General features: G+C 36.1%; 3 protein-coding genes and 2 non-coding genes across 6 annotated transcripts in view; 3 read left to right on the forward strand and 2 right to left on the reverse strand.

Moving 5' to 3' along the window:
• LOC131150556 (DNA replication complex GINS protein SLD5) overlaps positions 1–3,084 on the forward strand; it is a 5,204-nt gene extending 2,120 nt beyond the window's left edge. The window contains exons 3-6 of one of the 2 annotated variants that reach the window (XM_058101356.1): positions 517–596; positions 685–794; positions 2,289–2,364; positions 2,492–3,084. In XM_058101356.1, the coding sequence (XP_057957339.1) occupies positions 517–596; positions 685–794; positions 2,289–2,364; positions 2,492–2,588 (363 nt within the window). In that variant the 3' untranslated portion in view covers positions 2,589–3,084. Of the gene's footprint in view, positions 1–515; positions 597–684; positions 795–2,288; positions 2,365–2,491 lie in introns of both variants that reach the window. The other variant, XM_058101354.1, reaches the window with a different exon arrangement.
• Positions 3,085–11,544: 8,460 nt separating this feature from the next.
• LOC131150557 (calcium-binding protein CP1) lies at positions 11,545–12,545 on the reverse strand. The gene has a single exon (XM_058101357.1). The coding sequence runs from the start codon at positions 12,257–12,259 to the stop codon at positions 11,762–11,764; it is 498 nt and encodes a 165-aa protein (XP_057957340.1). The 5' UTR covers positions 12,260–12,545; the 3' UTR covers positions 11,545–11,761.
• A 14,289-nt stretch (positions 12,546–26,834) lies between these two features.
• Positions 26,835–26,908, forward strand: LOC131152510 (small nucleolar RNA R66). The gene has a single exon (XR_009136007.1). It is a non-coding gene; the product is annotated as a small nucleolar RNA R66 (small nucleolar RNA).
• A 94-nt stretch (positions 26,909–27,002) lies between these two features.
• On the forward strand, positions 27,003–27,090 carry LOC131152525 (small nucleolar RNA snoR118). Its single transcript, XR_009136020.1, has one exon. It is a non-coding gene; the product is annotated as a small nucleolar RNA snoR118 (small nucleolar RNA).
• Positions 27,091–29,023: 1,933 nt separating this feature from the next.
• LOC131150558 (uncharacterized) lies at positions 29,024–56,656 on the reverse strand. Its single transcript, XM_058101358.1, has 16 exons — positions 56,251–56,656; positions 53,675–53,869; positions 53,143–53,217; positions 52,820–52,987; positions 52,444–52,607; positions 48,785–49,003; positions 47,198–47,324; positions 46,566–46,754; positions 45,413–45,499; positions 45,091–45,248; positions 32,017–32,136; positions 30,716–30,941; positions 30,475–30,534; positions 30,226–30,399; positions 30,025–30,134; positions 29,024–29,413 (listed from the first exon to the last, which is right to left on the reverse strand). The coding sequence occupies exons 1-16, from the start codon at positions 56,449–56,451 to the stop codon at positions 29,248–29,250; spliced, it is 2,439 nt and encodes an 812-aa protein (XP_057957341.1). The 5' UTR covers positions 56,452–56,656; the 3' UTR covers positions 29,024–29,247.
• Positions 56,657–72,089: the final 15,433 nt, after the last annotated feature.

The following is a 72,089-nucleotide window of genomic DNA, read 5'->3' on the forward strand; positions in this document are numbered from 1 at the left end:
TAAATAAATCACTAAAAAAAACTAGTTTTTATCATGCTGTCAACTAATAGCATGTACCTTGGAATGATTTCAAAGGCAAAATAAAAAAAATTAAATTGACTAATTTAGAATGTGTTTTAAACAAAACATGCAAGTAATCTATGTGTTTACCTATGCATTTAATGAATGTGTTTCTTTTTTGAAAAAAATCCAATAAATATGAATCTTAAGTTGCATGGGGCATTAAAATAAATATATTATTTATTATTTAATTGAAAAAAAATGTTTTGATTGATTCTTATGATTTTGTTTTATTTTTTAATTTAAAAATTAGCAGAAGTTAGAATTGAGGTTGGTCAAAGAGAGCCTCTTTTTCAACTTTTATATAAAATTCAATCTTTTGAGCTAATGCTTCTACTTCATATCAGTGCTGCCTAAAATGTAATGTTCTTATTTCCATGTTACGTCAGGAGGTCTCCAAGCAGTTGTTAGATTGTGATGTGTGGTGTTCCTTTCTTAATTACTCTTCTATTGCAGATTGAGAAATACATGATCCACATTTCAGAATCTGATATGCTAAACCAGCTTTCTGAACAAGAACAGAAGTTTGCCAAAAGGTGAGTGCTGTTGCTCTTTATCTGCCTCAAATTGGACGTGCAACATTCAGTTGTGTTGCCTCATGGTTTTTGGGACTTATGGTAATAGGTGTACGGATGATATGGAGAAACATCTTGAGCAGTCTGTTCTGTCAAGATTGCCTCTATTTTATCAGTCAATTCGAAAGCAATCCTCATCAAGCGAAGAGAATGACATGGGTAATACATCATACTTGCAAACCTTTTCTGGTCCATCCTCTTCTTTTTAGCTACCTGTGTGCACATTTTTTTTTTTTTTAAATTACTTTGTTGCAAATGAATTGCAATTTACAACAAGAACAAATAGTTGTTTTGCTGATATTGTGTTGTGTTGTCAAAGAGGCATTTAGTAAAGATGATATCTAATGAATTTGTTGAGTTTGTTTGTTTATTTTTTTTTCCCAATTTAAATCTTTATGTGGCTGAAGATTTTGTTTCTACTATAAGAGTTTTCAAACTATTATATCCCTTTATTAACATTGCTCACTTGATCAAACTGGACCAAACTAGGCTGCAATGAAAGGAATCACAAAGATTTGAGATTAACCATCTTCCATTTGGGGCTGTTCCAAACATGCCTTTGCAAGACAGTCTGGCAGCTTCCTTTGCGGTCCCCATTGTTTTGGATTGCTTAATCCTGTTGGTGCTGCACTGCAAGTGGTGATGGTGAGGGAGCCTCTGTTTCACAACTTGTGGAATACGCACCAAATCCTTTTACGATCTCTAATTTCCTTTCATAGAAGGTTTAGTTGGGTGCTTGTATGGTGCCAAGAGCCTCAATTTGAGAAAATAGTTTAGAAATACTAAGGAAAAAAATAATCTTATGCAGTGTTTGGGGACTCGGATATCAAATCTTAGATTTGGATTTGAGTGGATTTGGACACAATTGATCAAATCCACGCAAATTCAAACCAAAAAGGTGGGTTAAAGTATTCTATATTTGTTTTCCTTTATTTTATCAGCTCTTGTTTTCACGTGGTGATGAAATCAGGACAATGGCATTGGCAATAATTTGCCGACGGCTGATAGTGATTTTTCTGTTCAGTGTTTTGCTTACTTTCCAAAAAAAAAAATAGTCGTTTTTTTTTTGGGCTTTTGCATCCCTTGCTGTTTCTGTTTTGATTTTGGGTTTTTGCTTACCTGATTTAATGTCAACTGTTTCCATAACTTGCAATGGTTCTAGTGCTATATCTAATTTTGCTGCTGTCTTCTAGTTCAATCCTCCATGCATTCCCCTCCCTGTGGGAAGGAGAACGAATTTTTAATTTCCTCTTCTTATTAAAATCAAACCTAATTTCATGGTACTTCGTGTTTATTTATATATTTATTTTGAATACATAGCTATAACTGATGATTTTTATTGTGCATACACTAAGTTTGGCCTTAAGGATTGTTGGGGATGTGAGTTGAGAATTATTCATATATGTATATATATAATTATTTTTTTCATTTTGAGAATTTGAGTATCTTACATTGCCATCAAGATTCCGGTTTGAGCGAAATCCATTATGCCCACAAAACATTCCTATATATTTATTTTAATTTTTTTTTGTTGGGCATTTTGGATTTCCATCAAAATAACATCTTATTTAATATCGTAAAAAAATATTCTAAAAAAATGTTAATACAATTTGGGAAAATTGAGAAATTTGTTGTTTAATGTTGAAATTGTAGTTCCAGAGCCACCGGTGGATTCATTTGTATTCTGCAAGAGCAAGGGATCCTGGGGCGCTCTACAGCTCGATGAAAGGTAACATTTCTCCATAATAATAATAATAATATTATTATTATTATTATTATTATTATTATTACTTGTTCTAAATTTTGATTAATGATGGTGATGATGATGATGATGATGATTTTGTTGGGAATGGCAGGGAGGACCCGCTGGAGCTGGTTGCGGATGATCTCTACATTCTCCGTTATCTATCAATCAAGCCCCTTGTTGAGACTGGCCAAGTTGACTTGGTCTAACCTCCACTAAAATAAATTATAGGAGTCGTAATAAGATGTGCATGCTCATCAAATAAATGTTGCATCTCTTTATTTATTTATATTTTTTGGATTATCGGGAGAACTCCATCATGAGCCACTCTTTGGATCCTCCCAATGCGGCATCAAACTCACGGGTCGGTGAACTTTTCCTTTGGTTCACTGGCCAAATTAATTGGATGCATTTACGATATTCATGCATAGGTTAGGCATTTGTCAAATCCAATCTCTTGTTAGGCATTTGTGAAATCCAATCTCAGGACATGTGTCAAGAGCCATCCATGGCAAAGTCAGGCTGCCAAAACTGAGCGTGTCAACGGGGATGGAACACAATTCCTTCACTGGTGTGGCCGCACCTTTTCACCTCACCCATGCCTTGGGGGCATCTTTTGTATGTTTCTTTAGATCGATTTGTGTGGCATGATTTTAATGGGAAGACAATACTCAATAGACAAGTTTTTTTCTTGTAGTGACTAAATGCATGTGATGAATATGCTTTTTGTGGGAACCCTCATCCATTTATTTAATCAATGGATGAGTTGTAGTTTTTGTTTTATTTTTTCGTTTAGTTCTTTGGTTGAACTAAATATAATTAAAGCAAAAAAAATTATTTTTATAATAACAAAGTTACTTTTAGGCAATTAAGTAAATTGATAAATTTCTGTCTTGTTCATAGACAATTCATTTGATATAGTAGAGTTTATCTTCCTATGCTCTTGGTTTCTTTTTATTTTGGGAAATCAATTGTATAAATGAGGAAAAGGGGTTTCACTTGTTTAGTTTTTTGCTTTTTTGTAATCTTCTTTTATGTAAAAAAAAAATGATTTATTGTGTCCAAAAGGAGTGATGATTTGATTTATTATTAGCTTAAGTGGAAGAACATGTTTTACATTTAGGTAATTATGCTGCACTAAGTTTTGTTCATTATAATTTAATCATATATATTTTTTAATTTTTTGAATTGGTCATCATGATAACACTAAGACTTTTTCCTTGCATGTCTTCATTATTAGTCCTGAATATGTGTGTGGTGGAGTGGATGCATAGAGACGAGGACTAACAAGAAGATTTTCTCAATAGAGCAGACTAGTATAATATAACATATATTTATTCATTCATTCATTCATTTTCACACTTGATTTAGAGGAAAAATAAAAACAAATTCAAAGCATAAAAAAATGTAGGGATGAAGAATAGAGGATTTTGGTCCCAAACACCCAAACTCAATGCCCTGTGATGCAAATCTCCTCACGATGCGGTAGAGAGAAACCCTTGAAACAGTAAAATTTGAGTAGATTGAAAAGGAATGTCTCTTCACCATAGATGGGTGCAACCATAGAGAAAGTATATTTTGAGCGGACTAAGAGGGAGATCTCACGATCCAACGGATTTGCCATTGCACTTGTGATACAAGTTACCATTTTCATTTTTCGTAGATTTGCTGGCATTGTGGTCCTTGCTTGCACAGGCGGTGGGTGAAGCAGCGATGTCATGCAACAACGTGTGGAAGAAGATCACCCCGTGCTTCTTGGTCGTGGTGGTTGGCGGCAGGACGATGTTGCTGTTCATGAACAAAACCTTGAAATGGCTCTCTCTTGCAGCCTGCAGCCACGTATTTTACAGCAAATAGGTCCCAAATAGTTTGGAACATAAAGGTGCCGTTGGAGATTTGGAGTTCACGTGATGGCATCATGTTATTAATTTATTTCAACAGGTTTGGTTCAAATACAGTCAAACTGAATAGCATAAGACAATTGGTGAGATGGAGATATTGGATTCATTTTCTCTGAGGCTGAGATGAACAAAGTGGCGAAAGATTTTTGATTTGCGTTAGTTTTGAAATTTTTGCGCTCTAGGCCATTCATTGATGTTATTCGTTTGAATATCATAAAGTCTTGGGACCTTTCGAAGATCTCTTCTATTAGTTTCATGAATGATTATCATGTACTAGTTTAGATGAATAATGAACAAGATTTTCTTTATGGATGGTCTCGTGAAAGGAAGCATTTTGGCTGGGTTTCCATTTTGCCTTTTTCGATGGACAAAGGATTTCAATCTGAAGCAGGAACCATCCTTGGCCCCTCAATGGTTTTTTCTCCTTGATTTTTCGATGCACATGTACAGACCTGATTGTTTGTAGATTCTAACCACTATGTTTGGTCGATATCTAGGAACTGACAATGTTACGCTTAACCGAACTAGGGCTATGGGTGCGAGAGTGTGCGTGGAGGTGGATTTATTGGCAGATCAGGTGGATGCTTTCCCAATTATTGTTTCTACAAATTAGAAAATTTGGCAAGAAGTGAGGTATGCAAAGTAAGGATTTTATTGTGAGAAATGTCATAAACAAGGACATTCAAAGGTGGTATACCGAGTGGGTGAAAGGAAACAGAAAATTAGGGATAAACGTAAGGATACGAAAAATGCTAGACAAGAAAATTGACAAGAAGTTTGGCGTGTGAGGCATTTAGATAAAGGGAAAGAAGTTTAGAGAGAATTGATAAATCCATACATTGTTGAAGAACCTTTAGAGGTAGATCATGTTCAAGAAGGTGCAATGACATCACAAATTTTGCTAGTGGTTGAGACAGTTATGCAAAGTGAGATGGAAGAGGGGGACTTTGTTCCTGAAGAACTGAGGCCTGAAGTGGAGATTTTGTAGATGAATACAAAATAGTATGAGATTGAGCAGAGGGAGAAGATTGTTGAACCAGTCCTGGGTGCTCTCAATGCTGATATGTTGATAGTGGAAGATGTTATAGTAGTGCGTGATCAGTTGATGACATCTTGTAACATGGTTTCAGAAATCTTGGAACAAGAGTATACAATCATGCTCAAGTATGTCCTACATAATTGTGAATCAGATAGGGAGGTGGAGACAAATACTTTGGAGAAACTTCCATTGGAAAAAGGCTATTGTTTGAATGATGTTTTACATGTTCCGCTTGTTAAGTTGAAGGATATTAATGGGCAAAGTGAGAAGAAGTTTCAACGAGTTATTACCCATCTAAAGAAACTTGATTCATGATTAATACAATTCTAGTGTGGAACGTGCGGGGTTTAGGAATGTCTAAAAACCGTTTACAAAAGTTAATGAGAAAATTTTCGTCTTCTATTTTAGTTCTTTCAGAGCCATTTTTTTTATGAAAGTTTGATGTCACAATGGGCCGATTTTTAAAATTTTTTGAATTTTTGTACGAATGCATCAGTGGGAGGTAAACTTTGGATGTTTTGGGAAGAGGAAGTGCACTTTGAGTTACAACATATGTCTGATCAAGTTATTTCGGGTATTTTTAGTTCTGTGGACCAGAATTTCTTGGTTTCATTTGTTTATGCAAAATGTCGTCGAACAGATCGTCGGAAACTTTGGAATGATTTGGAGTTTGTAACGAGGGATGATTTCCCTTGGTTAGTGGTGGGAGATTTTAATATCATCTGTTCATATTCGGAATGTATTGGTGGTCATACGAGGTCGTTATCCGTTATGGAGGAATTTAATACTTGCTTGGACAACTGTGGTCTTATGGATTTGGTTATTACTGGTAGCAACATGTCTTGGTGTAATGGTCACAGTGGAAATTCTCGGAGTTGGGCAAAACTGGATAGGGTCCTCTATAATTCGACTATTCTTCAATCTTTGCTAAATATTTATTTTGAGTATGGAAATAGGACTTCAGATTATCCTATTGATTATTCAGTTTGATAGAAATTTGCATCGGTATGATCTTTCTTTCTTCAAGTATCAGAATATGTGGAACACTCATTAGTCTTTTAAGTCTTGCATGGAGGAAGCCTGGAGGGAGGAATCCCATGGCACGAGTTTAGTTAGATTTGCTGCTAAATTGAAGCATACAAAAGTTGCAATCTGAAACTGGAACAAGCAGGTATTTGGACATGTGTATCAGAACATTAAAAAACTGGAGGAAAGTATGAAGGTTCTAGAGGCTCAGCTTGAAGAAGGGTATTCACCAGAAATTAAGGAAAATTTCTTCCTTTCTAAACTCGAGTTGGAAGCTTGGGAAAAGAGGGAGGAGATTCATATTTCTTAGCTAGCCAAAAAGAAGTGGTTGGATGCAGGGCTAATAATACAAAGTTCTTTCATGCATTTGTGAACCAAAAGAGGAAGAAGACTATGATTTATTCATTGAAGCTTCCGAATAAAAAGTGTTGGATTCTATGGAGGCTGTTCATGAGGGTGCAAAAAGGTATTTTCAAACTTTCCTAACCGGTGCAAGACCCAATCGAATAGCTTACCTTGATGATATTATATCTCATATGGTTTTCGAAGAGGAGAATATTGCTCTTTGTCATGCTCCGTTTGAGGTGGAGGTAAGGGATGCTATTCTTTTTATCTCGAGAAATAGTAGCCTAGGTCCGGATCGTTTTTGTTCGGCTTTTTTTTTTTCTATGATTGTTGAGATATTGTAAAAGAAGAGGTGATCGATGCAGTTAGAGATTTTTTTGTTGGGTCTCCTCTTCCTAGATTTTATTTTTCATCTTACATTGTTCTGATCCCAAAAGTTTAGAATCTCCAGAGTTTGGACAGTTTCAAGCCTATTAGTCTTTGTAGTGCTATCTACAAAATTTTTTCAAAAATTATTGTTGAAAGGATGTCAGGTTTATTGTCTGCATTGATTTCTCCAGAGCAAGGAGCTTTATTCCCGGTAGAAGTATATTTGAAAATATTACAATGACACAAGAAATCGTTCATTTTCTGCATAAGAAGTCTAATGGTGGAAATATAATGATCAAAGTAGACATGGCTAAGGCTTATGATATGGTCAATTAGAATTTTTTAAACTTGATTTTGAAAAGCTCTAGATTCTCCCAGAGATTCTGTGGTTTAATGGTAGAATGTATTTCCTCTACTTGGTTCTCCATTATAAGGAATGACACTTATAAAGGTTTCTTTAAACCCTCTCGAGGGCTTCGCCAAGGAGACCCTCTATCTCCTTATCAGTTTATTATTTTATAGGAAGTTCTTTCTTGGATTTTAAATAAAAATGTTATGGGGAATAAGATAGGGGCTTGCTATCATCCTCGTGGGACGCCTTTGGTATCTCACCTACTCTATGCGGTTGACATTTTTATTTTTGTCAATGGTAAGAGAAGTTCCATTCGAATGCTTATCAAGACTCTTAGGAAATACGAGGATTGGTCTGGCCAAATGATAAATAAAGACAAGTCAAGTATTTTTTTGTCAAAGAGAAATGCTTATGCTCGGAAGCGATCCTTGTTAAAGATGACTGGCTTTGTGGAAGGAGGGTTCCTTGCTACATACTTGAGTATTCCTTTGGTATCAGGTCGTCTTACAACCCGTAGTTTAGAGCCTCTAGTTGCTAAATTGAGGATAAAGATAGCAGGTTGGAAATTTAAGCTTTTATCTTAAAGGGACCGCTTAGTTTTAATTAGGCATGTATTATCATCAATGGATCTTGGCAAATTGAAATATTTCCTTGGCCTCGAAGTTGTTCGCTCTCCCACCGACATATTTCTTAATCAATGAAAATATGCTCTTGACATCCTCACTAATAGCGGTCATCTTGGTGCTCGTCCTGCCCACTTTCCCATAGAACAAAATCTTAAGCTCAATAATACTAATGGTGATCTTCTCTCCGATCCAAGCTTGTTGCGGCGACTCATTGGACGTTTGATATATCTCACCATCACTTGTCCCGATATTGTATTTCCAATCAACATTCTTAGTCAATTTATGCACCAGCCTAGATGACCACATTATGATGCTGTTGTACGTGTTCTTCGATACATTAAGACTTCTTCAGGACAGAGCTTATTTTTTCCTACTGACAACACTCTTCAAGTCTCAGCCTATTCTAATTCGGATTGGGCTAGTTGTCCCCTCACTCGCCGCTCTACCATTGGGTTTTTCATTCAGTTGGGTACTAGTCCGATTTTCTGGCGCACTAAGAAACAAACTACAGTGTCTTGCTCCTCCACCAAAGCTGAGTACCGGGTACTTGCTTCCACTACTTGTGAACTTACATGACTCAAAACTCTTTTAAATGATCTTGGAGTACCGCATTCCCAGCCTATGCTCTTATATTGTAACAACCTAGTGGCTCTTCACATTGTCCAGAATTTAGTTTTCCGTGAACATACAAAACATATAGAAATAGATTGTCTTGTCGATATTTTCACCAAAACTTTGGGTTGTGAACATTTTCAATACTTATCACGCAAGTTGGGCATTATGGATCTTCATGCTCCAATTTTAGGGGGAGTATTAGAGAAATATATATACTTTCTATCTTAGAAAACTACACTTCCTATTTTTTAATTTTCTCCTGTATATATATATATATATCCTTGTAATATTCAAGAATCAATAGAGAAAATTATTTTTTCTCCAATTTCAACACCTATCCTTTCACAAGTAGCATGTGATGTTTTGATTGTCCCCATAACTATTGTTGCTTTTAAGTTTGCATTTAGTACAGAGGTCGAGTTCTTGATTCTTTCATAACATCATTAACTCTTAAGATTATGTAGGCTCTTATATGTTCTCAAGATTGATTGAGAAATTCACCATTACTAGTTAACTATGAAGAAAGCCTTGAATAATTGTTAAATATTAAAAAAATTAGTTAAATTTTTTTAAAAAAAAATTGGAATCGAATCGCCATATGTTTGGTTCTTTAGGGGATAATAAGTTTGGTTCAATTTTGGTTTTGGATCACTAAGATTAAAAATAACAAAGTTCGGTTCAAATTTCAGTCTATCCCATAATCCAACTGTTATGAATCAATTACACCCCTACCACAAGCGTCTTCTAAAAATAATTCATTCATTTTTTTTCTTTGGAAACGTAATCAATTTGAATATGCAATCAATTTCTCATATAATAATAATAATAATAATAATAATAATAATAATAATAATTTTTATCATGTGATAAATGACTTACGACCTACACCACGTGAAGCCAACAAAATGCATCTCATCTTTTTACATCAACCTTCAATTTGTCATCCTCCGTAATCCCACACTCTCACCGTCTCACCCACAGTCTCCTCCTAAAATCATTAGCCATTTCTTAAATAAAACTTTATTGAAAGGTCACATAGTCTGGCCATAAATTTTTTACTAAAATTGTAAAATCAAACGAGCCAAACTCAAAATTAACTTATCTAATTGTTTCATTTACACTATATTTACGAGCATAGATTTTAAGTCTTGAATTTAAGTTTCAGTAAATTTTGACAAATTTTAATATAATTTTATGCTACATTTTCTTTAAATTCAATATAAATCTGAATTCAACATCTTTTTGAACACAGTGTTAATTTTTTTTTTTTTTTTTATCATTCTGGTTTTAATTTTACAATATATTAACCAACTAAATCAAATCAAAATTTTATAAATATTGTAAAATACATATTATAAGCATAGGTTATATATTTTCTATTAAGTCTTTCATTAGCCTAAAAAAAATATATATATTTTAAAATTATGTGTTCAATTTGATTAACCTTTACATAGTTTTCTAAAGCATCCATGGATAAAAAAGTTTAATTTTCTATGGGACTAAAAATTATTAAAAAGTTCACAAATTATCTCTTTTTAAAAAGATTTTAATAAAGTGAGTAACTTCTTTACATGATTTGATTTGACATCTAATAGCTTAAGATTTTGAATGTATATCAAATTTAAATGCAATTTTTTTTATGCTAAAAGAAATCACTTTAATTAATATTTCAAGTGTATTATTACTATCTTAAATTGATAAAAATTTTAAAAAAAAATTTAAATGACATTAATTGACTCAAAATTTAATAATTTATACTTTTAGATTGCGCTGGTGCACGTCAATTCAAATTAATATTCTATTGATGCACGATTTGAAACATAAAAAATGAAATTAACTAATTTCAAATCTTAGTGGTGTAAACCATGATTAGATAATTTAATTAGATTCCAAACAGGGTGTAGCCTGGATTGGGAGTGTTGTATTTTTCCAATTGGCTGGGGGAATATGGACTGGGATCTGTTCGCTCTGGCATTGATTGGCATTTGGGATGGGCGTTGAAATTAAGCTGCCCAACTCATCTTTATCACACATTATGCGGCCCCACTCCAGCTCACCACTGCCACACCCTTCATCGCCTTCAAATCTTTTGTTCATCACGTGTTAGACCGAGGTCCGGCTTCAATCTCGGAGTCTTTATTTTATGAAAAAATTTATATTACTTTAATTAGGATATATATATATATATATATATACATTATAAGATCGCTCCGAAGTCATTAGGATATATTCCGAGTCTATTCTTGATTTCGCAAACTTGAAATGAAAATTTTTTTTTCTCCAACCTTCAATTTAATTGACCTTTAAAACGATAATTTATTTACAAACATCAATTAATATTCTCACATAATATTATGAGTTTACAATACAGAAACAAAATGAATAAATTAGGTGAAATCTATACTGCTTCAATTATTTTGATTTTAAATTTTAATGCAAGTGCTCGCAATGGTGTCAAACCCATGATCAAATAGTATTACTCTTTCTATGTAAAGGATTAGACTTGCGTGGTTGCATTTTTAAAGATGTTTGATTTAATTAACTACATAAATAATGATCTTTCAAAAAAAAAATTTAAGAATTATACAAGATGCATGTTTATTTTAGTATTGTTTCAACGAGAAAAGTTATTAGTATACTTTATTTAACACGAGTATGTAGAATAATTATATTGCTATATTAAAAATATATATTTAATTAATTTCATCTTAATTACGAATTAAAAAAATGTAACACCTATACAAACATGTAATAGTTATTGCTGTGTAATTGCATTAAATTTTCAAAATTTATTCATTTTGTAAAATGATGAAAAAAAAAAAAAAAATACGTTAAAAGGCGAATTAACTAATTGTTAAGAAAAAAAAATTTGCTAGTTAAACGTGAAAAAAATGACCGAAAAACATAAACGACGCCATTTCTTGTTTGCGCTTTTACACGCGGTTGGTAGTAGTCTGGAGACGGAGATTCTCTCATCGACCGCGACAATCTACAACGTCCATATCTCACATAATTTCATTCATTGATTTTGCGTAAATTAAAAACACAAAACACAAAAGGAAATCAAAATCTGCTCATATCTGATCATCGCGCGATCAAACAGTACTGGCTAGCCGACATGATCGACGGCGCCTAATATCTTCATAAGACCGTCGTAGGAGACGCCGTCGCGCTCATCGCCACCGCCAAGCTTAATCATAGCTCTTATATCGTCGTCGGAGGCCGCGAACCCCGCCCACTCCATGTAGCTCCTGAGATCTTCCAGACTCACCTTACCGTCGCCGTCTCTGTCCATCATCCCGAACGCGTCCTCCATCACGCCGCCGCCGCCGCAACTCATCGGATCCAGACCGGTCCGGCCATCCAAGACCCTCTCGAACTCTTCGTACTCCACAAATCCGTTCTTGTTCGAGTCGGCGACGGATATCATCGACGCAATGATGTCATCGTCGCCAGCACCGGGGCCGGAGTATCCCGCGTAGAACGTCAGGAGATCTTCCCGGCTTATCTTGCCGTCACGGTCGGCGTCGAGCACGTCGAACGCCGGGCGGAAATCTGGCTTCGCGGCTGAGGCCGCCGGCCGTGGGCTTCTTCCGGAAGGGCACATAGCGTTGGCTGTCTGAAGAGGTTTTCGCAAGAGAATCGGAAGAGATGGTTGGGGGCTATATTACGCCTTCGCTATATATAAACACAAAAACGAACGATAGGAGAAGGAGCGGTTTGGGGTTTATATAGAGTTGGACGTGGATCTCCTGAGTCCACAGCTCACTGTCTGGGCCCATGGTTCGGGCCCACGAGCCCGCAGTCGCAGACTCGCACGGCTTGGGGAACACGGTTCGATTGGACTCGGTAGTCGGCGGATGAGATTCACATGCGCGAGTGCGCGCGTAAGGTGTGAGAAACGTATGGTGTGACGTAATCAGTTTCGGCTGGGCTGGCCAGAGATATGTGGCTTTAGTGGGGTGCTGGGTAAGCAAGTGCCTGAGGCGCTGACTGGTAGCTTTGTTTGTTTGTCTAGTTCGTCAAATTACAGAAAGGTCCTACTGAAAGTTCTGGAACAGTACCGACGGATCTAGAATTTGTGTGTGTTTGAGAGGGGATACGGCGTCGTATTGAAAGCTTTGTAATGGTTAGAACTTAGAAGCATGCGTGCTTAATCATTTTTTAATAATATTTTTAAAAATAATCATTTTCAAATCTCATCAAAGCAGGCATTTGATTTTGCGCCCGACAAAGACTTCTACGTCCCCATCAAATACAAAATAATTTAAATTTTCAGCTAAAAAAATAGGGCAAAGTGTACTTACCTTCCTCAAGACTTTGTTGAAAGATAATCATCTCTTCTAAAATTTTAATTTTTAAAAAAAATTTCAGAAATTTTCTTTAAGCTTGCTAACATGATTCAAATTTCTTCTTATATATTTTTCTTAAAAAATAAACTTTTTTAAAAAAAATTTATCTTTTTTTTTTTAAAAAAAATTACCCACTAGGTATCCATATATCCGTTTTAAGGTTCACGTGACTAATCCTGCGTCTCTTGAAATTAATCCCACAACTCTAAATGAAGGGTAAATTCAGGAGTTCAGGGGTGAAAATGAGCCCAGGAGGATTTGAACACCTAATCTCATGAGAGGCAATCCTACAGTTCATACTACCGTTTGAATCACAATTTGATTAACCTCTAGAAAGGTCTGTAATGTTTTTAAAATCTGAGGACAAGTCTATGATATTTTTAAAATATCAAGAAAAGTATTTATCTTTTTGTCAAAACTCAAAGAAGGTAAGTGTCTTTTACCCTAATACATATTAACACCTTAGTGATTACTTTTTAAAATTAAAAGAATTTTAGTGACCTTTATGGGATTTGAAAAATTTGAGACACCTTCATTTAAATTTGATGAAAATACACAAAAATTTTTTTATATTTTATATAATAAAAATAAGTTTTTTAAGAGAAGAATTATGTCTATTTAGTAAATATCAAGAAAGATATATATAATTTTAAAACCTCAAAAAGGGTCGATAAAATTTTATTTATTTATTTATCAAATCTTCAATATTTTTAAATTTTATTTTTATTATTCTAACATTAATTACTATTTTTATTCAGTAAAAAATAAAAATAATGAACACTCATGAAAATATGAGTGTCGTCTTATATGTTATTTTCCTTACGTTCACACGTGTTACTGTGGGAGGAAAATTCGTGGACAGGAGTGAAATCAGCCACCGAATGATTGAATGCATGTAGGGTTATAACTGTAATTTCGGTTTTTTGAGATGGTTATGTCAATGACCTCACATGCAATGCCTGCACCAATTAAAAAATAATAATAAATAAAAATGATAATAGAATAGGTCACAAACACATTAAAAAAATAATAATAAATAAAAATGATTCCTAACTTTTCTACTCAAAGGGCCATTTCCTCCCCCCTAAAAAGGTTTTAGGTTTCTACTTCAAAGACCATTTCATCTTTTAAAAAGGGTTTAAATTTAAAGATTTATGGTTTTTAGAGTTTATGACATCTTCATAATTAGAACTTCAAAAAAAAATATGATAGAATAAAATAATGGCAGAATAAAATAATGGCGTACAAGATTTAAGAAACTAAGTGAGTGGGGGAGAAAAGTAGAGAAATTGATAAATCAGGATTTAAACTTTGGTACATTGGAAAAGAAAAACATAAGAATGAAGTAGAAATTATTGTAGAAAAATATTTAAAAGATAACGTTGTTGATGTAAATAAAGTAGGGGATAAAATTGTAAAAATCAAGATGGTATTAGGTCAAAAAATAATAAATATCATTAGTTCTTATGCTCCTCAAGTAGGCTGAGTTGAAAATCTTAAAAGACAATATTGGGAAGATATGAACAATATTATACAAGATATGCTAGGGATTGAGAAAACATTCATAGGAGGAAATCAGAATGGACACGTTGGAAGGGATAATAAAGGTTATGAGAGGATACATAGAGGACATTGATATGGAGACAATAATGAGCCTAGGAAGATGATCTCAGACTTGACTATGTTATATAATTTTATTACTATAAATATTTGCTTTAAAAATAGAGAAGAACACTTAATAACCTTTAAAAGTGGATAAAATAGAAGTCAAATATTTTTTTTTTAACTAGGAGGGTAGATCATTTATCATTCAAGTATTGTAAAGTTATTTAAGGTGAAAGCCTAGCTAATCACACAAGATAGAGTCTTAGTGTTAGATATATGTATTAAAAAAATGGATAAAAAATGATAAAATTAGACAGTGTGAGAGAACTAGGTGATAGAACTTAAAGGAGAAAATATAATAAAATTTAAAGATAAAATAATCAAAATGGGGATTGAACTATTAAGGATGAGATAGATATAAATACTTTTTGGAGTAGATTAACTAGCTCTATTAAAAAGATAGCAAAATAAAATTTTAGTTGAATAAAAGGGAAGATTCTTGAATAGCGAAGAAAGTTGATGGTGGTATAAAGATGTCCAAAAAGCCATAAAGACAAAAAGAATTTGATATAAAACGTGACAGAAATGTAGAAACATGAATAACTTTGAAAAGTATAAAGAGGCGAAACAAGATGCCAAAAAAGGTCATAAGTACTGAAGCTAAACACAAATCATTTAATAGTTTGTACGATAAATTAGATACAAAAGAAGAGGAAAGAGATATAGTTAAATTTGCTAAAACAAGAGAAAGGAAAAATAAAGACTTAGGAAATATAAAATATGTAAAAAGTGAGGATGATATTGTCTTGGTTAAAGATGAAGACATAAAAGATAGATGGAGAAGTTATTTTATAAAGTTGTTTAATGAAAAACCAAATAGAAAGCTTAAATTTAGAATTGACAAATGAGGAAAAAAAATTAAAAATATGAGATTTATTTACAAAATTATAGTTAATGAAATTAATTTTGCACTAAAAAAGATAAAAAATGAAAAAGTTATAAAAACGGATAACATCTCAATTGAAGTTTGGAAATGCTTAGGTGATAACGAAATTATACTGTTAACTAATTTATTTACACAATTATAAAAATTAAGAAAATGTCAGATGAATGGAGGAAAAATACTTTAATACCTATATATGAAAATAAATGAGATATTCAAAATTGTAATAACTATCGTGAAATTAAACTTATGAGTCATACGATGAAACTGTTGGAAAAGACAGTTGAATAAAGATTAAAGCTAGAAACGAAGAGCTCAGAAGATTAATTTGGTTTTATACCTAAGAGATCTACCATAAGAGGCATATATCTTTTAAGAAGATTAATGAAAGGGAAAAGAAGAGGGACTTGTATATGGTATTTATTGACTAAAAGAAAGCATATGATAGGGTGCCTAGGGAAGTTCTCTGGTGGATTTTAGAAAAAAAAAAAAAACAAGTTGTATATAGTAGGTGTACGTATGTCAATGAGGATATTTACGATGGAGTAATGACTAGTGTTAAGACTACAGATGGAGAAGCAAAAGAATTTCCAATCACCATAAGTGTACATCAAAGATATGCTTTGAGTCCTTAACTTTTTACTTTAGTGATGGACCAACTGACTAGGAGCATTTAGAATGAGATTCCATGGTGTATGTTGTTTGTAGATGATATTGTATTGATTGATGAAACTATGGGAGAAGTATAGACTATGTTAGAGTTATGAAGAGAAGCTTTGAAATCTAGAAGTTTTAGGATAAGTAGAAATAAGGTAGAATGTATGAAATGTAATTTTAGTAATGGTACGAGAAATATTGGAGATAAAGTTAAAATTGATAATGAAGAAATAAATAGCACTTTTAGATTTCAATATCTTAGATCTATTATGCAAGTTAAAGGAAAAATTGAAGATGATGTAATGCATAAAGTTAAAGTAGGTTGAGTAAAATGGAGAAATGTTTCAAGTGTGCTTTGTGATCGTAAAATACCTTTAAAATTAAAAGGAAAGTTTTATAAAACGACTATAAGACCAATTATGGTATATGAATCATAATATTGGGAGACGAAGAAATAGAATATCCAAAAAGTAAAATTTGTCGATATGAGAATGCTTAAATGAATGAGTAGTATAGCATTGAAAGATAAATTAAGGAATGAACATATTCGCGGTAAGTTAGGTATATCTCTTATAGAAGATAGGATAAAAGAGGGATGACTCAGACGGTTTGAATACTTACAACGTAGCCCATATTGTGCGTTAGTAAGGAAGGGTGAGTTAGTTACTACGAGGGTAGTAAAAGAGGTATAGATAAACTTAAAATAACTTGAAATGAAATCATGAGTAAGAATTTAATAGTCTTGAATTTGTCAAAATAAATGATTTATGATCACATAAATTAGTAGAGAATGATTCATATAGCCTACCCCATTTAGTGAGACTTAAGACTTGGTTTTGTTATTGTTGTAGCTAGGCGTCCACTAGAAAATCTAAAATGGAAAATGTTATTCTTTTATTGAACCATCCAAATATCCAATATTGTCAATTGCCAATAAAAATTATTATTCCACTCCTAGAAGTCTCTACAAAGTTGCTTGATTCTAATTCCCACCAAGAATAATGTTTTGGTCAGCACGTGACATCCATACTCATTGCATTGTTTGTCTAAGAACCTGTTTTGCTCAAAAGTATGATATCTGAAAATTTATGTGATAGGAAATTGAAGATTATTAAAAGATAATGAGGGTTATAAACAAGCACGTTTTATTTTGTAAGTGTATTGAGCAAGTTGTGCGTTAATACTTTAAATAATTTAGTTATAAAATTGATTTTGTAGAGCATAGTGCATAAGCACAATTTTTATTAAAAAAAAATTTTAAATTATTAAAATATTAAGAGCAAAAGACATTCACTTCTCCCAAGATTTACCAAAAAGATAAGGACTTTCCTTAGATTTGAAAAATGCCATAGACCCACCCTCACATTTGCATCTTTGGACCCTCACACCCCCTTCCAATGGCATATGCTTAACATGGTTACAAAAAAATTGATAGAACAGATTTGTCCTTTAAAAATTGGGGTTGCTCGTTCAACATCTCTCTCTCTTTCTCTCAATCCTCCCCTCTCGTTGATCATCCCCTTGAACCTCCCCTCTAACAATCGCCGCTCGTACGCCGCCGCTGCTCACAATTTGTTCTCGAGGGCCGCTCTCGTTCAACGACATATGATTGGTTTCCCTTTTCCTCCATAACTCTGAATCCTTCGATTGATCATCCCTTGAAACCTCCCCTCTCTTAGCCACCGCTTGTTACGCTTGCGCTCACAGCAATTGAATCATTGTATCGCCACTCCACGGAGAGCTTTGATCTTACTGTCCATCAAAAGTTTTTTTTTTTTTTGCAGTTGCAACTCCATATTCTTGCTAGTGTGAAATATTATGATGCCATTTGATGGGTGGTGAATTTAAGTATGGAATAAGTATGGACCAAATGATAAAATGCTGAGAAATTTTTTTGCTTTTATTTTATTAGAATCAAGCTTCCTTAGGTTCAGATTTGTGGATCATTCTTTTTTGTATATGAATGAGCTCTCTATGTACCCATCACATCCTGAAACTGCTTCAAACATGTAAAGAGAGCCGCCCCCGAGAACAAGTTGTGAGCGGGAGCGGTGGCGGTGGCGGTGTACGAGTGATGGCTGGAGGGTGGAAGTTTGAGCGGATAGTCAACGGGTGGGGAGGATTGTGTTTGTGTGTGTGTGTGTGAGAGAGAGAGAGAGAGAGAGAGAGAGAGAGATAGAGATGTTGAACGAGTAGCCTCGATTTTTGAAGGGCAAATTTGTCATATTAATTTTTTTAATGGTGTTGAGCATTTATCATTGGAAGGGAGTGTGAGTGTCCAAGAATCCAAATGTGAGGAAGGTCTACCACATTTTTCAAATCTTAGTGGTCCTCGCCTTTTTATATAAATCTCAAGGGAGATTTGTGTTTTTTGACTAAAATTTATTTGAGGACAACTTTGTTTTAAGTGGTCTAACCTTATAGAATAAAGATTAGATTGAATACGGTAATTATAATTTTATGTTTAGATTATCATTATAAGGGTGATGATAAAGCAAAAATATTATGTTTATGTTTTTTTTTGGGTGTTTTTTATATTTAAAAATCACTTTATTCTTCACCAGGGATGTATTCGAGTAGAGTCAAGTCGAGTCGCCATAGTAAAATAATCAAACTCAATTCGACTAAAAAATGTTAAACTTAAAACTCAACTTAAACTCGATCGATTTTATAATTATTAACTCAAACTTGAACTCGACTCGATTACAAGTTCATGAAACTAGAGTTCAACTTGTAACCATGACATTTTTTCATCAAAAGTGAGGGTATATTAATAAATAAATGGAAGTATCGTCCTCTTTTAGTTAAAAAAAAATCTTAAAAAATCTATTTATAAAATATATATTACATGACAAATATAATATAAAAATAATAAAATTAGAAAGTTTGATTAAGGTCGAAGCTCAGCTCGAGTATTATTGCTGAGTTCGAACTCAACTCATTAAAATACTTAATATAATCGAATTGAGCACACAACATGAACTTTGAAAACACATTTATTTTGCTAGCTAAGATTTTATTTATTTATTTATTTATTTATTTCTTAGGAGGGAGGGGGTAGGCTTTTGGTGTGTCTTTAATGTGTGCTTTAACTTGACTTAGCTGATTGTAAGGGAAGGGGTTTAATTGTGTCCTTAATGGGAGTAATTATGTCTTTAATGTGTCCTTCCCATTAAGTTATCACATACCTTAACATAAAATAAATATTGGCCTACCCAAACTTAATTACTCCTAATTAGGGGTGTATAAACTTATAGAAAAAACGAAAAAAAAAAATCAAATCAAAACTGAACCGTTGCACATTTTGATTCATTTTCAACTTTAATTGTTAATTTCTTTAGAGCTAATTTTTGGTTTTGATTTTGATTTTACATGTGAATTGAATTGACAGAAAATTAAAAATCAGAATATAAATGTATTATTTAAATTTTATATATTATGCTCTACACAATACTTAATTATTTATGTTAATTTTAATGATTATTTATTAAGATAGCTTGCTTTAACAATAGTTTTATTAAGATTTTTATATTCATCGAATGTTGTAAAAATAGGGATGGAGTATTTATAATTGTGGTAATATAATCACTTAAGTCGCATCATAAAAGTTATGGAGTAATTAATGTGACTATTTAGGCACTCCACCGAAAGTTGAGAGTGATCTTCCTCTTATAAAATGATTGCTTCGACCACTTGCATCCCATCAACTTGGTATCGAGACATTCAAGTTATTTAAGTTTCGTGTGGACGTGCATTTGAAGGGGCAATTAAGATTCCCCTACGACCCAAAGTTATATTAGTTTGATTAATTTTAAAAAATTTATTAATGTAGTAACCAGAAAAAAAAAAATTTTTTTTTTAAAAATAATAATAATAATAAAATAATAAAATAAAATTAATTAATTAAATTAACAAGTAAAATGAATAGTATGATAAGGAACAAATATATATATATATATATATAAATATTAAAGCATGTATATATATATATAAAGTGTGAAAGCTTCTTCAAGAAACTTTACTTTAATTAATGTTTACTATTATATATATATATATATATATATATATATATATATATATAAAATAACACAAGCTTCTTCAAGAAGTTTTGAAAGTCAAAATCCAAATTGAATTGGATTTTTGTGCGCGTGAGTGCACTCTCTCTCTCTCTCTCCTACGACTCTCTCTCTCTTCAATTCCGGGCTAGTTTTACGCCGGATCGACAAACCGAAGCTACCATGACACTCCTGGCGAAGTTCTCTACAAGTCTGCCGGAGCAGATCGTCAGGGAAACGAAGTTGGATTTCATCCCAAATCCAAGGTAAGACTTTATATTCAATATTTGGATTTTTGACAGTTGAAGAAAGTGATATATGCGTAAAAATATTGAACTTTAATACTGAAAATTTAAGTTCCAGGGTGTTGATTGGGAACGTTGGAAATTATCCCTAAGTTGAGGTAAGACTTTTTAAGTCGAATTTGACTTAATGGTAGTTATAGAAAATGTTGTACGTACGAAAATACTAAACTTTAATTCTGCGAGTTTTCATTTTCAGGGTATTGAGTTGAGAACCTTGTGGGTACGGGGAAGATTTTCTTAGGGGCTTTTCAGGAATCAGATAAGGGGATAAACTAAGCTAATTTTGTTTTGAGAAAATGTATGTATATATATGTAGCATCTGGTTTCAGGAAAAATAAATATATTTATATATATGATTTATATTTGGAAAATACTGTTTAAATGATGATATGTTGAATACGTAGAAAATTTGTTTAGTGTGGCATGAGTATAAAAATGTTGTGAAATACTGTTTTTTTTTTTTGGAATGGGGACGATATGGATTTCTATGATGGAAAACCAGCATACGGGCCGAGATATTTTAATATGTATATGTGATTTGTCGGCGTATGGACCGTGCTATATGGATGAGATTTGTCGGTGTACGAGCCGTGCTATGTGATTTGCCAGCATACGGGCTGTGCTATGTGATTTGCTAGCGTACGGGCTGTGCTATGTGATTTACCGGCGTACGGGCCGTGCTATGTGGTTTGCCAGCGTACAGGCTGTACTATGTGATTTGCCGGCGTACGGGCCGTACTATGTGATTTGCCGGCGTACGGGCCGATGATTTTCATGATACACGTATATATGTGAAATGATATGATTGATGTGAAAAAAATGATATGAGATATTTATGTATCACGGTTTTAGTATATGTATATGATATCAGAACCTAATTGGCTTGGTCTAAGCTAGCACTTGCACGATACCGTTGCTATGTGTCTATGGTCCTCGTGATCATGATATCTGTGTTAACGCCGCTGTACGGAGTGGTGTGAGATTGGATGGTCGATGTGGTTATTTTCAAGAAGTGTGCTGTTATCGCCCCTGGTGTACGGACCGATCTGGGTAGACCCATCGGATCTACAGACTACTATTTGACTTGGCAGTGGTCGGCCAACCATTGTCAGGTCCCGCCTTCGGGCCACACAACCCAATCATGTGGAGGTAATACATGACAACAGCCAACTAACCTACCAGGATTGTTTTTATGTTATTATTATTATGATATGAGATAAGAAATGTTTATGAAAATGCAGTATGTTCTATCATATTTTGATATGCATATGTTTTCCCAGATTTGATAAACAGTATTGAATATGTTATGTATGGTATATGTAGAACGCAGAATACTCATGTTGCCACACAGTGGTATTAGTTTATTTCCCTTACTGAGAGGTGTCTCACTCCTAAATCTTATACATTTTTCAAGAGCCCCTAATAGGAGAGTGGGAAAAGCCCCGCTAATCTAAATCAGTTGTTGCCCTCTTTGGAAGGGTAAGTTTTTGGTAGGGACAGTTAGGTTTTGTGGGGATTGTCCCTAGATTTCATTTTTGAGATGTATATACTGTGAGATAGTAATTGTAGTGACTCTGGTATGTGTTATGTACATTATGATGAGATGTATATGATTTTATATTTTCTGCTACGTAGGCTTCTGCTGTATGTTTTGTTATATCCTTGGTGCCCACGGGCCCAGGTGGATTGTGACCTGCTGAGTTGGAATGTATGATGTGATGATAATTTATTTATATAAAAAAAATATGTGAAAAAGGAGCAGGTTAATTAACATATAAAAAAACAAGTTAAACTTAAAATCAATAGCAACCATTTTCAATCGAACCAAGTATGGTTCAATATCAGTTAATTTTGATTTGGTCATCGATTTAGAACGAAACCGAACTGCTTAGAATCGATTACACTCTTGTTCTCAACATATAAAACAAACACACCTTATCTCGTTTTCACTTTGTGAAATAAAGTAATATAATTAAGCAACTTGAAATATACCAAATCTATCTATACACACAATTTCAAAGATCACGATTCTACATATTACATGTTATATTTTTTTTCATCTTTTTTTTTTGTTATACACACACACACATATCACTATTAATTTCATATTTTCTAAACCTACTAAATAAATAAGGAATTAAAAAAACATAAACACACTTTCCTATAAATTGTTGTAACTTATATATATATATATATATATATATATATATATATATATTTCTAAACTCTAATTCGCTTGTGTATCCAATTCTCAACATATTTATTATTTATTTTCTGGATTCCTACACTCATTAAATATGTATTAAATATAAGAATTACAAAAGCTCGAGATAGGCTTCGCCCGGTGTTGTCATGTGACATTTTTTATTAGTTGAGATACGACTTTTAACTTGAGATAAGTTTGATTCTTGTTTTACTTAGTGAAGTGCTAAAATAGTGACATTAGTTACTTTATAACTTTTTTATGATGCGTCTTAAGAGATTACATTGTCGAACCATGAAGGATATTAACACTGTGTTTTGAAGCATAAATTTCATGATTTTAATTTATATTGATATGAATTTTAAAAAAATTTAATATTGTTGCAGTCAAAAATTGAACGACCTTCACAATCCTTGACCACGACCACCTGAAAATAGATAAATAAGCAAGGCTTGGAGGACCCGGGGTGTACTCTGGGGGATCGCTCCGATGCCTAAGTCAGGGATTGGCTTGAGAGGTTTTTTATGTAACAGTAAAATAGAATTTAGAATGAGATACCTTAACCTCTTCTCTGAATCCCCATTTATAGTGATGGAGTTTGACCCAAGGGTGATGTGCCATTTATTAGCGAATTATGGCGCAAACGTGAATCGCTCCAGTTGTTATAACGTTGGCGTAGATTGCTCTAGTCATCATGGAGCTAGCGTCAATTGCTCTGCTTGAGTAGTTGACTTAGGTGATAATTGCTCTTATCAATGCTGGGCTCTAGTCTCCTTTGGATTTATGGTAAGTGATATATTTGAGGTATATCAGTTGTCCCCCCTTCAATTTCGAATTTTTGAAGTTGGCTTCCAAAGTTCAAAAGTTACATTTTTTTTGTTTTTATCGAGCAGCTCTTCTTGAGGCATTTTGGGCTGCTTGTGGTTTCGTGAGTCGTGCTCTTCTTTTTTGTCATTTCTGGCCTAATGAGCTATGCTCATATTTTGGGCTATTTTTAGGCCTCACGAGCATTGCTCGTCAATTGGGCCGATTCTTCTTTGCCTAATGAGTTGTGCTCATTTTTTGGGCAGTCTTCTGGCCTCACGAGCGTTGCTCGTCAGTTGGGCCGATTCTTCTTTGCCTAATGAGATGTACTCATTTTTTGGGCAGTCTTCCAGCCTCACGAGCATTGCTCGTCAGTTAGGCTGATTCTTCTTTACCTAATGAGTCGTGCTCATTTTTTGGGCAGTCTTCTGGCCTCACGAGCGTTGCTCATCAGTTGGGCCGATTTTTCCTTACCTAATGAGTTGTGTTCATTTTTTGGGCTATATCTTCAGTAACATTTTGATAATTTATGATACTGGGATGGTTGTTCAATTCGACAGGTTCTTGCAGTTTTGATTTCATTGGGGTTAAAGATGTGAGTTATGGTATTTTCAATATCAGTTAGGATTCTTAATCGGTTCGAGATGGATTTGTTTCAAAGGGTTTGGATGTGTATGCACCAAGTGTTCGATTATTTATGGCAAAGAGAACTGCAAGTAAGCGTGCAATGTTATAGATTTCGCAGACTATTTTTGTGTTGTTTGTGTCATATATGAGGTCTATAAACTCAGATTATTCAATTGTATCCTAGTTGATTCGTGAGTCCCATGTTGGATGGGGTTGTGAGTGTAATGGTAGATTGAAATTTAAGATTGAGATCTGCGAGATGTCTACCATTAACGACGGTGATTTTGTTACTATTTGTTTTGATTATGGTGTGGATTATTCAGCTGATTGGGCTTCAGGTGTTTGACTGAATGTCACTAAGAAGCTCAGTTTTGCTATTTGGGGTTTTGCCGATTGCAGTTGCAACAATTATGCAATTTCAGTGTGCATTGCAATTTCAACTCAAATTTCCAATTGTAATTTCAAATTCATTGTTTAGAGCACTGTTTAGTGCACATGAATGTGCAAAAGTCATTATTGCTGACCCCATGGTGCATTCGGCTAACCCATTTGAATTTTAAAGCTTAGCTTTGTTTATTTGATTGACAGTGTAGCTGTCATGACCCCACTATGCATTTAGTGCATAGGTCACTGTTCAATCAATTAAATATCTTGAACATTCTATTAATTATTATTAGCCATTAAGGCAGAGCTCTTCAAGCGTTGAAATTGTGGCATCTATTTATTTTATTTTTTTTAGAATTATTATTATATGATGGAGAAAAAATCAAACCTTGAGAATAGGCATGTTGGCTACATAAATCTTGTGCATAGAAACATCAATTGTAGTCAGTTTCGTATTAGATCTAGAATTTCCCAATATCGCAAGCTGGGTCCCGGTTATTCGTCCGTTAATTTTCTTACTTGGCTTCTTCAATACAAGTAAAGCGCCATTGACATGCTTGAATGTAATAAACTCGTACCCTTTACTTTTCCCAATGACCTTGCTAAGAATCGCGACGGCCTCTTTGAGGTCACCGTAGGTGGAGAAAAGATTGTGGAGGTTCTTGATGGTAGTGTCCCATCCAATTCCGCGAATGAAGAGTTTGCATTGGGTAGGGTCCCAATTGGCGATAGATCGAACGGCGTCGAGTACATCTAGGTGTCGGACGGTGGCATTTCGGACGATCTTAATTGAGCTAATGCATCAACCTTCAATTATCTGATGTAGTCATTATCAAGGATTGAAAGAGAAAACCTCTCAAGAAGTTCCCACAGACGGCGCCAACTGTTGCAGCCAAAAATTGAATGACCTTCACGATCCTTGATCACGACCACCTAAAAATAGATAAATAAGCAAGGCTTGGAGGACCCGGGGTGTACTCCGGGGGATCGCTCCGATGCCTAAGTCAGGGATTGGCTTGAGTGGTTTTTTATGCAACAGTAAAATAGAGTTTAGAATGAAATACTTTAATCTCTTCTCTGAATCCCCATTTATAGTGATGGAGTTTGACCCAAGGGTGATGTGCCATTTATTAGCGAATTATGGCGCAAACGTGAATCGCTCCAATTGTTATAACGTTGGCATAGATTGCTCTAGTCATCATGGAACTAACGTCAATTGCACTGCTTGAGTAGTTAACTTAGGTGGTAATTGCTCTTATCAATGCTGGGCTCTAGTCTCCTTTGGATTTATTGTAAGTGATGTATTTGAGATATATCAAATATAATTTTATATTACATTTGATTCAAATATACACAAATCCAAATTCAACATCTTTTAGATATTGCATTTTAGAAATTGGATTGGAGTTTTATAGTCATGTTTCTTTTACATTACCAAATGAAGACTTTACGCATTGGCCTTTACATCTTCAAAAAAACGAAATATTAAAAAATTTTGGGTTGAGTTTGAAATGCTTTAATTGGGTTGAGTCTGGACTGAGTCGAGCCCAAACATTTTGGGCCGATTTTGGGCTTGCTGTTGAAACTGATCCAGCACGGCCCATTGAGCCGTCTCGGTCTCGGAGGTGTTTCTTGTAATTCTTGCTACTATTCCTACCTTCACACTGAGAAACCCTAATTTGTCATCTCCGCTATAAATACCAATAAGCCTCGACGGAAAATCTCCTCGCTGCTCTGAGTTGTATCCTATGATCCTCTCTTGTTGCATTTTCTAGTTTGTTCGTGAAATATCTCCTTCGATCTTCTCTCTTTTCTTTTCTCTCTCAGATTTCTCCTTTGTTCATGAGAAGTTCTCTCTCTCTCTCTCTCTCTCTCTCTCTCTCTCTCTCTCTCTCTCGATGCAATTTTTGATTCGTTTGGAACTGCCTCTGATGAGATCCCTTCAATCCGATCTACGGATTGGGGAACTGAGATCTCAAAATCAAACATTGATGACGAAGAGGCAGAAAGTGATTGCAGGAGAGTTGAGTCACTTCGCCTTCGTGAATCTTTCTCAGGCGCAGTGAATAATACCCTTGCCATATCCCTCTGCTTTTTCATCCCTCATTTTTTTCAATGGAGAAAGTCAGATTTTAATTTTAATTTTATTTCTTCTTTTTTATTTATTTATTTTTTACGTTATAGATTATTCAATAGATTTTCGTGAATCATTTTATTGACGCTTTATGAACTATGGCTGTTGGGGGCTCCTGTGATGGCATGAAATCTTTGAGACCTGATTTTCTAATTTGATGAAACCTACAAGCAGTTTTTCTGAGGATCCCTCAACATCAGTACTTTATTTTTATTCTATTTTATTTATGAAAATAATAGATTTGCTGTTAAATAAATTTTTTGATTTTATGAACGAATGTGAGATATGATGAATTGTGCACTGGGCTCTGAGCAGTTGTTCAAACTGTTTATTTGATGCAAGTGCAGCCTAGAAAGCTATGGCTGATCTCTCACTTATAAATTACTTAGGGCGGATCTAAAGATTTTTGTTTAAAAAAAAGGAAAATAAGAAGGAAATAAATTTTTCTTATATTTTTATATATCAAATATTATTAAAAAAATATATTTTAATATCATTTAAAATTAGGAACAACTAAATATAAATAATATACAAAATTAAATTTTTATTAATTAATTTAGTAAAATTTTGCTTTTTTTTTTTAATAATCAAATATACAAAAAGTGGGATTTTTTAATTTATTTTTCGTTTCAATTTTTAAGAATTTTCAAGTTTCAAACTGAAACTAAAATGTTCATTCTAGTTTCTTGCCTTTGTGACCTTCAAACGTTTTATTTGAATTAAAGTTGTATGATTTATTGCAAAAATTCAGTGCTCTATATGATTGTTTTTTAACAAACAGAATAAAAAATAGATTTACTCAAATACAATCCCACCTTTGGAAAGATAATATAAATTTTATATTGCTATGAGCTATGAATCTTTTAATTTCAAGTTCACAAGGAATTATTGCCTCAAGCAGGCTTGGAACATTGAAATGTTGATTGTTGTTCATGGAAAAATGTCATCAATCATACAATGTTACTAAGGTCATACAATCATAGTGCTTTCAATTTTTCTAATAAATTATTTTTAATGATAAGGATATTTTTATAGTTGAATAATTATTTTTATAGTTAACTTTAGGATTTTATTAAAAGAGATAAAGATGGAAAGATTTTTGAAAAGAATAAATAAAAGAGAAGAAAATTTGTAGACTTCCAGGCTTGCACTTAATTGCTTAATCTTGCAACTTAATTTTAAGTCTGGAGAGATCTTTAATTAGAGAAGAAGAATTGTAGAGGCAGTCAATTGCTTGATCTGTCCCTGACCAATTAAAATTGCTTCCAATTTAAATTACATAATTTATTATTTAACTAAATTATTACTTACATAATTTATTATTTAATTATATTCTGCTCAACTTACAATAATTAATAATTTTCTTATAATGATATAATTAGAAAAACCCATGATTGGATTGTTAATGTCACTTGTTCTCGACAATTTTTTGCTTTCAAAATATAAAAAATACTCAAAAAATAAGTTAAAGAATGAACACAAAATATTTTTTTTGTTTATTTTTTTTATTGGCAAGATAAACAACACAACACCGCACAATAGGATAAAAGCAAGGACCTACAACTTTACAAGGCCGGCGCCAGAACTCTACTCCAAATATAGTTATATGATTGCTTTAAATCAAACCAACATTTTACAAATTACTTTTACTATATATATATATATATATATTCATAACATGAGAACTTCAGTCATCAGGAAGCCCTTTGAACCTCTGCGATATATATATTCATAACATGAGAACTTCAGCCACCAGCGAACCCTTTGAACCTCTACGATATATATATTCATAACATGAGAACTTCAACCAAGCCCTTTGAACCTCTGCGGCACCAAACCCTCAGAATAGCATTCGCTAGCCACAAGACACGAATTACTCCACATCATATTCCTTCTTAAGTGCTGACATCTTTCCACTGTACCATGCTCGTGGGGGCAATTTTTTTTATATATTTGAACCTTTTAAATATAATATTTATATTATGATGATAAAAATATGTATTTAAGAATACTGAAAATTTAAATAATATTAAAAAAATAAATTGGACATACAAGAATGAAAAAATGTGAGGCCAGGGTGACCTCAACAACTCAAGCAGCCTCTAACCATGGGGTTTTCTGATTATATCATTACAAGAAAAATGTTAATTATTGTAAGTTGAGCAAAATATAATTAAATAAAAATTATGAAATTTAAATTTAAATTATATAAGTATACTCTTATGAATTGTTCAAAAAACAAATACATGTTTGTATGGAAGATGTCACTAGTAATTAATAATTAATCTAAAGCTAAAACCTATAGGCAAAATTGAGCGTTCATGTATATATATATATATATTCATGCATTAATGTACAATTACTACTTGAGTTGTGCGTTGGAGGAGAGCGTGTTGGAATTTTAGATTCATATATAAAAAATCCCAAACAGCGGATATTTCCTTTATGCATGTATTCCAAAAAGAAGCAACTGAGGCTTGAAAATTGATGCCGTCCGGACACTCATTGATTGAGATTTTAATATAGTCAGCGCATCGGCGATGAAAAGAAAATGACAGCGAAATATACAAAGAATCCAGCAAGAAGAATTCCTCCATACACCAAAGTTTGAGAAGTCTGCGCGGGGAACTTATATTCAATGTTGCAGCATTTCATTTTCTCCCTCTCTGTCATCAGCACATGATCTACATACCTGCATCATTCCAAACACAACCTATAGTTAATTAATCATACCTACCACACAAAACACACATTTTCTGTAGTACACATTCCCATTACCCACCCAAAAAAACCAAAAAAGAGCCCATCCACCAAGCCTTTTAACGTGATATTATGGGCCCACATGACATCAGAGCCCGAATTATATAGCACGACTCCGAAGCCTTGGGGGCCCAGCATGTAGGGTTGGCATTTGAACCAGTTTAAGTAATTACATGATGTATGGTAGTGGTGTCTTTCGAAAGGCTAAAATGTTGTTGCGAGTCTTTTAAGTTATTGGAGGTCTGCTTACATGATGTGGGGCAGTTTCCTTCACAAGGCTGGAATGTTAAATTTTTATTGTTCCTTTTATTTTTTAATTTGTTTTATTTATTTATTTATTTATTGTATCAGTTGCGTTCTTGGGTTAAGTTTTTTCTTCTGGAGTATATTGCAGGATCTGTGGCAGTTTCCTTAGAAAGTTGGGGAGCTGTTAAACTGTTTTACTATCTTGGGCTGTACATCTTTATGTCTAGGTTTTTCAATGAGACAAAAGAACTAAGCATAAGGTAATTGGTTGGAAAGCATGCAATGAATATAACTTACTCCTTGGTGAATATGGAGCTCTGGACAATATGTGTACTGTTCAAGTGAGCATCCTGCAGCCGGTGATCATATAACAAGGATGATAGCTCCACGAGTTCTTCCTCAAGGCTCTGTTGTTGATCATGTGACACAGAGAGTGCTATTCAAACTTGAAGATGTTTGAAATAACAGGAAAAGATGCAGGAATAGGAAGCGACTTACATCCAAGTATTTCTCCAGTCGTTCAACCAATTCATGCGGGAAAGGTTCTGGCAAGTTTGTTGTTTTCTTGTAAAACTTCTCCAACCACAACTCAGTGCTCGACTTGTTCTTTTTTCCCTTCACTGGTTCGCCCAGAGGAGTTTTCAAATATTCTGCAGCAAAAGCTTGGATAGCCTGTAAAAATATATATAAGAGGAATCTGTCAAATGTGATCAAATAACAATATAACTGCCCAAGTTAACAGATCACCTCTGATGTGTCCCGAATTCTCCGTAATACAGAATCTACACGTGCATATATGCTATTCCTCTGCCAAAAAGATTAGAAGTAATTTCAGAAACTGCTTACTTAGTAATATTCACTCTGCAAAACAGACTTATTCCAACATCCTTCCCAGAGCAATAGCTGTAATTGTGAACTCAAAAGGATATTTAATTGGAATCTCAATTTTAAAAATCACGTGGAACATTGAAAAGGACATTTGTGTTACCAGAGCAACATCTTGAAGCATTTGACTGATTCGGGATGTATTAGAGAATGGTCCAAAAGGATGACAACCAGTTGCCCAGAGCCAATCCACCACAGGCCTTTCATGTACATGAGAAGCCTTTTCATACGGTGCACTCAGCCCACCAACAACAGAAGCAAGTCCTGCCAATATATGGCGCTGTGCTTGTGATGGAAGTGCATGCCTTCTCTCAGTTTCTGAAACGTAACTGTCGGACAAAAACATTTGAAGTAGTAACTTAACAGAACCAAAATAAAGGTATTATACACGTACTGAACAAAGAGAGGCAAAAATCCCCACCACAATTTCTTCAGGAAGAAAGAGGCATTCATATCAATAAAAGCCAGATATACAAGATGGGCACATAATGGTACAAACAAATATAGGTGGTAAGGACTTGCGTCAGACGGCCTTGGACAAAGGTGAAGTCTGAGGTTCGAACCCTACCACCTGTAGCGCACATCCATGATTTACCTCCTATGTGTTGGTCGAGGGCATGGCTGGCGTAGGCATGAGATTAGTCTAGTGCGTAAGCTCAGGACACCCGGCGATATCCAAAAAAAAAAAAAAAGGGATTTCCACAACTATTGTTTATTAAAAAGAAACATCTACACAGGTGCATGGACAAATGAATCTGTATGTGTATGCAAACATGCAAATCGATTATCTTGATCTGATTATCCAAAAGAGATTGAAAAGCAAGAAGCTCTATTGAGGTAGAATATATGAAGATCCGAGGGGTATCTAAAGTGTCTTGTGAAATGAAATCATAAAGCACAGCCCATGCCACTGAACATTGGTAGGCCAAGAAACAGAACATCCAGCAAGGTTGTCAGAAGCATACCATGGAGAGGCAAGACAAAATCGGGGCAGAGAATAGGAAAACAATTCACAACAGACTAGATGTAACACCAAAAAATAGATGGAGAATCACTCAAGAATGATGTAGTGCAACAAAAACCAGCTAGGACTCAGGACTGCATATTAAAGTTAAGGTGCCACCAACACAAATGACCAAAAAGGACTTAGTGAAGAGGGAGAAAAGACATGGTGGACGTGATCTAATGAAATATGGCCCCTTATGGAGCATAAAAACAAAATAGTAATATTGTTGCTGAATGCAAATAGTTAGGATAAGCATCTGAGTTCAGTTGATTCATTTTTAAAATTTTAGGAGGCATGAGGAAGAAGCAAGAGGATAACTGAACAAGATATTATTACTCACTAAAAGCAAAGCATGTTTAACAGTAACAAGAAGTTGAGGTAAATTTGCCCACACCCACCTCAGAGGTATCTTTTCGTTTTGATGCTGAAGTACAATGACAACATCTTTACTTGTCCAGACAAGACTTTCATCTTCCATCATAAGGTGCGCATCCACATCAGCCAGTGATAGCACAAAGCTGCAAAACAAACAGCTTGCATTTATCTCAAGATAATTCTCTCTGAATTACAGCACTGACACAATATGTGTTGCGAGTGCAGGTGATTACCTCAAGATAAGTGTCATTGCAAAATTATGGAAAAATGAGCACAGTAGTACAGTACACAAACACTTGAAAAAGTAAGTAGAACAGTGCACAGCTAAAGGGAACAACAAGATTTGTTTTGTGAATTCTTCATATTGGATTATATTATATGTGGAATATTTTGACAATTTTAGATTTGAAGTATGGACAGTGTCTGCTATTAGGGTTCTTAATTGTATGGCGCCCTGTGTCATAGTTGGGTTTCTTTTTAAAAAAAGATATAAATCTGGAAAATTTTAATTTTAAGTTGTTCCTAATTTTGATAAGATATTCAAGCATTCCAAAAGATTCTATTTTAATTAGGTTGTACCTTACACTCAAATTGTTAGGTATCAAGCCAGCATATAAGTTTATGAACCTCTAACATAAGAGAAACTTGGGTCTCAGTTGAATTCTATGCCAGCCATAATTTTTTTAGAATTTAGAAGGCTTTGATTTGTTTGACAAGATTCTAAGAATCTATAAATAATGTTGACTTTTTGAGTCCGATCCCTATTTTGATAGGGACAAACCACTTGAATCTTATGTGAGTATTTAGTATGTGAACAGGTCTTTAATTCAAACACACACATAAGAGGAAGTGGAAGTCAGAAGGAACTTCAAGTTTATCATCTAGCATATTCCATGAAGATTGAAGAACAAAAGCTGAAGACATTTATTTTAAATTTGTATTACATTTAATTTTTTATATTTGGTTTGTAACAATGCATGCATCTGCATGATATGATTGAATGCTCAGATGACCATAGATAGACCTTAGGACCAACACTTTAATCAAAAATCATTTTCATAAAAGCTAAAATCAAGTAAGGATTTTTTTGAAATATCATTTAGGGTCAAAAATTGGGGCAAACTTAGGTTTTACAAATAGCTCGGTTGACCGGCCTTCTCAGGCTTAAAATGCCTCAGTCGACCGAACACATAGTAGGCCAGAAGTCAAGATTTGACTTGGCTCAGTCAACCGACCAACTGTTAAACTCAGCTTCTACAGTCGACCGAACCAAGAACTTAGTTGTTTCTATATTCCCCGGCCGATCAACCTTTTAGCTCAAAACAGCCTTTGTTGCCCTATAGACCAAACCCTAGGTCGGCCGACCGAACCTACGAAGGTTCGGAATTGCCTTTGGCTCAATCGACCGGTCCCTTCGACGGCCAACCGAACCCAAAATCAATTTCAAATTTATGTGTGAGGTCAACCGACCGACACTAGGGTCAGCCAACCGAACCTCTCGGGTTCTAGTAATTTTAACTTAAATACATTTAATTTTTTTAATTAAACAATTTCAAAATACCGAGCGTGTCCCTTAACGGTCATTTTTTTCAGAACTCTATAAATACCCTTCTCATAACTCCAATTAGCAACTTTGATTAGTCAATAATTTTCTCTCAAAGTTATTTGGGCTTCTTATAGTCAAAGTTCCCCCAAACAATTTTTTATAGCAAAATCTTTTCTTTGGGGCAAATTTTTAATACTCTCTCCAACTCTCTTTCCTTTTGTTTCTCCCATATTATTTCTTTGATAAATATCTTTTGGGAAAACTCTTAGTAGCTTTTGAATCTTTGCACATCCATTGCAAGATTCAAATGCTCATATTATATTTATTGCAAAAACATTTTTAAGCATAATATATCAAACATTTGGTTTTTGCAAAACTCATCTTAAGAGCAAAACCCTAGGTTCTCCAGTTATTCTTTGAAAAATATTTTTGGGAGAATAGTTTTATTAGGGTCCAAATCTTTGAAGTAATTATTATTTACATTTTTCTTCAAAGATTGAAAATATCATTTTGAGGAAAACACCCTTACTCTCTGAGCATGTTTCATATCATTAGAAAGTGCATCTTTTGAGCTTTAATGTTGTACATCTCTGCTGAATTTCAAGAAGCATTTTTATGTACAAAAATGGTTTTATTGTAACAGTTCGATTCAACCCGTAAATTGAACTAGGGAGTCTCTGCCCATAAGGGAGACCAGTAGGGCTCAACCTAGAAACTGAGCTGGGTTTTGGCACCGCCCGTAAAGTGTTGCTGAGGTATCTCTGCCTCGCAAGGAGTGCTGGTTGTGACTTAGCCAGTGAATTGAGTTGGGGAAGTCTCCGCCCCTTAAGGGAGACCAGTTGGGTTCAACCTGATAATTGAGTTGGGGTATTCCTCGTCCCGTAAGGAGAGGTTTGTAAGTGGCGTCGCTCCGCCCGGTTAAAGTGAGCAAATAGTGGAATCCTTAGGGGGTATGCCCAAGGCGGGGACGTAGGCTAAGTCTGCTAAACCTCGATAACAAATCGTATGTCTCGCTCTCTCTCTCTCTATCTTATTTAACTACTGCACTTTAAATTCAGTATATGTATGTTTGTTCATCCATGGATATAATTATTTGAATGCACACATTTATTTCAAATGAGATATGCAGCATACGTATATGTTTGTACTCATAGCTTAATCACTTTACATACACGTTTATGTTTTGAATGAGATCGGTGCATATGTTTAAATTAGCGAAAAAGTTTTAAAATCTCCAATTCACCCCCCCCCCCTCTTAGGATTACACCAATTACATCAAATAAGGTTCCTTGCACTTGAACAAAAATAGAAAGCATAACTTCCTACCCAAAAAAAAAAAAAAAACGACAAAGGCAACAATTAGCCCAGGCATGGTTTTGATCTCTATCAAATATAGAAGGCTTTGATTTGTTTGACAAGATTCAAAGAATTTATAAATAAGGTTCCTTGCACTTGAACAAAAATAGAAAGCATAACTTCCTACCCAAAAAAAAAAATAACAACAAAGGCAACAATTAGCACAGGCATTGTTTTGATCTCTATCAAATATACAAGTGGCTTCTGTTTCCTTTCTCTCTCTAATAGAAACCCCGAAGCCCTGTCATAACCCCAAACTTTTTCTATCTTTACATCATTATCCAAGAGGCAAAAATTTTAGTTCCTTGCCAGAAAATCTCGAGTTCAAGCAACTAATTACCTTAAAGGGCATCGCTTGAATCCTAAAAACTGCCTTCCTTCACAAATCTTAAACCACCACTTTTCTCTTGTAGAAATGCCTATTTCAAAATCCTTAATATGCCCTTCATTAGTGTAGCAATTCGCATTAAACATGACCTTTCAAGATGGCAACTTATGCCAATTGGAACTTCCAGTAAAGTAGACAAGCAAATGATAAGAAAACCAAGAAAACCAAACTTAGCAATACACTGACAAAACCAAGCCTTTGAGTTCGTAGCAGCACACCTAACCGTTTCCAAATTTGTAACATCCAGTACACAAGGCTCTTGCACCACTGGGGATCTCAATAGGGCAAGATGTTGCAGTCTTACCTCCAAGCTTGGAGAGTCTATTTACATGATTTGAACCTGTGACCTTTAGTTTTGGATGTAACACCCTACAACGGAGGCAAGACTCACCCTCATTGCCTTTTGACCCTAATTACACTTTGAGTCACCATTCAGTATAATAAACTACATAAAAAAAATCCCATGAAAATGAATGACGGTGCTTCCATCACCACGAAGAAAAATTAGAAATATCTTTCAAGCATCCAAGCAGCTCCGCTTGTGATGCATTCAATGTCCTAATTCTTTTCACACAGTCGGTCCCAAGCTTGGGTAAAGGAGGGGGCTGGTCATGCTAGGTAGCTAACACACAGTGTAAAACTTATCAAATCTCCATGATTATTTGTAGGGGTGTCCCCTACGAGCAATGCATTGCACTTATGACGGGTGGAGCGAAAAAAGGGCAAGGGTAGGCTGGGATGTAGCTCAAAGCAATTTGTTGTGTCAGCACTTGGATATGGCATCAAGGCTGGGCAGAGGTGACACTCTTAGATCTGGTGGGAGTGGGCAATTGGAAGAGTTTGACCAAGGGTGTCTTTCACAGAAATTGAGAAGTTCCTACCCATAGGGAGAGGTGACATTCTTGGATCTATGGGCAAGAATGAATTGTGAACACCCTAGACAGATAGTCCTTGAGCCACACAAGTGTAGCTCTGTGTTGGTCACGGTGGTGACGTTTACCCAGTAAGGTATGGATTTGAAGGGGACCACAAATGTTGCTTATTAAACTTCATTGGGATCCTAAAATTTTATAATGATTTGAGTTCCTATGGGAATGTGGTTGGAGACCGCAATTATGCAATTGACATGAATGCTCTTGCGCCATTGGCCTGATTATGACCCATGCTAGTCGGCATTGGGATGGGTTTGCTAGAGGGCATTTGAACCATGTTGCTAACAGGCACATGCGTTGTATTGGCTAGAGGGCCTTTCTGTTGTTGTTGTGCAGGTTCATGCAGCAAAATCGAGCCAAAGAACAGCTTTTCAAATAAAAGCTTGAGTATGATCCAAAGGGCAGTGGTATTAGAATGTTAATCACGACAAACTATGGTTGAGATTGGTTTGTTAGAAGACAAATGATTAGGAATCTTGGGCTTCGGTTGGGGTTGCACTTCGAATGTCTAAGGAAAGAGAAGATTGATAATGATATTGACAATGGTCCACTTGAGGTTAGATTTGAGCTTGAGCCTTAGGGACTCAAGGAAGTTCTCGTGGTTATTGTGTGGCTGGATGTTAGACTGAGTGATTAACTTTGGGATTGTGGGGTTCTCAAGCATGTTGGTTAGATCGAGGAATTGGGTTGTGAACCCAGGATGTTGAGATTGTTCGCATTTTGGGAGTTCCCTTTGGTGTGGACTCATCCTTGGAGTTGTCTTATGAGACTCCTTGGGTGGGGACTCCTCTTTGGAATGGTACATTTTTATCACACTTGGGTGTTTTGCTAGACATGGTTACAGATATAGAGATTCCAAGGTGTGGACTCATCCTTGGAGTTGTCTTGTAGGACTCTTGGGTGGGGACTTTCGAAACGGAATGTTGGTTTTGAGCTTTGATGTTACTTGGTTGATAACTACAAATCGGGTTGATGATCAGACTTGGAGAACCTCTGAGATGGGAGCTATCCTTCAAGTGTAAGATAAAGGTTTTAGAATATGACCCTCTTGTTGCAAGAAGTAAGTTATATCGATTATCAAGAGATGGAATCAGTACACAGAATATTAGAACTAGGTTACAAGAGAATCTTGATGAAAATAAGACTTTTGTGTTGGTTGCTCCTTGGACTAAATTGAGATGAGTTTCAGTTAGTTCTAGATCAAGTTTCGCTTTGGGCAGTGTTTTGCCTCAATGAATGTGCGGTAAATGCTCTTGTACACTGTGGTAAAAGTTTGAGCTTTAAGAGACGAGGTTGTAATATGGATCTGTATCAAGGATTGGGAGTTTGGGGAGTGTTAATCTTTAGAACTGTTGGTATATTTGGTCGGTTGTTGGTTTTCGGTTGAGTTGTGACTTTGGATGTTGGAAGTCTTGGGTTGGATTAGATATTAAAATGTGGTTTTTAAAGAAAGTTGAATTCAGTTTTGGATGAAGACCTCCTGTTTAGAGATGTGTTCCACGGGGGTCTTCAGATCAAATGGGGACCAAGTCTACATTGGGATTGGAGACAAGTTGGGCTGCTATGAAGAGTTTCGGATTGTGGATGGTTCTAAAGTCCCCTACTTTGTGGTTCTGGGAATGTTAGTGGAAGTTGGATTGCATTTGTTCATCAACAAGGACGTTGATAAGGTGGAGTGGGGGAAAATGTGAGGGTCTTAGAGTTTTATGACCCTAACACATGGTTTTAATGTATGATTTTGACTTGAAGGGAAGGTCAGGTAACTCGCATGCAACTATGGAGATGTCATGGCGATGGTTCCAATATGTCATAGTGATTTTGTGGTTGGTCCAAATAGTACTGATGGTTGTGTTCTCGAACCTAAGGTGTATGATCATTTGGTCCTTGGTGGTTACTCATATGTGAATGGTGAATACTTCAAAGCCTTGACTTTTGGGGGAACCAAATGAGCGACCCACCTCCCTCGATTATCCTATTGGATACTGTTGCGACGTTCTCTTGCGTGGGGTGGAAACGCACCAGATGTGTGTTGCTCCGGGGTACGCGAATTGGAAAAGGTGGATTTTTGAAAATGTGATTTTCGTGGAAAACATGGTGTATTGAGTCGCCACTAACCTTTTAGTGTGATTAGAATACTTGATTGCTACCCAATTAAGGGTAGAATCGGACTGCATCACTAGAGTCGGGTGCGGGAGTTCGATTATGCGAAGGGAAGGTATGAGCACCCCCTACACGTCCATTCTTACGAACGGTACCTAATTAATTGAAAATTATCTCAAAATTAATTTAATAAGCCTTTAAAATTACTCCCTTTCAAAATTGTAAAACAAACGCAAAAGAAAAATACCATATAGGTATTCCCTCATAATCGGGGCATATCGTGCTCCGAAGAGCACAATGCCTTTCTTTGCAATCATCGGGATGGAAAATCAAGAAAATAGTTTACCAAAAATACACTCCCAAGATTTTGAAATTTTTATAGAATTTCTTAAGTATGAAAAATAATATTCCGGGGTTTGGGACTTGAAAGAGTGTCAAAAATGATCCTCATCTTCAAAAATATTTTCCTTGATTTTTCTTCTATTTTTCCGAAATTTTTTTATAAATTTCTTGAATTTTTTAAATTAAAAAAAAAAGGTAATTAAGGCGGAATCATGAAAATCGAGACCAAAAAATATTTTTAGATTTTTTCTGAGTTTTCTAAAATTTTATGTGATTTTTCCAAGCATAAAAATAATTTTGATTTCAAAAATATTTTTTTGTGGTTTTTGTCATTTTTTTAATTTTCCAATATTTTTCCCAAATTTTGAAATAACAAGAGACAATTAAAGCAAAATAATGAAAATCAAGTCCTAAAAATATTTTTTAGATTTTCTCGAGTTTTTCTGAATTTTTATTGAATTTTTATGACGTTTTACAAAAACGATTTCCTAATATTTTTTGATTTTTTTTTTTTATAGCTTTTCATGATTTTTAGGGTTTTTCTGGTACAAAAATATTTTTTTCTAATTTTTCCTTATTTTTCTTAAATTTTCTATAATTTTTGTGATTTTTATGGGACTTTTATTATTTTTGCTGAATTTCTATGAATTATTTAAATGTGTAAATAATAATAAAGTAAATAAAGCACCTAAACCGGTTCATACCGGTTCGGGGGACCCCACCGGTTTGGAAGCGAACTGGTCCAGGGGGGGTCAACTAGTTTTTAGGTCTTGGTCAAGACCAATAAATACGCGTCATGCGAAGAGCGAATAGAAAGCAAGTGGAGTGGATTGCCCACGTGGCATCATCCTGTGCGTTCAGAGAGGAAAACAATCCATCGGTTGCGAGGCGGTGGAGGCTAGGATTAATGGCGATAGACAAGGCAACCACGTGTTGCAAAGCGTGCAGGAAGGGCGCAGGATTCAAAGAGGCGCCTCACATGGGGCAATCTAGGCCGTTCCTGGAGAATTAGATCCAACGGCTAGGAGAGAAGATGCATCCCAGCATTAATGGTGCGGAGGACAGGGGGTGCCACGTGTTGTATGAGGCTTAGAGGAATGTGTGGCATTTATGGAGGGTCCTGACACAAGGCAATCGTTACCGTTGATGGGGAATTGGATCCGATGGCGGAGGGGAGATGATTCTGGGTCGCTAACATGGAGCGATCATATTCATCCGATGGACAAAATCTCAGATGGCCCGGATTCAGACATGTAGCTCTTCAAATGAACGGTAGATTGAGCGCCACGTGCGATCATCCTACGGTCCCAAAGCATGGCATATTTAAACTAAAAATTTCGTGTTTCCACATTTTTGCCTTTTCTCACTTCCTCACAGCTCTCTCTCTTTCTTTCCTCTTGTTCTTTCTCACAAACCAGACTCAGAAACCCTAGGGTTTCTGAGATGTTCCTCTCTGCAACTCCCCTCACTCGAAACTCTTACCCAATCTTTCCTGTCTCTTCTTCCTCTCTTCCTTTTCCCTTTTCTTTCAAGCCCCCTTTTTCTTTTCAATCTCTCGAAGGTTCTCCAAATACTTCTCAGTTCGTCCCCTCTGAGTTTCTATGGACGAAACCCTAATCCACAAAATTTTTTGGTCTTTTACGAAGCTCTCTTTTCCATACTTGGCCTTCCATCTCATTGATTCTCGCAGCTCAAAGCTTTCCTAAACAATCCGATGACCTTAGCTCCCCTTGAAAACCCTAACCTTACTTCCCTTCAGTCATTGGCGAGTCACTTGAACACAGCAGTGTTCTGATCTTCAACAAAACTTGGCTTGGCAACCACGAGCCAGGGGATACCCAAAGGTACCTGAAGATTCTCACACAGAAGCTGTGTACTCCCCCCCCCCCCCCCCTTTAATTTTTCTTTTTGTTGTCTCGTTTTTTTATTCTGAAAATGGTGAGTGATGTGTGATTGTGAAAGGTAGTATAGTGGTTATGGGTTTTAGATTGTGTGTTCCACTCTGTTGGACTCAGAAACAGAGATTCATGCTCCTTCTTGTGTTTGCGTATGCCTAGGGTTAAGATCTGGTTGTAGTTTTTTGGGGGTTAGGGTTAGATCAGGTTTGGGTTCAGGGACAAGCTTGACTCTTCCGAACCCGGCGAGTGAGAACGGTGTTGACTCGTACGAGTCAGCCCGTAGGGTCAGGTGAACTCGATTAAGCACAATTCAGGCTCAGGACACGTGCGGGCCTCGAGCACATGCGGGGTCCTTTGCTTGGGTGAATGGGCTTGACCTGGGTCAAGTTTTTTTTGTTAAATGAGATTGGGCCTAGTTTGAATTTGAAAATGGGCTGAGGTTAGGCTTAAAAAACAGAGTTGGGCTGATTTTAAAAGTTGATGGGTTTTGGGCTAGTTTCTTTTTTTGAAAATGGGCAGAGGTTAGGTTTAAAAAACAGAGTTGGGCTGATTTTAAAAGTTGATGGGTTTTGGGCTGGTTTTTAGCTTTGGAAGGAAGCAAGCGTTTTTGATTCATCAGCCGCTGGTAACCCTAGTTTGGTGCCAGACTCTGTTCTTCCCATAAAGATCAACATCCCGGACTTTGAGAAGTTCAGTGGGTCCAAATGCCCCTTACCTCACCTGGAGATGTATTTCCAGAAGATGGCGGCACATGCCGACAACGATGATTTGCTCACCTCCTATTTCAAATATAGTTTGACTGGGGAAGCTTCAAGCTGGTATAGCCGAGTAAAAATTCACACCTCATTACAGTCATAATGCAGCTTTAACTTCAAAGAGCATGGAGGAAAAGACAAGCAAGTGCTCTCATCAAGGGAAAGACATGACCATGCCGGCCCATTAGAATCTACAAGCGCGTGCGGGGAACGTCCCCAGAAACTTCCAAAGGGTGGATCCTATCCCTATAGCCTATGCCGAGTTATTTCCTTAGTTGTTGGAAAGAGGAATGATATCTGCTATTCCCGAGGTTCCTGTCACTAACCCTCCCCAGCGGTGGTATGATCCAGAAGCCCGTTGTGAGTACCACGCTAACTCTCCCGGTCACACCATCGACCAGTGTTGGGCCTTCAAGTATAAAGTTCATTCACTAAGGGATGCAGGATGGATAGTGTTTGAAGGCAAGCAGCCAGGGATCTGGGGTAGTCCCCTCCCCAATCACGGGGAAGGAAGTGGTTAACACGCTGTGAGAAGGTCTGGGAGCCAAGGTTAGGTAGAAGAATATATCAAAAGGAAAACAAGTCTAAGTGAGTACTCCGAGAAGAGCTCAAGTGCGGGCTCTTGACATCCTTAAGGGGTGTCCTAAGCTTCCGTGCGAGACTGGGAGCCCGTGGAAAATCCATTTGAGAATGAAATCACATGGTACTCTCAGCCTAGAGGTTTGGGTGTCCGCACTTCTTGGTCTTCATTTGAACGGTGCGGTGTCATCCAAAAGCCCAATAGTTCTATGGGGATGAGAGTTACCCTTAGCACTAGTGGAATGTGAGTGTAACTCCCTTATTGTGCGAGTCTGGGTTCCTTAATAATGCCCTTAGTTGGTTCAAGGGTATTTAGGCCATAATACTCGACCACTAGTTTACACACTTGAGTGTTTCCTTGAATAAAGATGAATACGGCTGGGCTGAACTTGGTGTTGTCTTGCTGCTGCACAGGTGTGACTAACTCCTTGACACTTTGGATAGATTTTGGCAAGGGTGATTCCTTTTGGCCTTTGAGCTTTCCATGTCTATGACACTTAGCAGAAAACCTTAAAAGACCATTTTGGGAAGATATGGGCTCAAAAAATATTCACAAAAGCTTATTTGAATGGATACGTTAGAAAGGAAAATATAAGTTATGACAAGATACATAGATGACATTGATATGGAGATAAAAATGAGTCTAGTGATATGATCTTAGACTTCACCATATCATGAGATCTTATTATAATGAATACATTTTTTAAGAAGAGAACAGAACACTTAATAACCTAAGAGTGGACAAAATAAAGTTATCCCTTACAAAAGTTTGCTTATCATGTAATATTTGTAAAGTTATCTCGGACAAAAGCTTAACACAATATAACATTAGATATCTATATTAAAAAATGGAAGAGAAATAGGTGGAAGAACCTAAAGGGAGAAAATATAATAAAATTTAAAGGTTAAATGATCAAAGATGGTGATTGGACAATAGGAGATAGCATAGACACTAACACTCTTTGGAGTAGGATAGTTAGCTCCATTAAAAAAAGATAGAAAAAGAGATTTTAGGTGAATTACTAGCTAGTGCAGAGAGTTAGTGGTGGGATCAAGATGCCTAAAAAGCTAAGGAAACAAAAAAAATTTGGCTTAAAACAAGGTAAAAATATAGAAACATGGAAAACTTTAAAAAATATACAGCGGCAAGAAAAGATCCAAAAAAGGCATTAGTGAAGCTAAACATAGAGCATATAATAATTTATATGCTAGACTAGATATGAAAGAAGGGAAAGAGACATTGAAACTTAGTAGAGTTAGAGAAAGAAAGAGAGAGCAAGAACTTAGGTAACATATAAAATATATTAAAAAAAAATGAGGATGATAGAGTCTTGGTTAAAGAAGACATAAAAGAAAGATGGGAAGTTACTTTAATAAGTTGTTTAATGAAAACCAAGTAGAATGCTTACACTTCGAATTGACAAATGAGGAAAAGATAAAAATTTATGATCTATTCATAAAATTAGATCTAGAAGTTAAGTTTGCATTAAAAAAAGATAAATGGAAAAGGGACCAAATGGCATCCCAATTGAAGTTTGGAAATGCCTAGGTGATGGAATCATTTGGTAACTAATTTATTTAACACAATTTACAAATTAAGAAAACGCTAGACAAATGGCGGAAAAATACTTTAATACCTATATACAAAAATAATGGAGGTATTCAAAATTGTAACAAGTATATCTCGGAATTAAACTTACGATTTATATGATGAAACATAATTGAACAAAGATTGAGGTTAAAAACAAGGATTTCAGAAAATCAGTTTGGTTTTATGCATGGGTACAAAAGCTATACATGTTTCAAGAAGATTAATGGGATAATTAAGGAAACATAAAAAGGACTTGCATTTGATTTGTATTGACTTAGAGAAATCCATGAAGGGTATCTAGGGAAGTTCTATGGTGGGTTTTAGAAAAGACGGAGTATGTGGCAGCCAGTAGGTATACTAATTTCAAAGATACGTATGATAAAGGGCTAGTGTTAAGACTAAAGGTGGAGAGTAGAGAATTTCCAATTACAATAGGTATACATCAAGGATCCGCATCGTGTCATTATCTTTTTGCATTAGAGATGGGTGAACTTAAAAGGAATATCCAAAATGAAGTTCCATGGAGTATATTTTTTGCAGTCTGTGAATGATATTGCCTTGGCTGATGAAACTAGGGGTGGGGTAGAATCTAAGTTGAAATTATGGATAGAAGCTTCAGAATCTAGAGGTTTTAGGATAAGTAGAAACAAGGAGAATATATGGAATGTAATTTTAGTCATGGTAGGAGGAACACTGGGGAAAAGATTAAACTTGATGGCCAAGAAATCAATAGCTGGTAGATTTTGATACCTTTGATCCACTATGCAAGCTAAAGAAGAAATTGAAAAAGGTGCAATACATAAAATTAAAGCTAAAATGGGGAGGTGCTTCAGGCATTTTGTGTGATTGTAAAATACCCAAAAAATTAGAAGGAAAATTTTATAGGATGGCTATAAGACCAACTATGCTATTGGAATCAAAATGTTGGACAACTAACAAACAACATATCCAAAAAGTAATAGTTGCTGGAATGAGAATGGGTGGGTGAGTGTTATAGCATTAAAATGTTATTTAAGAAATGAACATATTTGCAAGAAGCTACGCATAGCAGCAGTAGAATATACAGGGTTGGGCACTTGGAATGTTGGCCAAATAGTGTACCAGTGAGGATAAGTGGGCTAATTATTATTAGTGGTAATTGAAGGGATAGGGGGTAGACCTAAAATAACTTGGAATGGGATAGCAAGGGTTTAACAACTCTTTAAGTTGTTAGAGGAAATTGCCCAAGATCATGTAAATTGGCAAAAAATGATTTAGGTGGCCGACCCCACCTATTGGGAGTTAATGCTTGGTTTGTCTTCATTGTTGTTTTTCCAAGCATCAAACCAGTAGCTGTTAATGTTCAGGTATCCGAAGGGAGTCTCTGTCTTATCAACAAGTTCTTATCTTCAAAAGGTTTAGGTTGCACAAACACCCAAACTTCAATTCGAGTCCACACACAGCAGTGCAACAAAATTTTGGGAAAGAAAGCAAAGACAAAATTCAAAAGTCATGAAATAAATTACAGAAATATATAAGACTAGAGAAATGCTGACATATGCTATACGATGGATGGTATCTAGATACTATTAATTTTCAATGAATGCAGACAAAAAGGGAGGTGTGCTCACACAGGAATCACTCTTGTTCCGTATGTCCTGTGAAAATTTCCCTGTTTCTTCTCTTTTCTTCTCTTCTTTAGCTTGCCAAGATAAGAGCTCTGAGTAGCCCATAGAGGTTTATGCTTTAATATGGAATCACTTGAATCATCAGATTCATCCACCCAGTCCTTGATGACATAAAAACATGCAGTCCAATTTGTTTTAAAATTTTAAAAACAGAAAGAGAAATTGCAGTATTTTGCACAAAATGAAATCAAAACACAAAAACTATATGAGAATCCTCCCCCACATCACATGGAATAATTTATAAATGTAGCAAAGTTTGACAGACCTGGCGAAAAAAATATTTACTTGAAAGAGATGGATCGGCCACCTCAATCAAACCTGCAGCAAGCACATCTGCAGACCGTTCCATTTCCTATAATAAAAATTGTCAGTATTAAATGATATTATCTATGAATACAGTTTATCATATAGTAACTCAAGGAATTAAAGACAGAATAAAATTCACAAATTTTTATAAGTGGTCACACTTCGCAAAGAGATGATAGAAATTAGCAAAAATTGAGAATGAGTTCGCAGGCGAAGAGGGTGCTACAGAAGGCAAAGGCCTCAACAGTATAGCTACCGGAAGGATTGGTTCCTGTTCTTCAAAACTGAAGAACAATGGTCAATTGGCTTGATTTCATGACCAGGTTCCCATATCTCTTAGTCACTTTTCATCTAAGGCGCAAGGTCCAAACTCAAGAAAGGGAGAGAGATGTCACTATCTTCCCCATATGTCAAAGGATATGAAGCTTCAAAGAAAATTCATTTGCAGATCCGCACCTATCAGTATCCCAGAACTGACACTAGAACACTCTCGTGTCAAGCACATTCCCGGCTTCAACCCAACCAGCTGAACTAGTGATGCAGGACTATCACCACCCTTAGGGCTGCCTACACGGCATACTAACTTTAGGCTTTGATTTAGGAATTAGGATATTAGGAGGCCTATAGTAAACTGTCTGTTTGGTATTTCAGTATGAGTTTCTTTGTTATTTAGGGATTATTATGTAAATTATGTGTTTTAGCTAAGTGTAAATCATATATACATTTGGTAGTTGTACACTTTTACGTTGGGGTTAAAATAAATTTTAAAATTAGAATTTCCCACATGTTTCTCTTCTCTCCATCTAACGTACAGCCTACTCTCTCCTTCTTCTTCTCTTCTTCATCCTCTACTCTTCTTCTTCTTCTGTCTGTACCATCCAGCATCAACTGGACAATGTTGGGACCTATATAACCAGTGCCCCTGGGGTGAACCATATCCTCTTGAGATTTTAAAACTATCAGCAACACTGTAGCAGTGAAGATACTTGCTGACGAAAACAATAGAAGAGGCACAAATGATGGATAACTTCATTGTAAATCATATAGATTTTCAATATACACATAATTGAAAAAATGCATTATTATTATTTCATTTTTTTTTTTTAAAGCACCTCTCTGAGAACAGCACCATCCAGAAATGTCTTTGTATGAACATGGAAACGTCCATCTTTATTTGTTTCTTGTAAGGAATGGCCACGCATTGCCTTTGAAACAGCAATGGCCAACTTCTCATGGCGATGCAATGCATTTGAACCAACTACCATAACTACTTCCTGCCCATTATGAACCATCTTCTTAACCTGAAAAGGACTTCCCAAAAACAAGAATTAGCTGACAGCGTATTAATATAATTTGATAAACATTCAGGTGAAGTTCTGGATGCAACTACAGCTTGCATCTCTCAAGGATCTGAGTGAGTATAAAAGTAACAACAACAGAGATTATTAGACTTAGGAAAGAAAAATCAAATTAGATCGAGCAGTGAATCGACGGAATTTTTTTAGGTCTAATCTCTTTTGCGAATACAGGAATATAACATCCTCTATCCTAATCAATTATTCTATTTTAAATTTATGGATAGCTGGAATAATGGATATAGGGTGTGTTTCTTTTCCTGTGGTCAGCATTTTCCACATGAGCAACCTAATTTTGAAAAATAAAAAAGAAATCAAACGTACCCAACGTTCCCATCCTAGCTCAGGCAAGCAAGATAATGAGATCAAATCCCAAAGAAACAACTCACCTCTGACTCAATGGCTTCAATATCTATGCTGTAATTATGTCCTTTCTCCATAATATTGTAACGATTATGATTTTGAAGGATGATAAGTGGTATAAGCAACCTTGTTGTCATATCGACACTTTCAAACCTGATCCTCAGAAAAATGATCACATTAGTATATTTTAAAACAACTATAGGAACAATTAATAAACAAGAAAACAGATGGATGGAAGAACAGGAGTTGAACTCATAACATCATCTAAGACAAAATTTACTAAACATGGAGAACAAAATTTGACAACAAAATAAGCCCCTATATAGACAAATATGTCCAAGATGAATGATGAATCATTAGCATGAATCTCCAAATGTGATTCATGGATAACCAGAAAATAATGCACATTTCTTTTGATGAGAAGCAAGTCAAAGCCAGGGATCATGCTGGTATGATCCTTTTTCAGCAAATTACGGAAAGAAACACGTTCACAAAACTTCAAACAGATTTTAAGTAATAAAGTTTCTGTGAGTTTATTTAAAACACGAATATATTTATCTTGAAGTATTATGCTGATATGGAATTGTATAAGAGCATAAAATGAAAAACATTAATATCAACTTTGCATTAAACAATTTAAAATGAATTTGGCCACCCAAATGCCCCTATAACAATCAAGCTGCTAAGACACTGCTAGATGCTGATGATAGAAACCTAACATTACTGTCCAACAACATGCGCTTTCCAACTCCCCTTGGCATGGTCAGGTAATCAATTGCAACCAAAGAGATTTTTTTTTTCAACACCAAGAGATAAATTTGTAAGGTAGATACAGCACTTCAGAAATTTTGGTGTCATATCAGCTTGTTTGTGATGTTTTTTGGGGAAAGAGTGAGAAAAAGATAAAGAAAGAGATGAGGAGCAGAAGAATGATAAAAAGAAACCATAGTGGATAGGGAGAAAGGTGAAGAGGAGAAACCACTCCAGGCTCAATAAACTTCAATAAAGTAAAAGTACAAATTCAAATCAATACAGAATCCCAATATTTATATGAAAAAATAATACCAATGCACAAGTGAAAAAAAAGTGGTCCCCTACTGCAACAGCTTTGGATCCTTTGTTGATTATGTGGAGAGTTTTGTTTCGGCTTCTGACTGTAAACAACTATCTGTTTGTACTAGGGGCGACCACCTCTCAGAGTCTTTAGTTAATACATATTTTTAACTTATTCAAGAAAATAAAGAAATATACCTAGCAAAAAAAGAGAGGAAAACCAATTCAGTCAATACACACAAACCTAGTCAATCCAACGAACTCCAATATTGGATAAGTATCCATTCAATTCAATAAATAAGCCAATACGTATAGGCAAAAAGACAAAAGGCTACGGAAGTACTAAATTGGATAAGTGGCATATTCAGATCTCGATCAAGCAGTGACACAATTTTCAAACTAAAGATATCCTTTTTCCTAATATTGATGGGATAAGGTACCAAAGCTATTTGTCAACTGCATGCATTAAAAACAAGATTTCATGAATGGAATACCAATTAGGTTGTAGAAAAACCAGAAATTCAACAAATAATGCGAACTATAAAATGCCATAAGAATACCTTACATCTGGAGCTATAACGTGCTCAACTGCAGTTGAAATCACAGCAGCAAGTTGTCCAAGAAAAATATTGCGTGTAGAATGAACGCTAGCTACACCTAAACTTCTTGGAAGCATCACATTCTGTAACCGCGGGAGTGTTTTAGAGCTGACACTCCCTTCTTCAGTCTCAATCTTTCCATATGTGCAAGGGCCTGCAGAGAGGTCGATCACAGCATATCTGGATGACACAGGCAGAAAATTAGACATCTCCTTGATGCATACCATTTGTTTTTTTTTTTTTTTTTCTTTCTTTCTTCTTTTTGATGGGAGGGGGTGAGGGAAGGGTTGGTACGACAATATCTTCATATTTTTGATAAAGAAACTTCAGCCTTGGAACATATTAAAAAGTAAGGGAAGAGTATATAAATTAAAATAGAAACTGAAAAATGCCACCTTTCTAATTATTTTTTTGGATGTTTTGAACCTTAATATTTAAATTTTTTTTATCATGTTCACTCACTTTTTCTTTGTTGATCTATGGAATGCTGTTAGTAATACCCTAGCGAAAGTACACTAATTAAAAAAAACCACCAATTTAAAATACATTGTGTTAAAAATATACTGTTTCTCTTTTGTTGAAATATCTCTTATTGTGTCTTCTATTTCCGTGTCAGTCATGACCAAATTTTGAACCAGGGCAGAAAACCAGGTGCAGGTGGGGTTGCCAGTAAGAGTATTTATCACTATGCTACCTGCTCGCCAATATTAATTGTTACAATCTTTAAACAGCAGTTTGTTGACCACATTTCTTCATATTATATTCAAAATAAGGAGGCAAGCTCCAAAACCTCCCTATCATTAAGAGCACTACGAAAATGGAAATCCCAACAGAAACCAGCCCATTAGAAATAAAGAAAGAAGAAATTGGCTCATTGAGCAAACAGGACAATCTAAACAAATGGGGAAATGATGAACAAAGCGAAGAATCCCCCAACCAAATGTCTTCCCAAAGCCAAACAGGATACCCATTTCCCACTACAAAATTTGTGTAAGGAATGAAAAGGGAATATAGCTGTGAAATACCCTTCCAAGGACTATCACAAGAACATTTCAAACCCAAATTAGCATCCTGACCATTTTCCTGCAAGCCAAATTCACTCTTAACTACTTTGTGCCAACGGATCTCTAAGGGAAATCGCCACAACTTTTGGGTTTAAAGCAATGTTCTTATGCTTTGTTTGGAACCACTTGTAGAAAAGTACTTATCCGAACAAGTACTTAACTAAAAAGTAGTTTGGGATTATTTACTATAACTACTTTTTTTGATAAGTACTTTTATTAGAAAATAATTATTTTCCTAAAAAAAACTAGTTTGGAATAATGCATTTTGAAATAATTACTTATTTAAGTGTAAACCAAACACTACTTATTGACAAGTACTTAAAGTACTCATAGTAAGTACTTGTTTTTGAAGACATTCTGAACAGGGCTATAGACACCAACTTACCAACAGCCAAAACCCCCCTCCTTTTTACTTTTTGGACCTACAGACAACCTCCCAACTAACCAAATGATCTTTACTCTCCCCCACCCGGGACCAAATAAAGTTTCTCATGATCTTCTCAATACTACTGGCTATCCTCACGATGTATTCTAAAGACGGACAAGAAATAAAGAGGAGTTCTGGCAAGGAAGCTTGAATGAGTGTAATATGCCCACCTGGAGAAAATAAATTGTGATTACTAATAATTGAGTCATGTTTCACTACAGTTTTCTCACCATCTTTTTTTCTCCACTGGAAATATATAGGCTTAAAAGGGTTTAGCTAACTTGATGTTAGTTATGTTGTAGGCAACTAAAAAGAAGTAGATTATATTATAATAACCAATGGAAGAAGCAATAATATTTATAGTTTTTGTGGCTTTTATAACTTCATAACTGTTTATTAGTAAAAAAGTAGGAAAATCATCCACTAGTTACTTATTAATTACATTGGCCCCAAGGTGATTTTAGTTTCAAACTGTACTACCACCAACTAAAAAACGATTAAATTCTTTTGGCCTTTTTAAATCCTCTACACTTCTGCTTTTGCCTCATAGTTCTCAACTTTCTGTAATAGAATTTATTTTTTTATTTTCCCATATATGCACTATAACAAGTGAAATCAAAAGGAGAGAAAGGTAGGTTCAGTTCTGAGTGGCAGCAACATATGTGAAAGGCATGCGACTGTTCTTTTGGCTGGATGGACTGTGCAGCATAGATGTCACATAGGACTTTGACAAAATTATACAGGTTTGGGCCCATGTCATCAAAAGAACGAGAGACATATAATAAAATTTAATGGTGCTTTTAACATTTTTTGACACACCAATAAATTGGTATGGTATAACAAGTTCAATAGCATGATTTGGGGGAAAAATGTTCAATATAGAAATTAAAATGCAGTACAAGTTCATAGTTTCAAGGGTTATTAGCTCTTTTTCAGTTGTATTTATGCCTCTGTGTGTATCTGTCTGTCTGGCTTTTCAATATTGTTTTAGCCTTTTTGGGTTACTTTCTCTTTGCGCCCCTCCCCCCCCCCCCTTCCGCCTCCCCCTCTTTGTGGGGGGTTTAATAATGGGAAGCATTGTGGCAAGACAGGCATTGCGTTTTCTGGTGAGAATGATTGCAGGTTGACTGGATAGTTGAAACTCAAGTGGAGATGGTGTGATCAGGTTAACTAAAGCAGAGAGAATTTTTAAGATCTATACTATTCACCGAGCAATTGCAGTTTAGTTCAACATGAAATACAGATCCAGTCTAACCTGAGATCTGTAGCAAAGATGTCATATCTACCCATTTATAATGGGTGTATAAAAGTTCTATATTTACTGGATGGTACTTTGAAATTATGTGCTTTTTTACAGTCCAAAGAAATGCTCAGATCCTAAGAGTGTAATGCCATAAAATTTTTCCTTCATAAAATCTCATAACAGCCGGCACTTGCTATCCAGTATCGAACATTGGATTTCATTGTAGACATTAGACATGCATTGGAGAAATGTCAAATGACTTAACAGACTTAACCATCATTTTGACTTGGTCTTGGCATTGTAAACAACTTCACCATTGCATTTTGTGTCACTCCAGTCAAGATAGTCAAGAGGATTTCAAGCTGTCAAAGAAACACACATGTATTCTATCATGTTTGTATCAAAAGCTAGTATTTTTAAATGTTGAATAATTGATGGATTGTTATGTTTAAAAACACATTAATGAAAAGGTATCAAGTGGAAAATTCAACCACCTGTTATAACATCCATCTCACACTTAAACAGCTCCGGTAATTTATAATTCCGCGATACAATATAATGTTCCAACAATTGGTTGATAAACTTCAACAGCTAAAAAGATTATGACATAAAAAATAATGACAACCATAATAATTTCTCTATCTGGATCTTCTGATATGGAAGCATAGCAAATGATTCATGCATATTTGGGAAACATCAAACAAATTAGAAATGGCCAATCAATAAATCAATAAGCACGACAGAATTGCTGAATGGAAACAAATACAATTTTAAGAAAAAAAAATTGCCAGCATATTATTCATTCAAGACAAATTTACATGGTTATACAAATGAGGAATAAATTTACAGCAAATATTTCTCCTAACCATCTATAAATCAACTTTACCTGCCAGAGCCCAGCCAAACCTGAGATGCTCCCCCACCATTGTAACGGTAACGGTAAATGTATCCACCCTCTTGTTTTTTCATCTCTTCCTCAGTTAGCTGTGTCAGTCTGCCATACATTAAACTGTCAAGATCAATGTCCTTGTTCCTAGGGTCCATTCTCACCTGTAAAAGCCATTGAAAAATGTCACAATGAAAAAGATGTGAATGAGGACTACTAAACAGGGCACCATAATGAAGGACATAATTCTAGAATACTAAGCATTTTCCATTAGAAAAAAAAAAATATTATAGCTATATTAAATATGGGAAAGTAATCTGAATATTTCATGAAAGAAAAAGGCACAAGAAAAATAATGATGAGTAATGGAATGTACCTTATCAAAATTGACAATGAATATTGCATGTGGTACAGGTCTGTCTATCTCCACTGCTGAATGGCCACCGTTATTCACGTCAAATATGTATGAATATAGCATCTGAAATATAGGCTCCACAGCTGTTGCATCCACCTCAAACAAAGGCACCTCCCTTCCAAAATCAGCCTAAAGGTGTAAATAGAATTTAGAGTTTCATTTGAACATGGAAGGTATCCCATTCAAGCGTCCCCCTCCCCCCCCCCCCACACCCCCCCAAATAAATAAATAAATAAAAATATATCTCGACTAGTGATAGTAATTGAAATAAACATCACAAGTACCTCCCTAGCAGTCCCAGCAGGAACCATGGCCTCTTTCAGTGCTTTCTCAAGTGCTATCAGTTCCGGCTGCCCAGCCTGAAGTGAGAACACATGCATATATGATAACTAAAAGAGAAGTATTTGTTTCAATGCCAAAGCTAAATTGAAAATCTACCTTTGCACCTCCAATGCTTCTCAATCAACCTTGAATCAGGCAAAAATCAAAAACCAATACCATGTAACATTTCACATGGTAGAGGCAGTACAAAATTGTGCTAACATGATATAGAAACCATATACAGGTACACTAAAATTCAGATTTCATTACACATAGGATAAGATCCTAAAATGCATCATATAAGCAGCATAAAAAAGGTTGTTCATTTCCAAAAAAAATCCGGGTGGTCAGAAGGCCTATAGAATGATGTGAGAAGGCACGATATTTCCTGCCCCTATATTACGATTGTGAAATCAAAAGCATCTGTTGGAAATCTCCATGTGTTAAATTTGTGAAGTGAAATTACAGGAAATAATTTTGTGCAAGAAAACTCACAGGGTAAGCATTATAGACAATGTGATGCTCAATATCAATGGGCTCCCCAGTCTCTAGGCAGGAGGGCCTGTGGGATGGGAAGCTGACTTTCAAAAATCCCTCCAATTCATGGGGATCTACTGTGTACCTATAGCCTCCATCACCACTGAGGCCGATTAGGACTACATTTACTTCAAGAGGGACCTGGAATGGGACCTGCATGCCATGTACATACATTATTAGGCATGTAAACTAACATTATTAGGCATGTAAACTATCTACTCAACAATAATAATTGCCCATAATGAAACTTCATCAACTACCCATAAAGTATAAATAAAATGGTGAGGTCAGCATGACAATGCTTCAAACCATAACTAAATAAAATAAAAGAAAAAGAATGATAGAATTCCTTTTCATGTTCTTCAGCAATCTTCCCACCTCCACGAATTTTGATCAGAGGAATTGCAGGCTCTTGTTGCTAGGTTCAAGCTTAAAAAGACTGTCCCCAAGGTTTTAATAAAACAAACAACAACAACAAAATCAAGCCTTAAGTCCCACTAGGTGGGGTCGGGTATATGAATCATTTTCCGCCAATTTATGCAATCATGTACCATTTCTTTTGACAAATTCAAGGATATTAAATCCTTACTCACATTTTCCTCCCAAATTATTTTAGGTCTACCCCTACCCCTTCTACTGCCCCCCACAGTAACTAACCCACTCTTCCTCATTGGTGCACTATGTGACCTACGTTGCAAAAATGTCCATACCATTTGAGTCGTCTCTCCCTTATCTTATCTTCTATAGGAACTACACCTAACTTACCGTGAATATGTTCATTCCTTAATTTATCTTTCAATGTTATACGGTTATACCACTCATCCATCTAATCATTCTCATCTCGGCAACTTTTACTTTTTGGATATTATGTTTCTTCGTCGCTCAACATTCCGATCCATATAGCATAGCTGGTCTTATAGCTGTCCTATAAAACTTCCCTTTCAATTATAAGGGTATTCTACGATCACAGAGCACACTTGAAGCACTACTCTATTATACCCAACCTGCTTTAACTCTATGCATTACATCATCTTCAATTTTTCCTTCAACTTGCATAATAGATCCAAGGTATCAAAATCTATAAGTGCTATTTATTTCTTCATCATCAAGTTTATCTTTGTCTCCAATATTCCTCCTATCATTACTACAATTACATTTCATATATTCTGTCTTACTTCTATTTATCCTAAAGTCTCTAGATTCCAAAGCTTCTCTCCATAATTCTAACTTAGCCTCTACTCCGTCCCTAGTTTTATCAATTAATACAATATCATCTGCAAACAACATACACCATGGAACCTCCTTTTGAATACTCTTAGTAAATTGGTTCATCACTAAAGTAAAAAGTCAAGGTTCCTAGGTTCTAACAAAGAAACTCTATTTAACATGGCTTGTAAATGGTCCTGTCAGTAGTTAGGAAGCACTCAAAAGAGCCACTGTGAGGGCATTCTAGAGAATTAGGTGCCATTTAATGGCAGTTCAGGTCAGGGCAGGGCAGTAAGTTTGACTGCATAGAAGAGCTTGGTTCTCCACAATATGATTGAAAACAATTAACTTTTATGAAATATAAAATTTAAAACACATCAAGCATCGCTTCAGTGGCTTGAAAAATTGCGGCAATATTAATCTCAAAAATGAACGTCAAATTCAAATCAACCACATGTTAAGGAAGCAAATAAAATTGCTCAGTTGATACATACAGCGGCTTATTAGGACATTCCAGAAGGTTCAATTTAGACTCCATTTAGCACAGATGAATTATCAAGATTTGTGAATTTATTTGCAAATTGGATATTTTCTTTGTTTGGAAGCACAACAAAACATGGAATTGAAATCATAATCAATAAATCATTAAAATAAAGTTCATTTATTACAGATTCCATCAAAATCCATAGGAATTGCAAAGAATTACACAAACTAGAGGCTAAGAGCCTAAGAGACATTTTTGCTAACAAATCATGTTTCAAACATGACTTCAGTTAAAAACTACAGTTTAATATATACAGTGTGCCAGACACAACTCATGCAAATCCACGAATCCGCTGTTTGGAAGCATATCAAGTCACGGAATTGAAATATTGAGTAATAAATGGTGGAATTCAGTCCTGTTGTTACAAATCCAATCAAAATTGACAAAATTTACAAATGATTACACAAATGGAAATTAAAAATATTTTTTATTAGTAAATCGTATTAGAAACGAGAGAATTCCTTTGAATTCCAAAGCATGCTAATACATAAGTTTATTTGCAAACGATTCCCGCTTAGAAATTCGCTTTCAACTAAATGAATTCCTATATTCATTTGCATTGAAACAGTCTTATAAAGTAGAGTTCATTTGCTAATGAAACGAATTCTATTTTTATCTGCATTCCAAACACAGCGTAAGGGTTTTATTCATAGCAAAGCACGCAGAATCCAGCAAGCGAATCTCAACAACCATGCGAACTCGCGCGAAAACAAAGAACAGTATAAAATCATCGAAGTAATATATAATGGCGATAATGAGTATGCCAGAAGAAGTTTAAGAACACCTCGGCTCGAGAATGGAGCATACGGCGGACATCGGATCGAACGCTGTCTCTGACGTCATGGAAGGCCCCGTGGTGCCACTGAGCGTGTCCTGGATCTCTCCGGAAGGCTTGAGGCGCCGATTCAGATTGCAGAAGAAGCAGAGCAAGCGTCAAGATCAACAGATGAATTGACCTTGAAATGGAGTTCGATTTCGTAGCCATAATCACTCTCTGATGGTGGATTTAGCTGACGACCGAAGCATGAACGAGATGATTTTCGAAGGCTTGGCTGTTGAGACTTTCTGAGTTTTTGACTGATCGTTCGCATACACTCAAGTTTTCCAACTTCACAGTTCTTAGGTCGCCGCGGGGGAGAAGGTGCCAGCAGATGGTGTAACCGAGTTAAGCTAGCTCAGTGAGTCGACTGAGCTCGCTCACTCTATATAATTGGCTGTTTAAGTTGAAGTAAAAATTATAACCGTGACTTCAATCTAATGTTTTTAAAAACATTTTACACGTATTTAATATAATTTATGTTGTTTGCGGATGCACAAAGTGGAAGCCCTCACACACTCATGAATTAATCGAAAAACAACCACTACGTCCAATGATGAATAATAAAAAAGAAATAATCATAATAAGAATAACGAAAACAATAATTAAAAGACACAAGATTTGCGTGATTCGGCAATTTGCCTACGTCCACGGAAGCAGCAACTATGATTCTCACTATTAATAATGTCAAGTTTACATTAGGATTACAAAACATTGATTATATATGAACCCTAAGGGTACAGGAACCTTAAATCCTATCTAAACCATCCCTGTAGCGATCCTCGAAGGAAAAACCTTCTATCTACCCAATCTACTGGCCTCCCGAATTGAATTATGTGATGTGCGCCAACTAGAACCGTTGACGATTTGAAGCTGAGAAGTAGTCCCCTGCGTTTCGCCTGAAATCGTCGACGGTTATCCCTCTTCCTGCAGCCTTCTCCCTTACTCTTGTTCCTTGCTTCACGTAACTTTTTCCAGTACATGCGTTCCACTCAAAATATGAGTCAAATCCCCAACAATCTCCACCTTTGAGAATATTCACCACTTAGAAAATCTGAAAGCATAGTCGTTGCTCCACCCAAGATAGTAGAATAGAACCGTCTTTCGTCTAGCACCTGGAGACGTTGATCAAGTCCAAGCAATGCTTGAACTCATCCGTTGTGACCAACTTGGCCAGCATATCAGTCGTATTGTCATAATTATGAACCTTCTCAAGCAGAAGTTATCTTGAAGCAATTAGTTCCCTGACCCTATGATACCACACATTAATGTTATTTGTCCTCGCATGGTGCCCCTGATTCTTTACCAAGTAGATGACACTCTAACTGTCACACTGCAGCCGAACTCTACCTCATTGGACACTCAGCTCCCTAACCAATCCTGTAAGCCACAATGCTTCCTTGGTAGCCTCAGCCACTGCCATGTACTCCGACTTAGTAGTAGATAAAGTTACGAGCGACTGCACCATAGACCTCCAATAAATAGGTCCTCCCACAAGGGTAAATACATACCCCGTGGTAGACCTCCTATCATCCAAGTCTCCTAAGTAGTCAACATTCATGTACCCTACCACCGACGGATCACTTTGTTGTTTGTTGAATATGATGTCATATCCAGTTGTACCCCTCAAGTGCCTGAGAATCCACTTGACAGCATTTTAGGGCTTTCGACCCACATTCGAGAAGAACTTGCTCACCACGCTGATAGTATGTTCCAGGTCAGGCCTTGTACACACCATGGCATACATTAGATACCTCATTGCACTAGCATAGGGGACCTTCGACATATCACGAACCTCATCGTCCGTCCTTGGGCATTGGGTGGTAGACAACTTGAAATGACCCACTAAAGGTGTGCTCACCGACTTAGCATTAGTCATGCTAAACCTCTTCAACACCTTCTCCATATAACCACCCTGAGATAACCATAGTCTCCCTGCAGCTCTGTCCCTACAAATCTCCATGCCAAGTATCCTCTTTGTTGCACGCAAGTCTTTCATGTCAAACTCTTTTTCCAACAGAATCTTCAACCGATTTACCTTGGTCATATCTTTAGCAGCCATCAGCATATCGTCAACATACAACAATAGAATAATGAGAGACCCGTTCTCAAGACTCCTCACATAGGCTCAACAATCCTACTCATACCTCTTGTAGCCAATACATATCATATAGGCATCAAACCTCTTGTACCACTGCCTCGGAGACTACTTTAGCCAGTATAGTGGCTTCTTTAATTTGCAGACTAAGTGCTTTTGCCCAGGTTGGCTAAACCCTTCTAGATGTGTCATGTAAATCAGCTCCTCCAGGTCACCATAGAGGAATGTCGTCTTTATGTTCATATGCTCTAGAAGCATATCATGTTGCGCCTTCAGTCCCAACACTACCCTGATGGAAGTGTGCTTGGCCATAGGGGAGAAGATTTCATCATAATCTACTTCATTCCTCTACGAGCATCCCTTTGCTATCAAGCAAGCCTTGTACTTCTCTCTTTCCTTTCCTAAAATTACTTCCTTCTTCTTGTATACCAACTTGCATCTAATCGCTCGCTTCCCAGCTGGAAGCTCCACCAAGTTCCACGCCTGATTCTTATGCAATGATTTCATCTTGTAGTGATCCTTAAAAAAATAATAAAAATAAAATAAAATAAATTAAATTAAAATTAAATAATAATAATTATTAATTAAATAATATATATAATATATACATATGTATATATGTATATATATTAGTTTAATATAAGCTTACAAGTTAAGCTAGGATTGAAGATTGGAAAAAAAAACTACAGAGAGCTTCTGCATCTCTCTCTCTTTTAGCGTTAATCTATCACTCTCTCTCCTCATTTTCTCGGCAAATATTCGGCTGATCGGAAAACGAAAGATAACGTTGGGTTCCTATCTCCACCACCGACATTCCTACCAGAGTGGATTTGTCGTAGGAGCGACGTAGGCACCACTATTGGGGTAAGGTATACTCCCTCTCTTTCCTCAATTTCTCATTAAATCTTCAGCTAAATCAACAATCGGGCACCACCACGGGATCCTAATCTCGATCGTCAACATTTTGGCCTGAACAAATTTTTAATTTGGGGGTCCTAGGCACCACTCCAAAGCGAGGGTAAGATTTAGGAAATTAAGCAAATTGTAGTTTTTGGGAAATTAATTATTTATTTGAAGTTGATGAGTTTATGAAATATTAAAATATTATTTTATTTGGGGTGAAATTCATAAATTAGGATTTATGAATTCAGGGTTCGAGTGAACACCGCAGGTATAATTTCGGGATTCCTGTAGGCATAGTTTCTAGAAACAGGTAAAGGGAATAGATTAAGCCAGTAGTTTTTGTGAATTCATCAGTTAAAATGGAAATTTTATGTGTTTATAAATATATATGATTAACATGTGAGTTTTAAAAGAAAAGCCAACCGTTTGAACTGTGGTTTTTGAGCCTAGGGCTATAGTTATTATTTGTGAAAATGGAATGATTAAAGTAATGAGTTTTTTAGAAATTGTGAAGATAATTTGACTTGTATCTTTAGTAAAATGGATGATGAAAATGTGTTGGCTTACTATTTTAATGAGATATAATTATGCGTATTATTTGAAATGTGTGGCATGAGTAAAATGTAAATACTGAGTGGAGTTGTGATATATATATATATATATATATATATATATGTATGTATGATGTGTTGGAAATACTGAAATGTATTGGGATTATATTGCATGTGTATTGTTAATAAAGCTGGATGTGAATGTTAAATTGCAATGTATGATTTGAGAACTTCAGTGGACCATAGTGAGGCACAGTACTATTGCGGGTGATTTTTGGTAGAGATTAGTGCACCCACACGTCTCATGGAGATTGTGGAGACAAGATGGTCGATTGTGCTGTGTATGGTAGAGATTCACCCTAGAGTCTAGACCAGTGTGGGAAAGCCAATCTAACTTACAGACTGAAGATGTTGTTTTCTGATTTAACTCTGGTGGGCCGACCAGGGTTAAGTCTAGCCTTCAGGCCGCACGACCCGTCATGAGGGGAAGCATGACAGTGATCATCCATCTGACAGTGAGTTCTAAATGCATAATTGTTTAATTTAACTAGTGAATAATATTAGAACAGAACATGTGAATGCAGACGTGAATACAGAGTAACATGAAATCAGAGTAATGCGAAATGTGAATGTGAAATGTGGATGATGTGAAATGTGGAAGTGAGATTCACGTGCATGAAATCAGAGTAATGTGAAATGTGAAAGTGAATTATGTGATGTGAAATACTGAGAACATGAAAATATGAGTAATACAGAGATAACAGATACAGAGTAAAGTAAATATGTATTGTAGCATTATATTTATTTGGGGCGAAGTATACACTCCACTCGAGGGCTTGTTGAGAAAGGCAAGTGCCCTGATTAGTATCTGATGTAGGCATACTGGGCTACATAACGTATTAGGGCAGAGGGAAGTTACTTGTATGGGCGGATAATCTTTCCTATTCTCGGGAACTTCTGCCAGTAAATATTTGTGTGAATGTGTGTGTGTACGAGATAAACGAATCATCTGAGGACTTACTGAGTAAGGTAAGTGTCCTGATATGCTTCAGTTGTAGTTATAGGTTGCATAAGGTATAATAATAGAGGGGTGCTATTTGTATGAGCAGACAATCACCCCAATCCTTGGGAACTCTCGTTGGTAAAATGTTCTGCATGTGTGTCAGTAGGGACAGAGAATGGTTTTATAACTGTGATACTTTTATAAATGATGATTATATATTTTTACACAAACCTTATTTTAGTCACACATTGGTGTTAATCTATTCCAATTTACTGAGATGTGTCTCACCCGATATAAATTTTATCTTTTCTAGGACCTCTGCGTGATCAAACTTAGTAAGCTTGGGGCTGGCGTAGCACTTTTGAAAGAGAGAGGGTATAGACTTTTGATGGATATTTTGGGTTCGTTTAAGTTTTATGAGATGTATATATATTTGTGAATACTGGATGTTGGAGAATATGCTTTTGAGATTATATTTATGTAGAAACTCTGGTATATTATTGAGGAGTTGTTATTAATTCCGCTGCGTAATTGATGTGAGAATATCAGATACAAATGAATGGAATACGTGGCACCCGGGCCCCACTTGGCGGGTTTGGGGAGTCACAAGGTGGTATCATAGATATATTTTAAATAACACTCCAGACCCTAGTTTCAGGTTCGGGGCGTTGGTATCAGAGTATTAGGTTTTAGGTTCTGTAGACTTAAGGATGATTAATACTAGAGTATAGGAATAAATGACAATGAGGATAGGAAATGGGTAGGTTAGGTGTTGAGATTTATAGGATTTTGTCTTGTAGCCTAGATGCGGAAGTATGTCAACAGCTTTCTGTGATTTTTCTAAAGCAGTCGACGATTTCAGAAAAACCACGGCAAGCCTTAAATGATTCTATTTCTAAGTTGTGGGACTAGTCCTTAAGTTAGAGATTTGGATGTATATTGGATTTTAGTTTAATGATTATGTTGAGAAGGTTATGATAATGGAATTCTTAACTATTTTTGTCTTATTTTTAGGATGAATCCTAAGGATGAGGACATAGAGGGTGAAAGAAAAGATGACTCGGAGACTTCAAGTGAGGAGGATATTGATACTTCCACGATGATGAGGGGTATAACCCATTAAGTCAGGGTAGAAGAAATGAGAAAGGGTCCTAGAGAGCAGAACTGTCCACCTATAGATCAGGGCTATAACATCAAGGAGTTTATGAGGTTAAACCCTCCTACTACTTTGAGGGAGGACCTGATCTAGTGGTTGCAGAGAACTAGGTACAGGAAATTGAGGAGATAATTGAAGTACTCGGCTACACGGATGAGCAGAAGGTCCGCTATGCTGTGTTTAAGATGACATGTGATGCAAAACGTTGGTGGCTTTCTGCAAAGCTGCTAGAGGGACAGAGGGTAGTGAAAGTGGCATTGACCTGGGAATGATTCAAGGAGTTGTTCTTTGACAGGTACTTTCCTTCGTCCACTAGAGAATAAAAGGTTGAGGAGTTTACCAACTTGACCCAGGGAAATATGATTGTTGAAGAGTATGCAGCAAAATTTGTGGAGCTATCTCGCTTCGCACCATTTATAATTCTGAATGAGGCGAGAAAGGCCATAATGTTTGAAAAAGGTCTGAGACGAAAAATCTTTAAACTAGTGGTGGGGTTCTAGGTCTAGAACTTTTTGGACTTGGTGGATAAGGCTTCGATACTGGAGAAGAGCTTGCAGGGCAGTACAGAGCCTTCAGAGTAGAGAAAGAGGCCTACACCTTCCAGTTTTCAAGTTGAGGCTAGTTAGGGATCGTGGAAGAGAGAAAGGGACACAATGGGTCTGAGACAAGAGTTGAGGGATCAAGATTATTCTGGTTATCCGAATGATTCATCTTACCCTGTATGCCATAGATTTAATAAGAGGCATAGGGGTGAATGCTGAGCTAGAGGTCCTAACTGCTATAGGTGCGGTAAGTCAGGGCATATTGCAAGGAATTGTCATGTGTTACTGCCTATTACACCTACACTGAATCAGATCTAGAAAAGACAGCATGTACTCCGAGGTGGAGGTGGTCCAACACGTGTGTACAAAATTTTCTCGACCGAGGCAAATATTGCCAAGGGAGCAGGTACAAGTTTATGTTTAAGATAATGAGAATTTTATTTAATTGTAGTAATGTAGAAATTTAGATGGTGATATTGTAACGCCCCGACCCTCTAGGTGGGCCTGAAGTGCTACTATACATACGTATCATATATATCTCTGATACCATACATATCTCTGATACCATACATATACTACCCGCCCAAATAAGGGAAATCAGGTGTTTCATACTAATCTTCATATTCATGCACAACGGAAAACATAAACATACATACATTTTCTAATAAAACTTACCAGAGTTTCTAACTGTTTCCTCACATACATCCATACATACTAAAACATAATATGCTATTACAAACCCAAAAAGGTAACTTGGCCAAAGCCCGTTACATATATAGGAACTTACATAAACTATCAAAACACTATACCCAGAATCCCTCTAACAGTCTAGGACCGGTTTCCTGCGGGACCTAAAATAAGATTTGTATATTGGGATGAAACACTTCTAAGGTAGATCATATTACACCAGTGTGTGACTTCATGAGTTTATTCCAGTAAAAAACAGTTATACATTTAAATCATTTTCAATCCTGTAATATAGAAGATATATATACAATTCCTGCAAAAGATAGTTCGACGCATTACAAGCGAGAGTTCCCGAGATTAGGGTAAGGTACAGACCCATACACTATACAATCCCTCTGCTCGATACTCATCACTGTGACTTTGCCCATTTTAGTTTCAAAATTATGTATATGTATATTGAACTCATCCCAGTTGTGAAACATCATAACAACACCATTTACTTCTCCTATGGTGAGGGTTGTGCGGTCCGTAGACCTTAACTAGCCCTGGCGGCCACCACACTATTCATGTACTTTTTCTCCAGCCCGACTTGGCCTTCACCATCCCGGTACGTAACCAGTGGTCCATTGCACCAATCGATTACTCATAGATACCCACGCTCAAGAATAACGTGTGGTTGCACTGTATCTCTCTTTCTAGCAACGGTACTGTGCTCTCTTAGTAACAAGTTTTCTAAGGCAGTTCATATATCATACATACAATTTATAACATAAGTACCGTAACCTATTTTCATTCCATAAAACATTTAAGCAATTCCAGTATCTTTCACAATCTCATTCATTCATTATTTCATTCTTTCATTCATTCTTTGGTATAAACCGACACACACAGCTCTCGATTTAACCCTGTACATACATCTCTCAGTAATTAACCGGCATCTCTTTTACACATTTCCTGATAGCAATTCGGAACTCCAGTTCCCATATCTCATACTCATATTTCTCAGTTCAGTATACTTACATTTAATATCTCATGCCACACTCATTTGGTTTAATATGCAAAAGTATAGTAAATGATTCGTAAAATATCATTTAAATTGAAAACAAGGGTTTAAAACATCTCCTACTTTAAGTTTAATACAAATAAAGGAGTTTTTAAAAGATTGGAGATCATAGCCCAAAACCCTAGTTTTTACCAAAATCGTAAAACCAAAAAATCGACAATTTCATCTGGTGAAATTTTCCAAATAAGCAGTACTATCGTACATATAAACATAAACTATAGTTCTACTGGTTTGGAATTCGAAAACAACTTATGTAAACAAATGCCTTGACCTATTTCCTAAAAAACGACCCGAAACGAACGAAAACCTAAAACCCTAGCTTTTTGAACTAGCCGAACAACAAGATCCTACGAGTCGGGAGAGGGAGAGAGAGCCGAGGGGCTTTAGCGGAGAGTTGCCGCGACTAGAGAGTGAGAGAAAATTGAATCCCTAATTTTAAAGAGAGAGGGAGGGAGGGCGAGAGAGAGAGAGAGAGAGAGAGAGAGAGAGAGTTGAGAGTTATATAAAAAAAATACATAACTTAACTCTTAAGTAATTTAAAATATCTCCTCCGAGATATTTATATATAAATATCTAAAAATATCTCCTCCAAGATATTTATTTATTTATTTATTTATTTATTATTATTATTATTATTATTATTATTATTATTATTATTATTATTATTATTTGTTCGGGTTATTACATTCTCCCCTCCTTATAAAAATTTCATCCTCGAAATTTACTGACTGACTCCCATCATATCCACTGGATTACTACTGATCTGCTGGGCTGACTTTAGGAAGAGCCGGTGGCCACCCACATAGTAAGTCTGTCCCAAGTTTATTACCTACCCTCACTTATGGTGGAGAAATACCATGGTTACACATAATGTCTTGGGAGATTACAATATTCACACAAAACTCTCCCGGAGACCATACATACTCTAAACATGAACAAAACATACATACATAAAACCACTTACCTGCTGCTCTACTTATCTGACTAGTTCTGAGTGTCTTTGAAAAGATGAGGATACTTCTGACGTATCTCTGACTCTAACTCCCATGAGGCCTCCTCTACTGTGTGATTATGCTACAATACTTTTACTAGAGGAATATTCTTTGTACGTAACTCTTACTGTAACGACCCGAAGAATAATATTATTTAAATAATAAAGAGGGAGGAAAAATGGAAACAGTAACAGAAGTCGGCAGCAGTGTTCGTCAACGATGTTGCACTTTAACGTGTAATGACTTAAGAGAATTTATCAGGTCTTCATCGACGAACATAGGGGATTCGTTGACGAGGGTACAAGAGGGTCTCGTCGACGAAGACAAGTTTCGTCGAAGAGAAGATACCGAGAGAGGATTCTTGGAAGTCTAAAATTCATCGACGAGGGTGCAGGTTCATTGACGAACTTTCTACAGGACTCGTCGATGAGGTAACGTGTCTCGTCGATGAATTCGACTCTATAAATAGCTGAAACTTAGATTTTTAAGTAGAAAATTCACAGAAACCGTCTCTCCCTCCTCTCTTTACGATCTCTCACTCTTTTCTCTTCGATTATGGCCCCGTTAGTCGTCGGATCGACAATATGAGGCCACCACAACGCTCCTGGGAAAGTTCTCTTCAAGTCTGCCGGAGCGGATTGTCGGTGAGACGAAGTTGGATTTTATCCCAGATTTAGGGTAAGACATTTTTGTTGAAATTTAACTTTCCACCAGTTGTAGGAAATTCTATAGACGTAGAAACAATAATATTTTGTTCTGGGATATATGGTTTTTAGGGTGTTAAGTGGAGAACCCTGCGGGTGTAAGACCCGTCACAGTAGGGGATTTTAACAGGAATCATGTAAGGAAAATATGCTATGCTAGGTATTTTTAGAATGATTTTCAGTATGAAATATACATTTTTACCAGGAAATTATTCACAGCAGAACTTTATACAGTTTAACAATTATGAATAATATGTTTTACATTACTGTGTGGCTTGAAAATATAGATATAGTATAGAAACATGCTTTATAGTATTTTTCAAAGTTATGTTTTACAGAATATATAGACAGTGGATATGTTTCATAGTAATTACAGAATACCATGATTATACAGTTTACATTACCATGACATACAGTTTTACAATTCATTTCAGAAATACAGTTGATACAGATACAGTTTATCACAGCGTCATGGTTAATATAGTTATTACAGAATCATGGTGAAACAGATAGTTGTATATAGAAATGTATTATATAGTATCAAACCCTGATGGACCATACAGATACAGTTTACAAAGCACGGTACCATTGCTATATATAGAATAGAGTGCAACGACCTATTTAGATAATACATGGTAAGTAGGTCGATCAAATGCCCACGTGTGGACAGGCTCCCCATTAGATATGAGTTGAGGAGGGCTGATCAGACTGATGGAGTATAGTGGTTTATCGTAGTCGGCCAGCCATGTAACGCCCCAACCTGGGTCTGTCAGGGAGCACTGCATCTCTCCTCCTCCACCTAGACTAGACAACAAGGGGCGGGCCTTATCAGACTAATGACTAGCCCCACAGACTAACACGTGTCCTTTTCAGTATGTTTTGTCCTCACTTACACACTTCCTGAGAAAACTTCCCAGGAGGTCACTCATCCCAAGATTGCTCCAAGCTAAGCACGCTTAATTGTGGAGTTCTTATAAGAAGGCTCCCGAAAAGAAAGGTGCACCTTGTTGATATGGGTAGTAACATCTAATCCTTTAAGCCTTTCATCCATGGGGTATCACATTCTCCCCCACTTATAAAACGCAACGTCCTTGTTGCGAATCCACATTTCCAAACTCAGGCGATGTGAATCTCATCACATTTCCAGTTGGGTAATGGCTCTAATACCATCTTGTAACGCCCCAACCTGGGTCTGCTAGGGAGCACTGCGTCTCTCCTTCTCCACCTGGACCAGACAACAGGGGGCGGGCCTTATCGGACTAATGACTAGCCCCACAGACCAACACGTGTCCTTTTCAGTATTTTTGTCCTCACTCACACTCTTCCTGAGAAAACTTCCCAAGAGGTCACCCATCCCAAGATTGCTCCAAACCAAGCACGCTTAAATGTGGAATTCTTATGAGAAGGCTCCCGAAAGGAAAGGTGCACCTTGTTGATATGGGTAGTAATATCTAATCTTTTAAGCCTTTCATCCATGGGGTATCACAAGTCAGGATAGATCCCGCCTATGGGCCGCACAACCCTGTCATGAGAGATTAAATCATGACATACAATTATCTATCAAGGAAGTTTTCAGCTATTATTACGTATGTACAGTTTCACAGAAACAGGGAATATATGTATATATATATATATATATATATATATATATATATATATATTAAAAGTATTATGTATAGAAACCTAAAATACAGATATGTTAAGCAACATGGGGAAGGTGGTGGGTATATTATTTGTACTATATTTACAGATTCAGTTATACATGTTTATATAGAAACAGATCTTCATAGTATTATAACTCATTTGCCACACACTAGCAATAGCATATTTCGTCTTATTGAGCGTTGTCTCATCCCATTACCTTAACATTTTTTAGGTGATTCAGGTAGGCGAGTAGATCAGGTTCGCAGATAGAGGGGCTTCAATACTGCCCTGTCAGTAAAGTGAGTATTTTTAGGAGTATTTATGTATAGCCCTAGTCCAGTTGAGGGTATTTTGGGAAACAGTCATATATGTATATTTTGGGGAACATTTAAGCACTCTGGTATTGTATATTTTCTTGATTGTGTTTATATGAATTCCGCTTCTCACTGCTTAGGTTGATGGTTGGGTTTAATCTAGTAGGTATCAGAGTATTATAAATTTCATAATATATATATATATAAAATTAGAATTGGAAAATAAATAGCAGGTCGTTACAGTTTGGTATCAGAGCAAAGGGGTAGTTACCCCTGATTCTCGAGAACTCTTGCTTATGAATGATTGTGGCGAAGTAAGACTCTCCACCCGGGGGCTTGCTGAATTGAGGGATGGTGATACATAATACCTCAATCTCCGTGAGTGCTCTGATAGGTACCCGTTGTTGCCACGGGCGCAAGGCCCATAAGGAAAGTGACAATGCCCGAAAGGGGTACGTTACACTTGCTCTCTATAATCTAGGATCTGAACTAGTATCTTCTCATATACTAATGTGTCCTCGAGTTCCAAAGACTCATAACTGATCACATGCGAAGGATCTAGTATATACCTCATAAGCAAGGACACGTGGAACACATTGTGAATCCTAGATATTGCGGGAGGTAATGTTATCCTGTACGCCACCGAACCAACTCTTTCCATAATCTCGAATGACCCAACGTACCAAGGGCTTTTCTTGCCCTTCCTTCCAAACCTCCTCGCTCCTTTCAACGGAGTAATCCTCAAGAATATAGCATCACCTGTCTCAAACTCTAACTCCCATCGGCGTGTATCTGTGTAGCTCTTCTGCCGACTCTGAGATGCTCTGATCCTCTCCCCAATAAGCTCGACCCTTGCAGAGGTCTGCTGAATCAGTTCCGGTCCCAAAATCTACCGCTTGCCCACCTCATCCCAGTACAACGGAGATCGACACTGGCGACCATATAAAGCCTCATATGATGTCATCTCTATACTGGCCTGATAACTGTTGTTGTAGGCGAACTCAACCAATGGAAGATATCTTATCCAACTACTACCGAAATCCAGTACACATGCCCGTAACATATCTTCTAACATTTGTATGGTCTTCTTTGACTGACCATCTGTAACACCCCGAACCCACCAAGTGGGGCCCGGAGGCTACATGTTTAATTCACCCATTCCTGATACCATATACCACAATTCATGCAGCGAAAATAAATATTCAACCTTAATATAATTACCAGAGTCTATCTATAAACCCCAAAATACAAATGCATCCATCTGTTTATATTACATCACAGTATTTAAAACATAACTATACATAAATTGTTATCACAAATACTCCAAAGTTTACCAAAAATACTACCCTGCTCGGAGCTCTAAGCTTGATCACCTGATGAACCTGAAAATATAATCATCCACTAAGGTGAGACACTTCTTAGTAACGAAAAATAAATCATAACAGTGTGTGGCAGAGTGTTTAAATAATACAGAACATATATTCATTTGTATTTCACTATCAACGGCAGCCGAGAAAATGCATCATTAATAACAACACTGACCTCTAATATCAAACTCACATTCATAATTATTTTTAATGTTAATACCTCAAAATAGGGAAGATTACGTGCCCATACAAGTAGCTTTCTTCTGCTCTAATACTAATATCAGGGCACTCACCTTACTCAGTAAGCCTTCGGGCTATGTATATAAGCAAAGTCTCTAAGAATAGGGAAGATTACCTGGCTATACAAGTAGCTTCCCCCTGCTTGGGTACTAAACTAAAAATAACCAGGGCACTCGCCTTTCTCAACAAGTCTCTTGGCAAAAAGTTTTACTTTGCCATAAATATACATACCATTAAATTCATATACCATTTATCTTACCAGATCACATTTCACATAAGTTATCAACACTGAAGAACACCGTCCACACAGGATTCACATCCATATAGAATATACGGTCCACACAGGACTAGTCCACGTAGGACTCACATCCACACAGGACTTATGTCCACACAGGATACATGGTCCACACAAGACTATCACACAGAATATAACGTGGCCCATATAGGCACCACCAACCACCAGTACCAATCCCCATGACCTACCCGTAGTATATCAATAGAACAACCTCCTCAAGTCTGTCAATGCTCTACCACAATATATAATGACAATATACAAACTCCTCAGGCCTACCAACGTATATCGTGATTATATATAGGCAATATAACGAACTCCTCAGGCTTGCCAACGTTATATTGTGATACACACGAATAACCATACAAAATGACTCATACACACACATCACATTTTTCATCATACAGTAATCTCAAGTAGTCAATATTCACAGACAATCTTTATTCACAAGTAAACTATACTCACAGCCAGCCAATGTTCACAATCCAACAGTATGTTTCATCATTCGGTACTCACAACAGCCAATTAAATTGTAAAAGTTGTATTTCTGCCACACAATTTTATCCCATATATATTATATATCAAAAGTCATCATTTTATAAATGCCTAGCTGTTTAGATAAATCATACCTATATATATATATTTGTGTACTTGAATTAATCGGTTTATAATTAATAAAAACCTACTATAATTAATTCCCCTTACCTGGTTTCCTAGATTATGCCCGCAAAGACCCCAAACGATTTCTGCGACACTCACTCGAACCCTAATTTAAAAACCCAAGTTTGTCGAATCAAATCTCAATAAAACACTATTTTATCATTCCCTAAGCCCTATATACTCCATATTAATAATAAAATTTAAAAATACCCTACTTACCCAAATTTTGGGATGGTGCCGAAACCTCAAACTAAAAATCTACTCTGCTAGGTTATAGAAAATATTCCCAGGAATCCCGTGGTGGTTCCTGATTGTCAATCAGGCCTTAATCGGAGTGAAAATCGAAGAAAAATGAAGGAAGGGTCATACGGTTTTTAGAAAGAGAGAGAGAGAGAGTGTGTGTTTATTTTTTTATGTTTACATTTGAACTCTCGATTTCTTGTACTTCCGAGAAAACTGTTGTCAGTTTTCTCTATCTCTTAGAAAACCATCGCCGTTTTTCTATTTAACCGGCCCACTTTTCACCGTTTACTTGTTACTGTTCCGCAGTAAATCCAAAATCGTCACCGATTTTTTGTCTCCTCTAGAAAATAGTCGCCAATTTTCTCCTTAACTGGTTTCCTTTCCAAAATTGTCACTAGTTTTCTATTCCCTCCTCACCAGTTTTCTTGTCTTCTAGCTAAAAATCTGTCACGACCTGCTTATTTTTCACATATTTTTTTTTTTAATAATATCATCATAAAATCAATACCACACATCCCACATTCCAGCTCAGTAGGTCACAATCCACCTGGACCCATGGATACTAGGGATATATCAGAATATATATAGAAGAAGCCTAACCAGCAGGAAACATACAATCTCATGCATCTCATCATTTCATATATCACAATACCAGAGATACTACATTCATTGTATTTCCATATATACATCCCAAAAATGTAATCCAGGGACAATCCGCACAAAAACCTAACTGTCCCTACCAAAAACTTACCCTTCAAAAAGGGCAGATAAAGTTTAGGGGTGAGACACCTCTCAGTAAGAGAAATAAACTAATACTAGTGTGTGGCAACATGAGTAGTTCATGTTCTACATATATCATACATAACATATTCAGTACTGTTTATCAAATCTGGGAAAACATAAGTATATCAAAACATGGTAGAACATACTGCATTCTCATAAACATTTCTCATCTCATATCATAATAATAATAACATAAAACAATCCTGGTAGGTTAGCTGGTTGTTGTCATGTATTACCCCCACATGACTAGGTTGTGTGGCCCGAAGGCGAACCTGACAATGGTTGGCCGACCACTGCCAAGTCAATAGTCTAGTCTGTAGGTCCGATGGGTCTACCTAGACTGGTCCGTACACCAGGGATGATAACAGCACACTTCTTAAAAATAACCACATCGACCATCCAATCTCACACCACTCCATACAGCGGCGTTAACACAGATATCATGATCACGAGGACCATGGACACATAGCAACGGTACCGTGCAAGTGCTAGCCTAAACCAAGCCAACTAGGTTCTGATATCATATATATATATATATATATATATATATATATATATATACTA

The sequence above is a fragment of the Malania oleifera genome, chromosome 3 (genome assembly GCF_029873635.1).
Source record: "Malania oleifera isolate guangnan ecotype guangnan chromosome 3, ASM2987363v1, whole genome shotgun sequence".
NCBI classification, from domain to species: Eukaryota; Viridiplantae; Streptophyta; class Magnoliopsida; order Santalales; family Ximeniaceae; genus Malania; species Malania oleifera.

What these genes read in the sequence shown, in the direction of transcription:
- LOC131150558 (XM_058101358.1), bottom strand. Translation starts at nt 56,451, where the DNA reads ATGGCTACGAAATCGAACTCCATTTCAAGGTCAATTCATCTGTTGATC. An exon ending in TGCTCCATTCTCGAGCCGAG is followed by an intron (nt 53,870 to 56,250) that starts GTGTTCTTAAAC and finishes CATGGCATGCAG; the next exon opens with GTCCCATTCCAGGTCCCTCT. An exon ending in CTGCTGGGACTGCTAGGGAG is followed by an intron (nt 52,988 to 53,142) that starts GTACTTGTGATG and finishes TTACACCTTTAG; the next exon opens with GCTGATTTTGGAAGGGAGGT.
- LOC131150557 (XM_058101357.1), bottom strand. Translation starts at nt 12,259, where the DNA reads ATGTGCCCTTCCGGAAGAAGCCCACGGCCGGCGGCCTCAGCCGCGAAG.